Source organism: Phoenix dactylifera, chromosome 12 (genome assembly GCF_009389715.1).
Source record: "Phoenix dactylifera cultivar Barhee BC4 chromosome 12, palm_55x_up_171113_PBpolish2nd_filt_p, whole genome shotgun sequence".
Taxonomy (NCBI): domain Eukaryota; kingdom Viridiplantae; phylum Streptophyta; class Magnoliopsida; order Arecales; family Arecaceae; genus Phoenix; species Phoenix dactylifera.
The window spans coordinates 210,889-272,253 of NC_052403.1; the positions used below are offsets into that span (position 1 = coordinate 210,889).

Sequence of the window (61,365 nt, forward strand, 5' to 3'; positions counted from 1 at the left end):
GTCGTTAATATGTGGTCATAATATCAAGTAATGTATCCTAGTCTTAGTCGAAAGCATTCCATGTAGGAAGCTGCTAAGGCAAATTTTGAGCTTTTATATCCAGCGTTTGTTCTCCTACTTGTAAAGTCGTCTGAATATTTATGTGCGTAGAATTTCTTTAAGTTAACAAGGAATAAATGAAGCTAGTAGCAGTAATTATCTTCTAATTATTTGCCAATATGATAGCTTTGGATTAACGTTTTTCTGTTCCGAGAGCCGAAAGTTTTTTCGCCCATTGTAATTTTCTTATTGTTTACCAGATTGAACAGACTAGCTTCCCCAATTGGTGTGATAAATTATCCCCCAGCAGCAATCATCCTAAAGTCCAGGCCTCTAACCACAAAGCCCGCATCTCCCCTCATGCCGCTCTGCAGGACGCAACCGTCGAAGTTGTCCTTGAGCAAACTCGGAGGATGGGGGCTCTACGAGCAGAGATAGAGCCCCAGATATCCCGAGCTGTTAAAGATCTAACTCAATGGTCCACCTGAGAGACCTCCACTGCTAGCAGCCCGCCCACTCCACCACCACCCTCGGAGGGGGGCTCGTCTCCCCGAACGTCCATGCGTTCCTCGCAAGCCATATCTGACGTTACTAAAAAGCGTCGGCAAATTTTAGTGCCGGAGCAAAAATTACTAGTGCTTCTATCTAGTGTCGGCATTAACCCTTTTTGTTGTATCGGTGCCAGAATCTTGAACTAGATCGTACCAGATTTTATTTCCTCGTTTTTACTTTTTAATACTCGAGTACTCCGAGTTGATGTACCTACACACTTTGCCATCAGATTGTCAGGAAGATGAAAGGCATAACACCTTGCATGCATGCAGATAGCACGAGCACCGGATTACACAGCATAAGTTAACCCCGAAACACGACACAAGGATACCACCTAGTTTATTTTAATACAGAACTGCATTATTTCGCCCCCAGAGGAGCCTCTGCCTCACTCCTTGCTCACCATTGCGATCTTCTCCCCGCTCGGAACCGAGTCACCGGCACTCGCCGCCACTGCCACCACTGCGGACTTCTCCGCGGTCCAAATCGACGGGCCATAGACAACAAGATCAGCATCCGGGGAAAGCACAAGGACATATTCCCCATACTGGGTTCGGTTATCGCTTCTCCACAGCGTCTCTCCTCCCATGTACTTGATACTGAACTCTCCTGTGGCCCCCAGAGTCACGAAGCAATCATGCAGATGGTCGCTCGTGTTTGTGTGCCACAGAACCCTCTTGGTGCTGGTGTCGGACAGAGTCAAGTTGCAGTTGTCCTCCAAGGCCAACTTGTAGACGCTGTTCACGATGGTGGTTCCGATGGGCGCGACGTCGCCCGTCCACAGCACGGAGTCGTTCACGGCAGGCCAACCGTATCCATCGCTCCTTAGTTGAGCAGATTGGGAGGGGATGGGCCATATCGCCGGGCCGTAAACACGAAGGCCCCCATCGTATTCGAGAACGAGAACGTAGCTCCCCTGGACCGAGGTGCTGCCGCTAGTCCAAATAGGGAAGCTAACTGGAATAAATAGAGAGTAACCATGGATGATTAGCTCACCATTGGACTCCAGGGTGAGGAAGCAGTTGCTTCCCTTGCCGTAGGTGCCGCTGGCCCAGATGGGCTCGTTGCCATCGTATACCACGAGATTGCAGTCCTTCTGCATGACCAGAGAGTACTGCTTGTAGGTGAGGCTCTCGCCGGAAGGGAGTTTGCCGCCCGACTTGGAGTAGAGTACGTTGCCCTCCACGTCGGGCCGGGCAAGGAGCCCGAACATGGTGTAAAAGGTGAGCAAGGTTAGCGAGAGTTGGGTCGCCATTTTTTTTTTTTCGCTGAACAGTTGGGTCGCCATTGAATGAGGCCCCTTTGTTCTGCTTACAACTTCTCTGTATAGAGAGGCAGACTTTATATAATAGCAGAGAAATCAGAATAAAAAAGGATGCGGAATTTTTTTTTTTATTTGATGGTTCGTGAGGTAATACCACCCGGCTTTCGCTGACGATGGTAGTTTAACTCGAACGCTGTCACTGTCATCAGTCTCAATCCACGTGTTTCTCGAAAGAGTCGTAGTTCACGGGGTGAAACGGTAACCACCTAAAATTCAAATTTCTATGATCCCTTTGATTTTTGCCGTGCCCATTGGAACACGTGACCGGCCGAAATTTAAGGACGCCCGTTGACGTCGAGGCCCAGTTGCTTGCTTACCTTACCTAACACCGTGGACTGTCTGGATTCGGTACATTCAAAAAATTCTAATATTTTTTAAATTTATATCTATAACAAGGTTTGCCTAATTTCTTCTATTAGCAATTTTGCAAGTTGAACAGAAGGTGTGACTTATTTAGAACGGCAACTTAACGTTATGATAAAAAGTTAGGGATCATTTTAAAAAAAAAAATAGTTAATGCCACATTTTTCTCTCGCTGTCTCAATTTATGACCGGTGTCAACAATCTTTTTTTTAATAAAACAAAAGTATCATACGAAACGTATATGAATACAGCCAAGAAAATTAAAAAACAATACATCTCAGAGAGCACTAGGCAACTCCACCTCGTCCACCCATACATGTCCACCCGAATGGTTGGGAGCAAAGGAAGCCACCCAATCGGCAGCCCCATTGGCCTCCTAGAATACATGCTTCGCCTGAATGGCCAGCCCATCACGAACCATGGCATAGATATTTCTCAGCAGCGGATGGTAGTCGTCGACCCCCCGAAATCCGCAGAATCCACCCAATGAACGTCGCGAAGTCGCCCTCCAAAAGGACCATCCTCGTCTGCCGCACATTGCAAAGATCAGCGCACGCAGCTCTCAACTCGGCCTCGAGTATCAAGGTATCAACAACTAGCAATCCCCAGCAGCAATCACCCTAAAGTCCAGGCCTCTAACCACAAAGCCTGCATCTCCCCTCACGCCTCCCTGCAGGACGCAACCATCGAAGTTGACCTTGAGGAAACTCGAAAGGTGAGGACTCTACGAGCAAAGGTAGAGCTCCAGATATCCTGAGCTATCAAAGGTCTAACCCAATGGTCCACCTGAGAGACCTCTACTGCTAGCAGCCTCGCCCACTCCGCCACCACCCTCGGAGGGGGGCTCGTCTCTCCGAACGTCCATGCGTTCTTCGCAAGCCATATCTAGTAGGCTGTATAGGTCGCCCTGACTGCCTTCGGTCTAAACTGCGAGGCCCCCGCCAAACGTCCCAACACTTGTAAAACTGATGATGCATGACACCAGAACTCCACGGAGAACCCTGCTCGCCTCCAGATCCTCCTAGCCTGGTGACACTGAAAAATAGCTTGATCTAGCGACTCATCTGACAGACACTCAGAGCACTAGGGGTGGATACTCATACCCCACTCAAATAGTAGAAGCTTCGTCGGTAGTCGACCCTAAGCAACCTTCCAAAGGAATAAGGTCACCCTAAGGTGCAACCCAAACCGCCAGATCCTGCCACAGTCCACCGCTCGTTGCTCACCACCTTAGACGACGTCGCAGATGTCAGCCACCCTAACTGTAGATCTGCAGGATATGCTCAAACTCTGACATCCGGGCAAGGATGCTCCGAAACTGGGGTCGACTGAATCCTCTCTACAAGCAGCTCACCGAACAGCTATCCGATCTGGTGGGTATCCCACCCCCCCTCCACCGAGAAGAAGCAGGTCACACACTCGGAATCCCTCCCCAACCTCAACACTGACTAGGATCGGCAAGCGCCTCAACGGAAGCTCATTCACCCAGGCATCCTCTACCACGTCCACTCTCTGGCTATCACCTATCAGCCACCTGCATTTAGATATGACCATGGGCACATACATGCATATCTCACGCAAAATCAGTGATGCCCTCTGCCCCCCATCTGGAATCACACTACTCCCAATAGGGCCATACCGGGCGACCATCGTTAGACTCCAAAAACACTGCGGCTCTAAGATGACCCTGGCTGTATGCCAAGCAATCAGCACCTCCCTTCTAGTCAGTACAGACTGGATACCCAGTCCCCCTGCCTTAGTCGGTTGGCATACTGATTCCCAATCCACCAGGTGCACCCCACGGCTGCCGCCCTGCGTCCCTCAAATAAAACTTTGAGCAAGCCTCTTAATACTCCTCAACACCGTCTTCGGTATGATGGTATTGGACATCAAATAGACTGGCATAGAACACAGCACAGACCTGACTAGGGTCACCCTATCCATCATGAAAAGTGATGCCGTCCTCCAACCCTCCAGCCACTGCTGCACCCAGTGCACCATATCCTGACAATCCGAGACCGCAACCTCCTCCCAGTGATAGGGACTCCCAGATAACTCCACGGCCCATCCTGCTCCCTCATGCCAAGCATCCCTCTAATCTCCTATCACACCCGCAACTCAGTCTTCGGGCTAAGCACGATCACCCTTTGGCCCGATGCTGAGCAGTACTCCACCAAGACACTCCGAAGAACCACGGCATCCCTAGGCCAAGCTCTAGCCAATAAGAGGCAGTCATCCACAAAAAGAAAGGTGAGAGATCGGCTGGGCGCCGAGGGCCGGAACAAAGGCCACTAGCGCCCGCACCCTACATGCATGGATAGAACATCAGCACAAATGACAAATAAATATGGGGATAGGGAACAACTCTGGCGCAGGCCGATTGTCGATCAGAAGAATGGTGACGGCGTATCGTTGACCAAGATGGAGAAGGATGGCCCCTGCACACACCCCATGATCTAGAAAATCCAAGTCTCATGGAAGCCGAGGCTCACCAAAGCCCTCTGTAAGAAGCACCATCAGACTCTGTCATAGACTCTTTCCATATCAAGCTTTACGGCCATGTAACTCTGATGTCTCAAAACACGCTGCAAGTCCCACATCATCTCCTGGGCTATCATGACGTTGTCGGTGATACTCCGGCCACCGACAAACGCCCCTGCTCCGGACACACAAGACGAGGAAGGAGGGGCTGCATTCTGCCAACCAATATCTTTGCCACCACCTTGTACAGGGTGATGCAAAGATTGATAAATCTGTAATGGCTGGGCTCCGCTGTGTCACGCCGTTTCAGGATCAGGGTGACAAAGGTCGCCTTTCAGTCATCTGCCATAACCGCTGACTGGAAGAATAACTGAACCACCTCCACCACCACTCTCCCAACAATACCCCAGTATCTCTTGAAGAAAAAAGAGGAGAACTCATTAGGCCCTAGTGCTCTGTCCTCCCTCAAAGCCCAGACCGCCTCCCTGATCTCTGCCTCCATCACCTCCTCGATCAGGGCAACGTTCTCCGACGTCCCCACTACAGTATCCGGACGTAGGAAGACATCCCCGCCATCCGACCCCTCTTTCTCAGTCCATCTCGACCGAAAAAAGTCAACCAATACGTGCCTGATCGGGCTCTCATCCTCCACTCATGATCCTGCCCCATCCCGCATGGACCGAATCATACTCCTCTGCCTCCTAATAATGGTAGATCTATGAAAAAATCGGATATTTCTGTCCCCTTCTTACAGCCAGTGTCAAAGAAATGTTATTATTTTAGTCCAAACTCTTATCCTTTTGTCAGGTGAAGGATGGAGAAGAGGAAGCTAACGATAAAATCTAATCTAATTTACCAATTTCTTAGCTTTTTGGTTAGTCCAATTGCATTCTGTGCAGTAAAACCAATACCTAATCCGATCGGAGCTCAATATAATTTGCTCCTGGGATCCACGCTGAGCTATTGTATTCCTCGAAGCGTGCTCAAGCTGGGTCCAATGTGCAAGCCCATTATAAATCCACTCGGACAATAAAGTCTTTTGACACTTGGTTTGGGAACCAAGCCAGTCCTTTATTAAAAGCCTAGAACACCGAGTATCGAATCAACAGGCCGATTCTCTCGTCTTCACTGCTCTCTGCACATGCAAAAATATAAAAAGTACTACACTGCAACGAACTTGGAAACGTTATGAAGTGACAATACGTTTTCATTTTAAATATAGCTAATAAATATCTTGAACAATATTCATGTTTCCGACAATGACTCGGTGGACGCAAACTTTCAACAACTTGCCGGATTTATGAAACATAAACGTGCCGGCACGCATGCCTCGTACACTTCGTATCCATCCGGAAGTCACATGCAACCCGTGTGGAATCTCTAGGCGGCATGCTACAATTGCAAGGCAACATTTATATTCCTGTCACTTAAAATAAGAGCTTTGAAGCCTGTGTCCATGTCATTGATGCCCGTGGCATGTTACCATCGCAAGGCAATGTTTATGTTATCCGGCTCCATATCTTAGGGTGCGCTCTTCTACAAATATGAAACAATAGAACGTCTAGAATCGATAGAAACAAGAGATGACAACTGACAAAGAAAATTTTCAGTTTACTGATTTCAACTTTAAATTATTGAAATATACTCTTCACGAACAACCAAGCCCGTTGTTGGATTTGGAGGCTAGAAAAAGTGGGGCCGGGTTCCATTCATCCTTGGTTTTTTGGATGGGAGAGGGATTTGATCCCGCTCCCAACCAGTAGAGTACGAGAAAGGGTGGGAATTCAACCCAACCGCTCGCTCATATTTCTTTTGGGGTTGCAACCCAGTTTAGTTGAATTGAATAGCTACAAGCTTGAGTTGAACTCGATTTAAACTATTCGAGCTCAAAATTCGGCTCGATATCGATTGAAGCTTAATATTCAAGCTTTAGAAAGCAATACTTGATATCGGCTTCACTCGAATGTCAATTGTGCCATACTCAAGCTCAAGTCTAAACTCGAATTCGAGCATTAATCATAATTAAAAAAATATAATTAAAACAAAATATAATATAATATTATTAAATATATATATACTCGACTAGACTAACAAGTCTACGAGCCGAGTATTTTGCTACTCGAGCTCGATTCGAAAAATTATTCAAGCTACTCAAGCTCAAATCAGTCGAGTTGAGCCAATCTTGGACTCGATCCGAGTCCAGCTTAAAGAGCTCACAAGCCGTTCGGCTCATTTGCACCCGTATTCACTCTCACCATTTTTACCCCCTTTCCCTCATACATTTCATTTTTTTACGAACTTCCCACTCTCCTACTTACTAATTGACTTAATATTAGATCATTGAGTGTGTGATCAATTTGATTTGTATATTTTCTCTATCAATCTGACTTGAATTTATGCATGCACGTACATATGTAAGTATGCCTATATGTACATACGCATATATGTATATGTATATATGTTTCTTCCTTTCTCTTTCTATATATATATATATATATATTTGTGTGCGTACAGAGAGGCAGACTTTATTTGATAGCACAGAAATCAGAATAAAAAAGGATGCAGATTTTTGTTTTTTTATTATTTGATAGTAGGTGAAGTAATACCACCCGGCTCTTGCTGACGATAGTGGTTTAACTCGAACGCTGTCACTGTCATTAGTCTCAATCAACGTGTTTCTCGACAGGGTCTTAGTTTTTTTTTTTGCTAAAGGACAGGGTCTTAGTTCACGTGGTGAAACAGTAACCACTTAAAATTCAAATTTCTATGATCCCATTAATTTTTTCCGTGCCCATTGGAACACGTGACTGGCCGAAAATTTAAGAACGCGAGGCCCAGATGCTTACCTCACGTAGCACCGTGAACTGTCTGGATCCATTACATTAAAAAAAAATTAATATTTTTTTAATTTATATCTATAACTAGATTTGTCTAATCCCTTCTATTAGCAGTTTTGCAAGTTAAATAGAAAGCGTGACTTAATTAGAATGGCAACTTTACGTTCTGATAAAAAGTTAGGGATCATTTTGAAAAAAAAAAAGTTAATGCTACATTTCTCTCTCTTTGTCTTAATTTATGACCGGTGTGAACAGTCTTCTAGGCTATAAAATACAAAGAAATATTATTATTTGAGTACAAACTTTTATCCTTTTGTCACGTGAAGGATGGGGAAGAGGAAGCCAACAATAAAATCTAATCTAATTTACCAATTCCTTAGCATTTTAGTTAGTCCAATTGCATTCTGTGCAGGAAAACCAATATCAAATAAGATCAGAGCTCAATATTTGCTCTTGGGATCCATGCGTGAGCTATTATATTCCTGGAAACGTGCTCAAGCTGAGTCCAATGCGCACGCCCATTATAAATCCACTTGACAATAAAGTCTATGACTCTTGGTTTGGGAACCAAGCTAGTCCTTTAGTAAAAGCCTAGAACACCGAGTAACAAATCAACAGACCGATTCTCGCGTCTTCACTGCTCTCTTTAACATTTGCATGTAAAAATATAAATGTACTACACTGCAACGAACTTTGAAACGTTATGAAGTGACAGTACGCTTTCATTTTAAATATAGCTAATAAATATCTTGAGCAATATTAACGTTCCGTCTTTATTGCAATCAACCACTTGGTGGAAGCAACGTTTAACAACTTGCCGGTTTCATGAAACGTGGCCGCACGCATGCCTCGCACCAGAATCGGTTGAAGACGTAACTTTCTCCACCAAGTGCTAAAAATGATGGCATAATAATGTTTCATAAGGCTCATGGATCAGGCTTGAGCAAATGCATGGAGTCTTAATAATGTAGCCTGTCACATTAGAAGGCCAGGTGGAATCTCTAGGTGGCAAGCCATCATCGCATGGCCATGTTCATTGTCCTGACGCTTAAAATAAGAGCTTTCAAGTCTGCGTCCATGTCATTGATGCCCGCGACAAGAGGGCAGGGTCCCCCACACCGATAAGCGTGCAGCAGAGTTTAATAATTATAGCACAATTTTGTATATATCCAGCTCCATATCTGCACAACTTCCGATATGTATGTTTCCGCTAGAAATATTCAGTACACTTGATTGTCCAATATAACATGTGCCATAGATCAAGAAAACGAAAATAAAATTGAGGCCGCATTATAGAGTTGCCGAATACCGTTGTTCTTTTCTTTTTCAAGATTAGGAGGGTCTAAACATCGTTCGATTCCAGAAAATGGATTTCAAATGAAGTCAAATCCTCACCCCCTTATCCAAGTGATAAGGGTGATACCATATCAGCAAATACTTGATGACTAAATTCTGTTATCACTCATCGTAGTTAGTAGGAACCGCTACGTAATCATGTGCCTCAACAAATGAAAGCACATCAAAAACTTGGACAGTAGGAATTTCTAAACCGAAACTCTGAAGTACTATCTGAATTAATGGCTCTTCTCGTACAATCATCTTCGCTTTACTAGAATCTGTCATTCTAAATTATACACTTACTCTGTGTTTGGTTCGGGTCATGAGAGGGAGGACAGATGAAAAGAAAGAATTGCCCATCCATCTTGGGTCATGAAAGGAAGGATGGATGGAGCATATAAGAGATTCTATGTTGACAAAATTGTTCCTTTTTTTTTGAATAAAATCTCAACATTTTTTCGCTCTTTATTATCAAAAGATAGTTTAGTAAAAATATTATACAAATATCATCCAAACTCTCTTTCATTTTATTTATACAAAATAAAGGAGAGAATCATTCCCATTTGTCCTTTCATGTTCACCCAAACATACAGGAGGATAGATCAAAGATCAATCCATCCTCTCTCTGATCCATCCTTCCTCCCCTAGCCAAGAAGAAAACTACACTTTAGTCCTATTGATGCTCCCTCGATGGAAAGACATAAGAAAAGCAAAATTAATTAACTGGATGTGCATTCAGCAAATTTGCAACATAAACTGAACGGCCCAAACCTGACAAATCCCGAACTATAGTATACTTTCAACCATAAGCCGGACATGTTGGGACTTGGCAAGCAGAACGCATGCCCAAAATATTAGAAGTTCGAGATATCTGCGAGAAAAATATGGCATCGCATCTTGTCATTGGTCACTGGGAAATAATTCATGCACCATCATGAATCTCAGCAGTTCGAAATACATCATATTCCATTCACCTAAAGTATACTTCACCAGTACCAACATAGGTATAGTGGCATAACGGGTTGATTTTTTCGTTGCAGCTTCGCAGCATGTTAATCCATCATTCTCCTTGGATGAACTTAGAAGGTTGATATCCGATCTTAGCGTTTGTTTCCATATGAGATTATGAAAAACTTTCAAGAAAGAATTTTTCCATATGACCAAAAGTTGCTTGAACTTCCAAAGCTACAATGGTATGGAAGATCGCGGTAGTCCAGATGAGATAAGAGAAAATCAAAGCACAAGTTTACAACCATGCATGCCATCCTAATTAAGGTTGAAACACAACGACAAGTGCTTAGTAGTAAAAATAAAGAGCAGCTCAAAGCATAACCAAGTGCGCAGTCTGGAGCAAACTAAGCCACAGACAGTTATTCATTCTAAGATAGTCTCACAGCCCACCAGCATCTCAAAGTACAAGCCCAAACATCTACCACAATGGTTTGGTCGTCCACAGCTGAGGGCCATAGATAACAAGCTTTGCGTCGTACCGAAGCACAAGTGCGGAGAAATTCGAATTAGTTGTTTCATTGGACCTCCAGAGAATGTCCCTGCGGTTATGCTTGACGAACAACTCCCCGTTGGGGTCGAGGGTGATGAAGCAGTCGTGCAAGGGACTGTAAGTGTTGGTCTGCCATTTGATATCCTGGGTGTTGGTGTTGGTGTCGAGCAGCACCAGGTTGCAGTCATCACGCAAGACCAGCCTGTAATTCTTGTATTCAAGTATCTTTCCTATGGGCAACACGCTGTAGGAATAGAAGACGTAGTCCGTGGTGATGTTGGAAGGCTTTGGATCGCTCAGTTCTCCTTCGTTAGAGCTCGACCATATGGCCGGGCCATAGATGCCGAGTTCTCCATTCCATTGCAAGAGGAAGGCATAGCTCCCCACGACGGACGTTTTGTTGCTTCGCCACACGGGGTAGTGTATGTTGCGCTGAACGATGGCTTCGCCGTGAGAGTCTATGGTGAGGTAGCAGTTGTCACCCAGGCCGGTGGTGTTGGTGGCCCAGGTTTTGCTTCCATTGAAGTAAAGGACCAGGTTGCAGTCGGGCTTCATGACCAGCGAGGCCCGGCCATACGGGATGTCTTGGGGAGTCAAGTCATAGTGGAACATTTGGCCAGGCAGGAGAGCGGTGGGGGGATCGGAGTAGATGACGAAGTCGGTGGCCGAGCCCGGCCGACCGAGGAGGCCAAAGGTGAGCAGAAGGATGAGAAGAGGAACCGAGGTTGGAAAGGCCATTGGTGCTTGTCTCGGCGAGAGCGGGATGGGTTGGTTGGGTACTCTATATTTAAAACCTAGATAGTGAAACGTACCGGGAAAAACGAAAAGATGCTAGAGATTGAAGTAGGGGTTTGTTGGTGAACATAAGGGTAGTGCACGTTCAATACATGTGCCAAGTTCCCCATTAGGAACGCAAGTGACCTTCGCACGGGCTAAATTTCATATTATATAAGTTGGACGCTTTTGTCGAAAAACTTGGATATACTTCCGCACTGCTGGCTATCTTCACCATGATACCTAATCCCTTCAACCGGGTGGCCAGTACCTTCTTTATCGCCATCCTCACCCACCGCATCCTTAAGATCAAGTTTGGGCCTACCGTGGGCGAACGCATTTTTATGACCAATCAAGTTTAGGATGCAAAGTGTCTACTAGCAACAGACCTTATTGCATCTTATATTCTCATTTCTGAATTGATGGGGAAAGTATGAGGTACCTCGACCTCAGGCCAGACCTACCTTCTTGACCTCAGAAAAAGCCGACCTCAGACGACTCCGACCTCGTTCGAGCAGTCGATCAGCCGATGACCTACAAAGGGGCAGTTCGAGGGACCTTAGGTACGCAATAACAAGCAATATACTCATACTATGCATGAAATATTACTCATAGAGTCACTCTCTGCTAAAACCCTTCACCTTCCATTTTGTTGCCTCATTATTCTGACTTAGGCATCGGAGAGTTCCCCACAAAAAATTCTTCAGCAAGCGGACTCTTTTGCAAGCAATCTCCGGAGGAGTCCGACCCTCAAAGTGTCATCCGGCCTCCTCAGCTTACCTCCAGCCGACCTTAGAGTCGATCAAGGTGCTCTCCCACCACAGTCCGGATTCAGCGACAAAAGAATGGCGCTAAGAGGGCCTCGCAAACCGCAGCAACACCAATATCCATCAAAGGGAGAGACGATCGGCTTGAGGTCACAAGGTGCCTGTGATGTATCGCATACTTTGCAACGTCGTGCTCCAACCACCCAAGGGTCACTGTAGAGCTCGAATCCTACTCCGCTGAAACAACTTGCCACGCCTGTGGACAATGAGCAGTTCAACCTGCGCTCATCCAATTGGTGTAGGTGCTAACTGCGGCGGTCTAGAGCCTGCAACAGGTGCCGACACAACTGGAGCCAATCTAGCCGGAATTCGGTCACCCTAGACACCACTCTCAATAGATAGCACACGGCATACCATTGGTCAGCTACCATTACCGAGGCTGGGACTCGAAGCGGTCCCCCCAGAGTCGGTGCACCCAGCGGAGCAGTCCCGGTCGGGATGGAAAATAACATGCTTCAAGCCTCGATTCCAGTGAGAACTCCGCTCTAAGCCTTTCGCCTCCTCGTCGCATGGAGTCTTCATCTCGGTAGGACGCCGACCACAATTGAAGAATCAAAAAGATGGGCCAGCAGATTTCCAAGGATAGGCTCCGAAGACACAACAACCTCAACTTCGGTTTGACTTCATGATGTCCTTGGTGGAGTCGTACAATGGCACCTCAGATCTTCTGGACCACCTCGAGAGCTTTAAGGCTCTCGTGATGCTAGCCGCACGAAGTCACCAATGCCAAGCTTTGCAAGGCATTCCCAGCAACCCTTTGTAAAATGGCTCGGTTCTGGTTCTCCGGGCTTCGGCCTTATTCCATCCACTCCTTCGAGCAACTCGACAGCCTCTTCGCGACGCACTTTGTCTCTTGCTAAAGATGGCATTGCGACTCGGATTAGAAGTGCATTCCTTGGTGGCGATACAAGAGATACTAGTGACGAGACATGTAGCCAGATTTATTCTAAAGCCTGACAGTTTGTGGTGTTCCCTCCTTAGAGTCAAGTATGGTGGCGTGTCAGCGACAGAAGATGTTAAGGCACGGTGCAGGTGTTCCTTTATATGGAGGAAGATTTCTGCTCAGGCTCCGTTGATGCCTTCTGCGACCAGATGGGCCATCGGCGACAGGCAATCCACTGATGTGCTAGAGGACAAATGGGTGACCGAGTTTCCGCTCCGTCATATGCCGATGCCGGTTGAATCGGCGAGGTTGGCGGGATGCAGGGCATGTGACCTGTTTATTTCCGGAGAGGGCAACTGGAGTGAGGTGGCGGTCCGGGAGGCCTTTGGGTAGTTACTGGCTGATGGTGGTGCGACCGCCGATGGTGCTAGTAGTGGCATGGGCTTCATGATCCAGGACCAGAACTCCAGACTGGTTGCTGCTGGAGGACGGTGCATTGATCGCATGACTGCCATTGAGGTAGAGCTTCAGGCAGCTTGGGAGGGTATTACCTTCGTCAGGTATGTGCTCGATGCTAGTAGAGTGTGCCTGGAGGAGAACTTTGCCGCAATGATCGGTTGGATACGAGGAGAGGATCGACATGGGTGTGGGCAACCGTTGCTTTGTGACATTTGCGGACTGGCGAGTGATTTGGACTCCTTCCAGGCTGATCATGTGTTTCGGAAAGTGAACCGGATCACTGACTGGGTCAGCTCATTTGTTGCTCGACACTCCGGAGCGGTTCTATGGACGTGTCATGTAGTACCTCTTCTTGTTTATGCCATTTTCTTTTTTTGGACTCGATTGGCCATACTCTAACGCGAGCTGTATGAACTGTTGTTGTACCAAAAATAAATAAATTAGTAACGTACTAAACAATTATTGTAACAATGTAATATATTAAATTTTGTTCTTTAATTTCACGACGTGCATATCAGTAAATCTAGAATAAACAATAGAAGGGCTTCTTAATGTTTGGACAGCCATGCAACAATAAATACTGAGTACATAGCCCGCATGTCAAAATACAGAATAAATTTGTCGGACCTAATTGCAAGGAACTTGTTCCTAAGTCATGAAACCCAATTATAAGCTTGAGCTTTCTAAATAGATAGTAAAAGTACATGCATGTGTGTTTGTCTACACACATACATACAGGCTTGGACTGTTGCATATTTATCAGTTAAAATCAGTATTTATGTATATGCCCTCATTTTATTATATATTTAACTTATAATTTTACCCTTATAAGTTTGTCTACACACATACATGCAGGCTTGGATTGTTGACGTCTTTGTTTGAACTGAATCTAGCAAGGGGTTTGGAGAAAGACCAAGAATCTTCTGTGGTGCATGATTTGCACTATAGAGTGAGGCACAGCTGGATGGCCACCATGTCGTCCAATCATGAAAATGGAGAGCTGATAAATAGGGTGTGTATATGGCATGCGATATTCCATGTATGGCATGCAATGCCTGCCCTATTTGATAGCCATCCGTCTCTTTGATTAGATGATGTGATGGCCATCCATATTGTACTATATTCTGCGGTGCTAGTCGCACATTGCAGAGGATCCAAACTCTTTTTGAAAATCAAAGAAAATGGAACGATACACCTTTATTCCCATGTCCGTACTCTCATCCCTTTTCTCCTCGTATGCATTAAGGAGTTTCATTTGGAGTTTTCGTCCCAATAAATTTATACATTTTGATATTTGGCTAGAAAAAAGCAGAATAATAAAACTAATCTATAGTATTGTATACAAGTAGCGTTCACCATATATTCCTAGCCCCACGATTTTATTTATTTATTTATTTACTTGTTTATTTATTTGAAAAAGGTGATAGTTCACCATTAGTTCATCATATGTTTGTAATATATGTTAATGGTCATAAAATTGCAATACTCAATCAAAAAGGTAATTTCAAAAATGTTTCGCTATATATTGATGGGAATTCTTTGTGGGCCTTGTGCATACTAGATACTATTGAGATATATTGCTCTGTCGTAGTCCCACATGGAAGCGGTCCTCAATCCGATAGCTTGAGCTTTTGAGCTAGCAAATCCATGATAGGTGATATTAGAACCAAGCCTAGTGATTCACAACTCTATCAATCATCTAGGTCCTTCACTAAAAATACCAGGATCTAGTAGGGTTGAGTAGAACTTAAGTCAAGCATGGACCCCTTCTCTCCAAGGAGTAAACGGAGCCAATTTTATATTGAATGTGGGGAAGATGTAATCTTGTTCCAATTGACCTAGATAGGTGGTGCATGAGTTTAAAGCTTGGACCGCAAGTCTAAATGCAATAAAGTCTGTTTAAAATTTTTTGGCCTCCAATTTAAGGCATGATTTCCTTCGCAAATTTCTGCGCTCCCGGGTTTGGTGAACGCAGTCAAGAAGAGATTGACACGTCAGTGTTCTGCATAGGTCCCATGCCCTGATCTGTCTCTAAAGGGTACATATTGGGGTGCTGATGGGTCAGGTTGTCCCAGTTAAGTCTCTCGGATGCCATTCTTATGATGGACGATGGTGTGCTCGTCCTTTACAATCCGTGAATAAATAAATGGCTTGGTTTGCAAAATAATTCGAGAGTGCGAACCACCAACATTGCGGTCCACAGGACACTTGTAATTAGGTAAGACCCCGTCCACTAGAGACATCCCATTAGGGCCTCTACACTTTGTAGAGGACTGGGCCAGGTGGAAGTCCATCTGCCCACCCCAAACTGGGCCCGCGTTATGGTTAGGGCATCTTAGTTGAAAACTCTTTTGATCGGACCGTCCATTTTGCAATTGAACCAGATGGTTGCCCGCATGTCATGTTTCGGGAGAAGCATGATGCCAGGCTAAATCAGTCGGCCGGGAATCCGGGATCGATCATATCTAGTCACATCGAGTTCAAGTACAGCTTTCGACTCAAATGCAACATTTATTCACCTAGGTTGAGACAACATCCAGAAGTGAAGAGTTCTAACTGGATTTACGCCAGAATTTTAAACTAGATCATACCGGATTTCATTTCCTCAGTTTCTGCAAGCTTGATTTACCTGCACTTTTTTTTTTTTTTGCTGAAACGGATGTATCAAACATAGTGGATATGAATACATCTAAAGAAATCAAAGGATAGCAAGTCCCAGAATGCACCGAACAACCTTCTCTTCCCCAGCTACAGGATCTTTCAGAATGATTAGCCATATAAGATGCTACCCGATATGCTGCCCGTTGGCCTCGCAATATACATACTTAGTCTGCATAACCATCCACCTCTCACTATTGCCCAAATATCCGTAAGAAATAGGTGGTAACACCTTTGCCATACATAGCGGGTACCTACGCACTTTTGTCATCAGATTGTCAGGAAGATCAAAGGCACAACACCTTGCATGCATGCAGATAGCACAAGCACCGGATTACACAGCATAAGTTAACCTCGAAACACGACACAAGGATACCACACCTAGTTTATTTAATACAGGACTGCATTATTTCTCCCCCAGAGGAGCCTCTCCCTCACTCCTTGCTCACCATCACGATCTTCTCCCCACTCGGAACCGAGTCACCGGCAGTCGCCGCCACTGCCACCACCGCGGACTTCTCCGCGGTCCAAATCGACGGGCCATAGACGTCAAGATCAGCATCCGGTGAAAGCACAAGGACATATTCCCCATACTGTGGTTGCACACCGCTGCTCCACAGCGTCTCTCCTCCCATGTACTTGATACTGAACTCTCCGGTGGCCCCCAGAGTCACGAAGCAATCACGCAGATTGTTGCTCGTGTTTGTGTACCACAGAACCCTCTTGGTGCTGGTGTCGGACAAAGTCAAGTTGCAGTTGTCCTCCAAGGCCAACTTGTAGACGCTGTTCACGATGGTGGTTCCGATGGGCGCGACGTCGCCCGTCCACAGCACGGAGTCGTTCACGGCAGGCCAACCGTATCCATCGCTCCTCAGTTCGGCAGATTGGGAGGGGATCGACCATATCACCGGGCCATAAACACGAAGGCCCCCATCGTATTCGAGAACGAGAACGTAGCTCCCATCGACCGAGGTGCTGCCGCTAGTCCAAATAGGGGAGCTAACTGGAATAAATAGAGGGTAACCATGGATGATTAGCTCACCATTGGACTCCAGGGTGAGGAAGCAGTTGCTTCCCTTGCCGTAGGTGCCGCTGGCCCAGATGGGCTCGTTGCCATCGTAGACCACTAGATTGCAGTCCTTCTGCATGACCAGAGAGTATTGCCTGTAGGTGAGGCTCTCGCCGGAAAGGAGTTTGCCGCCCGACTCGGAGTAGAGGACGTTGCCCGCCATGCCGGGCCAGGCAAGGAGAGCGAACATGGTGTAAAAGGTGAGCAAGGTTAGCGAGAGTTGGGTCGCCATTGGATGAGGGCCCTTTGTTCTGGTTACAACTTCTGTGTATGGAGGCGGACTCTATTTGATAGCAGAGAAATCAAAATAAAAAAGGATGCGGAATTTTTTTTTTATTTGAAGGTAGGTGAGGTAATACCACCCGGCTTTTGTTGACGATGAGTAAGATGCGGAAACTAATTAATAGCCGTTCCGTGCACAGCAGCACAGCACAGGACACATTAATTTTAGTCCTTGTATAAATGCAGTTAAGTAAACTTGCGCTGCATGATAAGCACGAGTTAAACTAATTATGATTCTACCTAACTCTGATTCTTTATAAAAGCTGGGCGGCTTTTTTTAGACTCCCTTTCAATCAAAAAAAAATAAAAAATAAAACGTGTTCCTCGAAGGTCTTACTTGACATGATGAACCGGTGACCAAAAATCAGAATAAAAAAAAAGATGTGGATTTTTCTTTTTTGATGGTACGTACAACCATTCGATTTTTTTATTGGAGATAGTGAAATGCGGAAAAACTTAATTAATCTTAGTCGGTTGGATTAATTTTAGTCAGTTGGCTAGACATGTGTTGCGTGATTAGCTCAACTGGTTACTGTCATTAGTCTCATTCCACGTGATTAGATTTTGCCATGCCCTTTGGGACACGGGACTGGCCAAAAATTTATATAAGAATGCCCGTTGAGGTCGAGGCCCTGATGCTAACCATACGTAACACTGTGAATTGTCTGGATTCGTTACATTTGAAAAATTGTAATGATTTTTTAGTTTATATCTAAAACTAGGTTTGTCTAATTTCTTCTATCCGTAATTTTGCAAGTTGAATAGAAATCGTGACTTATTTAGAATGGCAACTTTCCGTTTTGATAAAAAGTTACGGATCATTTTGAAAAAAAAAAAAAGTTAATGCTACGTCTCTCTCTCCCTGTCTCAATTTATGACCGCTGTCAACAGCCTTCTACCTTCTAGACTATAAAATACAAAGAAATGTTGTTATTTGAGTCCAAACTCTTATCCTTTTGCCGTGTGAAGGATGGAGAAGAGGAAGCTAACGATAAAATGTAATCTAATTTACCAATTCCTTAGCCTTTTAGTTAGTCCAATTGCATTCTGTGCAGCAAAGCCAATATCTAATTAGATTAGAGCTCAATATTTGCTCTTGGGATCCATGCTTGAGCTATTATATTCCTTGAAACGTGCTCAAGCTGAGTCCAATGTGCACGCCCATTGTAAATCCACTTGACAATAAAGTCTATGACTCTTGGTTTGGGAACCAAGCTAGTCCTTTAGTAAAAGCCTAGAACACCGAGTAACAAATCAACAGACCGATTCTCTCGTCTTCACTGCTCGCTTTAACATTTGCATGTAAAAATATAAATGTACTACGCTGCAACGAACTTTGAAACGTTATGAAGTGACAGTACGCTTTCATTTTAAATATAGCTAATAAATATCTTGAGCAATATTAACGTTCCGTCTTTATTGCAATCAACCACTTGGTGGAAGCAACGTTTAACAACTTGCCGGTTTCATGAAACACGAACGTGCCCGCACGCATGCCTCTCACATTTTGGAGGTCACATTCAACCCATCAAATCTTACCAGAAACGTTTTGAAGACGTAACTTTCTCCACCAAGTGCTAAAAGTGATGGCATAATAATGTTTCAGAAGGCCAGATGGATCAGGCTTGAGCAAATCCATGGTGTCCTAATAATGGTAGCCTGTCACATTAGAAGGCCAGGTGCAATCTCTAGGTAGCATGTCACCATCGCAAGGCAATGTTCCTTATCCTGACGCTTAAAATAAGAGCTTTCAAATCTGCGTCCATGCCATTGATGCCCGCGCCAAGAGGGCAGGGATCACACCGACAAGAGGTGCAGCTGAGGGTAATAATTATAGCACAATTTTGTATATATCCAGCTCCACATCTGCACAAATTTGGATAAGTATGTTTCTGTCGAATAGCGCTCTTCTACAAACATGGAAACGTAGGACCACTAGAAATGAGAGATGACAAAGAAAATTTTCAGTTTACTGATTTAAATTTAAATTATTGAAATATACTATTTCCGATGAACCAAACCCGTTGTCGGATTTGAAGACTAGAAAAAGTGGGGCCGGGCTCCGTTCATCCATGTTTTTTTTTTGGATGGGAGAGGGATTTGATCTTGTTCCACCTACTCGAGTTCAAATAAAGAACAGAAAATTCAACTCAATCAGTCTCTCATATTTTTTTTTGGGGTGCAATCAAGCTTAGTTAAATCAAATAGTTAGAGACTCGAGTTTAACTCGATTCATAATATTCGAGCTTAAAACTCGACTCGAGATCGATATCTACACAACTTCCGATCTGTATGTTTCTGCTGAGTAGTGCTCTTCTACAAATATGGAAACATAGAACCACTAGAAATATTCAGTACACGCTTTTCCACTTGATTGTCCAATATAACATGTGCCATAGATCAAGAAAACCAAATTAAAGTTGAGGTCACATTATAGAGTTGCTAAATATCATTGTTCTTTTCTTTTTCAAGATTAGGAGGGTCTAAATATCATTCGATTCTAGAGAACGGATTCCAAATGAACTCAAATCCTCACCCCCTTATCCAAATGATAAGGGTGATACCATGTTAGCAAATACTTGGTGACTAAATTCTGTTATCACTCATCGTAGTTAGTAGGAACCGCTACCTAATCATGTGCCTTAACAAATGAAAGCACATCAAAAACTTGGACAGTAAGAATTTCTAAACCCAAACTCTGAAGTACCACCTGGATGACTCTTCTCATACAATCATCTTTGCTTTGCTAGAAGCTGTCATTCTAAATTACATATTTACTCTGTGTTTAGTTGGGGTCATGAGAGAGAGAACGGATGAAAAGAAAGGATTGCCCATGTATCTTGGGTCATGAGAGGAAGGATGGATGGAGCATGTAAAAGATTCTATGTTGACAAAATTGTTCCTTTTTTTCTGGATAAAATCTCAACATTTTTTCGCTCTTTATTATCAAAAGATAGTTTAGTAAAAATATTATATAAATATCATCCATCCTCTCTTTCATTTTATTTATACAAAATAAAGGACAGAAACATTCCCATCTGTCTTTTCATGTTCACCCAAACATTTGGAGGATAGATGAAAGATCAATCCATCCTCTCTCTGATCCATCCTTCCTTCCCTAGCCAAGAAGAAAACTACACTTTAGTCCTATTGATGCTCCCTCAATGGAAAAACATGAGAAAAGTACAATTCATTAACTGGATGTGCATTCAGCAAATTTACAACATAAACTGAACGGCCACAAACCTGACACATCCCGAACTCTAGTATACTCTCAACCATAAGCCGGACATGTTGGGACTTGGCAAGCAGAACGCAAGCCCAAAATATTAGAAGTTCGAGATATCTGCAAGAAAAATATGGCATCGCATCTTGTCATTGGTCACTGGGAAATAATTCATGCTCCATCATGAATCTCAGCAGTTCGAAATACATCATATTCCATTCACCTAAAGTAGACTGCGCCAGTACCAACATAGGTATAGTGGGATAACGGGTTGATTCTTTCGTTGCAGCTTGGCAGCATGTTAATCCATCATTGTCCTTGGATGAACTTAGAAGGTTGATATCTGATCTTAGCGTTTGTTTCCATATGAGATTATGAAAAACTTTCAAGAAAGAATTTTTCCATATGACCAAAAGTTGCTGGAACTTCCAAAGCTACAATGGTATGGAAGATCGCGGCCGGTAGTTGATGAAATAAGAGAAAATCAAAGCACAAGTTTACAACCATGCATGCATGCCATCCTAATTAAGGTTGAAACACAACGACCAGTACTTAGTAGTAAAAAATAAAGAGCAGCTCAAGGCATAACCCAGTGCGCAGTCTGGAGCAAACTAAGCCAGAGATAACAGTTATTCATTCTAATAAAGGTAGTCTCACAGCCCACCAGCCTCTCAAAGTAAAGCCCATACATCTACCAGAATGGCTTGGTCGTCCACAGCTGAGGGCCATAGATAACAAGCTTTGCGTCATACCGAAGCACAAGGATGTAGAGATTCGAAGTAGATGTTACATTGGACCTCCAGAGAATGTCCCTGCGGTTATGCTTGACGAACAACTCCCCGTTGGCGTCGAGGGTGGTGAAGCAGTCGTGCAAGGGACTGTAAGTGTTGGTCTGCCATTTGATCTCCTCGGTGTTGGTGTCGAGCAGCACGAGGTTGCAGTCATCACGCAAGACCAGCTTGTAATTCTTGTATTCAAGTATCTTTCCTATGGGCAACACGGTGTAGGAATAGTAGACGTAGTCCGTGGTGATGTTGGAAGGCTCTGGATCGCTCAGTTCTCCTGCGTTAGAGCTCGACCATATGGCCGGGCCATAGATGCCTAGGCCTCCATTCCATTGCAAGAGGAAGGCATAACTCCCCAGGACGGACGTTACGTTGCTTCGCCACACGGGGTAGTGTATGTTGTGCTGAAGGATGGCTTCGCCGTGAGAGTCTATGGTGAGGTAGCAGTTGTCACCCAGGCCGCTGGTGTTGGTGGCCCAGGTTTTCTCTCCATGGAAGTAGAGGACCAGGTTGCAGTCGGGCTGCATGACCAGCGAGGCCGGGCCATACGGGATTCCTTGGGGAGTCAAGTCATAGTGGAACATTTGGCCAGGCAGGAGAGCGGTGGGGGGATCGGAGTAGATGACGAAGTCGGTGGCCGAGCCCGGCCGACCGAGGAGGCCAAAGGTGAGCAGAAGGATGAGCAGAGGAACCGAGGCTGGAAAGGCCATTGGTGCTTGTCTCGGCGAGAGTGGGATGGGTTGGTTGGGTACTCTATATTTAAAACCTAGATAGCGAAACGTACCGGGAAAAAAGAAAAAAATTGTGGAGATTGGAGGGGTTTGTTGGTCAACATAAAGGTAGTGCACGTTCAACACATGTGCCAAGTTCCCCATCAGGAACGCAAGTGACCTTCGCACGGGCTAAATTTCATATTATATAAGTTGGACGCCTTTGCTGAAAACCTTGGATATACTTCCGCACTGCTGGCTATCTTCACCATACCTAATCCCGTCGCGAGGGTGGCCATACCTTCTTTATCGCCATCCTCACCCACCGCATCCTTGAGATCAAGTTTGGGCCTACCGTGGGCCAACGCATTTTTATGACCAATCAAGTTTGGGATGCAAAGTGTTGTCTGCGAGCAACAGACCTTATTGCATCTTATTTTCTCATTTCTGGCTTGATAGAAAAAAGTATTGGACATCTCGACCCCGGGCCAAACTTACCTCCTTGACCTCGGAACAAGCCGACCTAAGACGACTCCATCCTCGTCCGAGCAACTAATCAGCCGAGGAGAACAATCAGCGCCTGGCGACATATTCAGGCTCTCGGAGGACATGCTCTGAGAAAGAACAACAACCTCAACTTCTCCTTGGAGCCTCCTTCTCTAGGCGGACCATGGAGGCACATGAGAAAATCTGTAGCAACCATTTCGGGGCAGATCTCTAGCCTACAAGGTCCTACAGCAAGGATACTACTGGTCGACCATGCAAAAGGATACAACCAACCTCATCAACAAGTACGACTAATGTCAACGATACACAAGCATCCAACAATAACCAGTTATGTCGTTGATGCCGATCAGCGCCCTTTAGTCGTTTGCACAATAGGGTGTTAACATCCTCGGACCCTTTCTACTAGCTACATAACAAAGCAAGTTCCTCTTCGTAATGGTTAACTATTTTACTCTGTGGGCAGAAATCGAGCCGGTGCCCCAAATTGATAATGCAAAAGCTCGAGACTTTATCTGAAAGGCCATAATTTGCAAGTTTGAGCTCCCTCAGGCGAGACATACCTTCTTGACCTCAGAACAGGACGTCCTCAAACGACTCCGGCCCCGTCCTAGCAGCCGATCAACCGAGGAGAACAATCAGCATGTAATGACAAGGACTGACAATCACAACGACCTACAACTTTGGCAGTCCATGGTCGTGGTAACGCTATGACCTGTGCCCTACCAATGCTATACGCCTCCCACGTGGACTGGCTCTCACATCGCGGCCATACTACTGGTCGTTATATGACCATCATTGCACGCCGTGTCATATTAGGTAACGACAAAATTGGCTTCCCTATATAAAGGAGCAACGCAGAGGACCTCAGGTATGCAATCACAAGCAATATACGCATACTATGCATGAAATATTACTCACAAAGCCACCCTCTGCTGAAACCCTCTTCCTTCCCTATTGTTGTCTCATTGTTCTGACTTAGGCATCGGAGAGTCTTCCACCAAAAACTCTTCGGCAAGCAGACTCTTTTGCATGTCACCTCTAGAGGAGCCCAACACTCAACGCGTCAACCAGCATACTTAGCTCGCCTCCAACCAACCTCAAGATCAACCGAGCTACTCTCCCTTCTCGATCCGAATTCAACGACAACATTACTGAGCAGCCAAATTCTAATGGTCCTTTTTATTTAATTATTTGCGATGTTTTCTAAGATGCATGAAATCCACCTATAGTTAAAAGTTATCTCCAAAGTTTTTAGGCCCATATATACCAAATAATTAACGTGAAAGGAAAGATTGCTTATGTAATTATATTAAAATCTAATGAGTTGAGTTATTGGATCAAGCTAGGTTCCAATATATATCAAGGCCTCCTGTGATAAACTTTTCTATCATCTCCCCAACATCTGTAACCTACTTACCTGCATTTCTGGGGAGTTCGGGCATTCCTTAATTAGAGACCAAGACCAAATTATTTATCTTCTTTCACGCGTCCACATGGGAAAAAAAAAAGGGATACAATTTTCAAAACAAATTTGTCCACGCCATGCTTGGTCCCCTGGGGACATGCATGATATCCTTGTTTGCGTGCTCGAGCTTCGAGCACTTGGAGTTGAACCTGAATTGCACATGGCAGTGTAAATTAGTGAGAGAGGCCCACGGCACTACGTGAGCTTTGGGAATCTCATTCTAGCGAGCAGATTCCATTTATTGGCATTAGATTTCGTGTAATAAACAGTTCATTGCAGCAAGGCAGCAGGGTAGTGGTGTAAACATCAAGAGTGGGGCTCTTAATGTTTTTATTCACCCGATGTCAATAGGAAGCTTGATTAAATCTCGCCACAATTTATTTTCTCACATTGTTCCTACAATTTAAATTACCAAGGCACTACTCCTCGATTTTAGCACTGTTTTGAAGTTCTGCAGTGGTTCAGCCTAAGGTCTTGGTTGGTGTGGAACGAAGATTTTCATGAGATTGATAATCTGAACTAAATTGTCAGAAAAAGATTGTTCTGACTAAAATTGTCAGAAAAAAATGTTCTTACATCTTCAACATACGGGATTTCTATGATCTACAGATATTATGTTTGGTTGGAAGCAATTGGACTTGGAAAGGAACACGAAAATAAGTGACTTCTATTTCCATTTTGATTCAAGAATGAAATTGGAATACTCCAACTCTTTGAAATCCGATCTCTAATTTTCTCTAGCATTTAAATATAATTCCGATTTTGGTCACAAACCAAATGCATTAAGGGACATAGCTATTCGAATTTCAGTTTCAATTCAGATTCTGATTCCGACTCCAGTATGATTGATTTATCTTGATTCCGATTCTGATTTCCTTTTTGTATATAATAATCATCAGTTTTATAATTACCATCTTCCAACCTTTTGCACGCGCTAATGTATGCTTGATAACCTAAATATAATAATAAATTAACAAAGAATTTCCAGCACACAAATCACAATAGATAAGGGGAAAAAAAGATATAATATTAATTTCTTTAAATATGCAGAAAGAGAAAGGTGAGCAGCACATAACTTATTGCTTCTGAGTAAATACTGAAGCATGGTACTTCTCAATTTATCCCAACTGAAAGAATTTCACGTATTTCATAATGTAAGTGTGAACAAGAAGAGATATAGCCCTGTTACAAGAGGAGCCTGCATTTATTTAAGCAGAAGAGATCTAATCCATGGATAAATCTAATAAGCCATCTATAGACAGGAGGGGGCAGGGGTGGGGGTAACCCGAACCTTTATCAGTATAATGGAAGCTTTGAGTATATTACTGTAAGAACCAATTATGGAACATCAAAAATTGAAATCCACAATTTGGATGGCTGATCATTGGCTTTACATCAATAGAAACTGGATTGTCGGATCCTATTTGTAATAATCTAACCACCATGCACATGTATAACACAACAGTACTGCATGATATATATTTTATGTTTCAAGAATAAAGCATCTAGTTCTATTATCTGTGCGATTAAATGCTCGCATAATTATGTAACATTCAATAACCATGTCCCAAGTAGTTGGTAACAAAGATCACTGCTTCCACTTGGTGTAGATCACTAGCAATCATCTTGTTGTTTCACTAACAGACACCACACCAACTATAGTAGGTTATTATAAAGGCATTAAACCGAGAAAACTAGGTCGAGATTTGCATTAGCTAAGGCATCCTCTGGATTCCAAATAAGCATTTCAACTCAGCACTAGATGCCCCCATTATTTACAAAAGCATCTAAGAATTTCGAAGAAACTTTTCAATCATCTCCCACCTCTTATGCCTTTTCTTCCCCAGTTAAGAAGGCTAGGAAAGGTTCTCAATTTTTTATGTACTAAGTTGTTTGGTTAATCTTTCCTAGGTGGACGCCAAGACATCATACCAGCCGATCATGACTCGACCCTCTGAGATGAGGAACCAATCGATCTTCCTTTTACAATGTTTGCGGCCACAACCAAGCAAAGCCTCATACATTACCTGCATCCGATTCAGTTCACTTCAATAAGCAGGCCTATCAGCTTTCACCCTTGTGGCACCAAGAAGCTATGAATAACCTAGGAATCAAATATACATGTGCAAACTAAGGCAATCCACCAAAATATTCATTTCTCCCCCTTGTTTAGTGTTGTGACGAAACAATGTTGGTTTGTAGCGCCTGTTTCCTTGGATGTGAGGAGACTTACATGGAAGAATCAAAGATTTAGGAGGATTTTCCTTTTCCCTCCTCAGTCCTCAGTTCAATCACATTGCCAAAAAATGGCCTTGAGTTTGAAAATATTACAAGGTCACCGGTGCCTCAAGTTATCAAAGGTAAAACAAACAACTGTGGACTATCCTAAATGTACCAAAGCAAATATCATATTCTTTGGGGATTTGAATTAAACCATTTTGTAAGTGTCCATTGGACCTTACTTATAGTGATTTACACTTTAGTTCTAGTTCAAAGTAAAAGATTTCTTGTATTATGTTCATCTATTGATTAAACTAAATTTAAAAAGCTGAACCTTTTGAAGGTGTTACTAGACTCAGGAGGAAAAGCCAAATCAGAATTCACTCGTATGACAGCTTTCTCACGCCACAATCACAGAATATGCAACCTAGGAATGATGCCTTCAATAATTCTTTTTTTTTTTTTTGAAGCATGAAAAAGATGGTTTTTGATGTTTCCTCGAAATTTCTAACTGGTGAAAGAGCATATGCCATTACTCCAACCGTTAAGCGGCACAAGATCTTACATGCCCATTAGAGACGACAGAAGGAAACCGGATGACAGGAAAATCCAAGAAAAAAGCAATCGACATCGCTATATATTCAAGATCAAACCTTTCTAAATTTCAACTAATCGTTCTTCCTGAAAACCCAAAATCACTGGTGAGTTCTCAAACAAGGAATAAATCAACTCAAGGTCTACAGATCCAATAGCAAAGTGATGTGGTTAATTTGAGAAGCAAAGAAAACTGAGAGGAGGAAAGGACGAAAGGAGGAGGAGAAGTCAAGAGATAGGGAGTTCTCGACAAAAGAGCCTTTCTTTATTGAATTCAACTGCCTATATTAATAGCCTTACATCCAACAGAAATCAAGCATGTTACAACTAATGCCAAAAGACTATAAGTTACAGCTAAAAAATAGAACTGGTGCTGAAGAATAGGAACTGCTTCTGGAACTGGAGCATGATATGGTCTTCTCCAGCATATTTGATGCAGATGATGATAGCCAAGCACCCCACGTTCCAAGTGCCAACCGAGAGTCAAAGAAAATGGAGCACGTAACACGAAGCAGGTTCAAGAAAAAGAAGGAAAAAAAAAATGGGGGAAAGCAGAGAGAGAACTGACCGCAGATCTTGACGGGAGCTTCGAGTTCCAAGAGATTGGGCTGGCTAAGGAAAATGTCCCGGGAGACCATGCAAAGCTGTCGAATCTCCGACTCCGAGAGCTGGACCTGCCGCCCGGGCCTCACCTCCACTAGCCTCTTTACGATGCCATCGAGCAACGCCGGATCCATCCTTTGCCCTTGTGAGTTCACCAATCGATCCGGATCTCGATCCACCCTGGAATAACAAGGAATCTCGAAACTACTCATTTATTGCCTCTCCGATTTCGATCGTCTTCTGCCGTCGGGTGGTGACGAGGAGAGAAGAAAAATCAGCAAGTCCTTTCATTGGGTCGCAAAAAAAAAAAAAAAAAAAAAAAACCGAAAAAAGAACTTGCGGAAACATATTATCTGAACTTATTCATCCTATATAAATATTCGAATTCTATTCAGTGGATAACTGATATGAAATTAAATATATACCCACACAAACCTTCTATACTTTTTCATTTTTTTTTATTTTGTACACGTATGGAAAATCTATCCGGTGCATATTCTTACAGATTGCATGATTGACTTCGAGATCCCTTTTTGAACTTTTAGCTGTGTAAAACTCTATCATCATGTCTATGTAGTAAAATAATAGATGGAGAGAAGGAAGAACTTATCAGTTGAGGCGTGATTTCACTGTCCTTAAGAATAGATCTCGGTGACGCGCCCGGTTAAACGTTTCCGGATCGGATTCATTTTCATAAATTAAATATATACCCACACAAACCTTCTATACTTTTTCATTTTTTTTTATTTTGTACACGTATGGAAAATCTATCCGGTGCATATTCTTACAGATTGCATGATTGACTTCGAGATCCCTTTTTGAACTTTTAGCTGTGTAAAACTCTATCATCATGTCTATGTAGTAAAATAATAGATGGAGAGAAGGAAGAACTTATCAGTTGAGGCGTGATTTCACTGTCCTTAAGAATAGATCTCGGTGACGCGCCCGGTTAAACGTTTCCGGATCGGATTCGCCAATTTTGGCTTGGACCTCCATTGGGCTCATGCGCGCGTGGGCTACTTTCTTTCTTTGCTTCACCAAGTTAAAAGGTTGAATACTATATAAAGATCTTTTGAGTTTTGTTCCTTTCCAATGTGGGACTAAAAGAAAGTACACTAGACAAAAAGACAAAAGACAAAGAAGGGCAGACTCGGAATTTTGAAATATTCCAACAGTCTATGCTGGGAACATCAAATAGGTTTTAATACCCTTCTAGTGATAAAACTACTTCAAGCATCTAGGAAATATTTTTCATAAATATTGTCCAACATCATGCACATTTTTGCTAGTTGGGATTTTGTGAGACTATTACCAAAATATGTTGCCGGCCAATTCCTTTTGGTACCTTTGCTTCCTAAAAATTTTCGTACATGCTTTGGAGATTTTCTCAGTCTTGGACCTCTTGGTTGTCCCATTGATATTTGGAAATATCTCAAGTGTCCTTGTGATATAAAGCTTTTGTTCTACCCTGTGCAGGGATTTTGGCTCGGTGAGAGTGGGCTAGGGTTTGTAGTTGTATGATTTTTAAAACCTTGATGAGAGATGAGCGCAGGAATTTGCTTTAATTTCCTTTCCAAAGCCTTTAATATTGTTATTCTCATTGCAATAGTATATTCTTCTCTCTTTTTTAATGCAATTTGGAGGTATAAGATTTGTGATCCATGGAAATTTTTAGATATTTTCTGAATTAATGAAGACATACTTCATCCTACCATTCCCTGGATGCCAGCTCCGTACATTTGAGTTGGGATGGTGACTAATGTCAAGGCTAGGTTTGTTTTATTTCCCCCCATGTTTTTTAGATTCACGATGCAGCGGGCGATTAACCTCATGGCCAGGTAATATATAAATTCTCAATTTTTTTCAATCAATAACCAAGGGAGAATAGAGGATGGTGATTTCATGCTTAGAGATGCCTCAAAAAAATAATATAGCCATATTTACTTGGAAGGACAGCTTCATATACGGATCAAGATAGCATAATTCTTTACAAAATTGAAATATTTCAAAAAAAGTACAGATTTTATATTTGTTCATCCGGCTCTCTTTTTTTTATAAAAAAAATATTGTAGGATCACATATACACATACATAAACGCCGTCCGGGGTTGCTCTCGCAAATATTTTTTAAATTCAAAATCTCTTAGTAATTGCATTGGAGATTTAGATTCGTTGAGCTTTTGTTTGATACCTTCTTGTTCACCTAAAATTTTTTCAAAAAAGTCTACTAAAAGTAGTATTCAACGCTATTGTGTTATGTTACTTAAAAATATTTTATTTTAATGAAAGTTCTCTGGATATGGTATTCATATAAAAAATACAAAGTATCTCTAAACCATTACATTATAGTAGGATTGCTAATAATAATTACTATATTTCCATCAACTATAGCACATTATTCCAAATTGCCAATAAGCCTATCGGCAAGCTCTATTCGCGGATGCACCTGCCTTGTGGACTTATATAATATTAATAATAACTGAAAAAAAACCAAGCACTAATATTGTATAATATTAATATAATATTATTATAATATAGTAATATAATATTATATACTATATTATAATAATATAATATTGATATTATATAATATAATATATCAATATGATAATATTATATTATATTATATTTATAGTATAATATAATAATAAAAATATAAAAAATTATAGTTATTAGCATAAATTAATTTTTCGTCCTTTCGATGACTTGGCAACCGAAATTATTGTTTCCTGTAATATAATATTTTATTATAAGTATTTTGATCGGAAAAAAATATAAATCAAAACAGTTTTTTTTGGTGTATGCTAAAGTATTTTTCTGAATAAGCCATATTTTAAATTTTTTTAAAAAAAATTATTTTTTTTGCAAAATTAAAATATTTTTTTAATTTTTTACCAAATATTTTTATTTTATTTAAAAATACTTTTTAAGGATCGCACTCGAAGTGGAATAATGGTACACGGACCCGGGCGGTGCGCTCCCAATCTTTCCGCGTCTTTTTTAGATCCTCTCTCTCTCGCTCCCTTCCTTTCCATCTCCGCCTCTCTTTTCGCCCTCTCGTCTTTCTTCTTCCATCCATCACACCGATGCCCCTTCTTTCTCGCAGCAGCGCCGGTCTCGGTTTCAATGACTCCGCCTCTCTCTCCCAGCCCTGCAGCCACAGCACTCGAAACCCACTCTCTGCTCCCGGTAAACTTATTTTTCTTTGTGTTCTGGGATTCTTCTTGTCTGAATCGTTTTCTTCGATTGCTTCTTGATTAGGGTTTCGAGGCCGAAGGACTAACTCGAAGATTTCCTTTCGAGATCTGTCTTCCATTGTGTTGGTTGTTCTTGTTCTCGACAAGAAATATGAGAATACAAGGCAAGATTGCTTATGGTAATACTGATGGGCTGTGTTCGCTACTGTTTCTCATGACATCGCCCAAGTTTGCACGGTGTTTCAAGTTAAGTGAGTAGTGCGGGAAGTTTTTTTTTTTTTTTTTTTTGATCGTTCATAAAAACGTTCGTAACCACAATCTTGATCGACTTCATTTTCTATTCCAATCTTCATACGTTTTCCCATAGATTTTTTCTTTTGGATTGATCATAACGACATTCATAACCCTCCCTATGTATATCTTTTTTTCCTTTTTTTGTTATGTTCTTGAATTCTCCAAAAGTTTGTGCTATTTCTTGATTACACTCTTTGATTGAAAATTTTGAGTTCTGTCTTTCATTAGCGTAATGCTGATGGGCTATGTTTTCTACTAGTTTTCATGACGTCATCGAGAAAGATTGCACGGTGTATCAAATAAAAGACTGTGTAATTGGATTATATTTCTGATTTGGACATTTCATTGGGATTTATCATAAACATGTTCATAACTACAATCTATATCGACTCCATTTTCCATTCTAATCTTTTAAAGTGTTTCACTTTTAATCTACATTACTCTTTAATAAGCCTTCCTTCCTTATTAGGGCCATCTTTGATCTTTCTAGTGAACCGATAGATCTGTGCAAGATATTATTTTTCCCTCCCATGAGATTGGCAAAAATATCCATTACCAATAAGAAACTAGGATGTAGTTCTTGTCCATAATGGCACATACTCCTCTATTGACAGTATAAACTATTCCAAACAGCTATTACAAATTGGGTCTAAGTATATGGTGCCAGGGAAATAAGGTTTAGGATTATTTATATAGCTTTAAAGCACATTCCCATTAGCATCCAATGAAGGTAAATGCCTTTAATGATTAGCCGAACAGACAGTAAATTTAGAGTAAAAGGGATTCATATGAAAAAGAGAGAAACGGAGAGTTCTGCACCGCATCATAGATGCGGTTACTTCATGACTGATTGCATACACTAGTTCTTCCCAACCAATACAACCATACAACAACACAGCCAAAGAAAATGATATGCAAGCTGTATTGTGGCTAAGATAATCTTGCTTGTCTGCATACGTTACTGCCACTGGTGATTAAATGTTTTCCTGATAGTTTGGCTTTCTAAAATTAGCTATAGCAGAGAAATTTTGAGTATTTCTTAGAGCTTTTCTATTTCACTTTTTTCTGGACTGCGATTTATTTTTACCCGGCATTCCAAATTCTAAGAATGGCAACAAACTGAGAAATTCAAAACTCCTTGTTTCTTTGTAAAGACAATGCAGTTTAAGGAGGAACTACCTGCTTTATAAGCCAAAATTTTAAGAAAAATTAAAAAATCTTAGCAGGTCCTTATGATCACACAACATTTTGCATTGTCTCCCTTCACTCTTTAATAAAATTTATGGTTTTCTCATTTACGCTACCAATCTCATTTACGCTACCAGGGCAAACTGTTCCACGTACAGAAAATCTTGCTTCATGAAGTGGCTTTGCAAGATTTTCAAGGGGGCAAGTCATGCAGCACGGAATGGATGGTGTCCACAAATTGTGAGGGAGCCAGCTAATGGATTCACATTCTTTGCCTTTACTTCGGAGTTTCTATTTAGACTGTCCCAAGGTATTCCATACCATTATATCACATGAATAAGCATTAGCTGGGTTTTGAAACCAGTAGTATATTGATTAACTAACTGCTGTGATTTAATAACATGCCAATATAGTATATGTGGTTAAACTGCATATTTCCTTTCTTTCATTTTATTGCATGAAATTGTTTTGTGTAACATATGTCAGGATGTTCAACCTAAGGCTGAGAATGAGGAATTGGATCATGCAATTGCACTTTCGTTTGCAGAGGATGCCAAGAAACGGAATGATAAGTTCTTACACACCCCCCACCCCCCCAAAAAAAATAAAGAAAAAAAAGGAATGGTAAGTTAGATTGTTTGGTATTTAAATCGTGAGCTCGCCTAACATCACTCTTCTCCTCATAAAACTATTTGTATTAATTCAGCTTTCTCTTTCGCTATCAAAGATATAACTTGCATTTCAGAATCGATATAACAAACTGTGTACAATGGAATGGGAAATAATGATGAAGAACTTGCTAGAGCCCTGCAAGAGAGTTTGAACATGTCTTCCTTCATCCGTACACCCCTATCCAGTGTTTTAACAGGATATAGGTTCTTATCTGCAGTTCGTAGTTCATGCAATATCTTGCTAAAAGGCATTCAAAGTTACACCATGGCTTCAAAACCAGCAGAGTTTGTTGAGGTTGTAACCGGGAGATAGGGTGTGGCCATTAAAACTGCAGAACCTTCTGGTACCCATAATGCTGTTACTGTCATGCTTGTGGTCAGCCTATCTGTGAAACTGAGTGATCCATTTTTTATGATTAAAGAAATTTTGTTTAATCTTTGTTTCATTTTTGAAGAAGAAAAGAAATTCTACTGGCAAAGTGCCTATCTTCGAGTATTTTAGAGTTCAGGATATTTTAAATGTAGCAATTGTTTCAGTTTTCTTTGTCATTACACAAGCCATTCTATACGGAGTTGCATCATCCAAAATTTGATGTCTGCCATAACTTTGTAAGAACCTATGCTTCTTGTATATTTGCAAATAATCATTTATTATTAGATAATTTCGTTAGTGCTAGTATCTTGTTCCCTATGCTTGAATCAACTGGGCATAATTGAAACCAAAATTTATCATTGAAGTAGTGTATCTAGCATCAATCTTGCTACTTAATAAATATTATTTTAATTATTTGTTTATCAGATTTCATTGGGATCAACTCATTGCATAAACTCATCTCATTCTGGTTGCTTTATCTTTTGAATCATGGTGCCGTGCTGCTCGGTACTAGGCGTATCGTATCATACCGGAGGAAACTGGTACGAAACTTAACTTCAAGTCGGTACAAGCTCCGTACCCCCCCATACTGAAGTGTACCACCCATATTGAGGTGTATCAAGGCGTACCAAGATGCGTGTCGGCCCGTATCGAGGCATACCGACTTATATCGAGGCGTACCGAGATAAAAATAGCCATATAGCTATTTTGGTACAGAGGTGTACCATACTGAACCGAATTGATAAGATACCGGCACGGTAGCCAGTACCGAGATTGTGGGCCTTGTTCTGAATACTTTCTACTGCTCTTCATTAGTGACTTCCATAGATAATTTTCTATCAAGCCTTTGTGCTTATCCTATTTCTTCTGATAAATTGTCATGGGCTTTTGGCTGACCATGACATTATATGATGATTGTATATTGTAATTGGAGCAGTACTTAACATTTATGTGTAGATATTAGTTGTTAATGTCTTGATGCCAGCATGTAGCACCATTATCCCTGTGGTCTCTAGATTTGTAGACTACTTACCTACATTAATTCTACTCTACAATTTTCAAAGAAAGCAAACAATTGTACTATTTCCATTCTATTTGTTTCCTTGTTTGTAATATTTAGGTTCATCTGTTAGAGGGTATGGTTGGTTAATCTAAAACCATTTCACTGGACTTGCATTGGATGGGCCTCAGCAGTAAGTAAGACCATAAAAGCTAAAATGCAAACAGCTAATATTGTTTGCGCATGGCCCTACTTTTATGATATTATGGGAGTGATCCCCCTAAAATTTGCTGGTGAAACACTGCAAGAAGACATCTAATAATTGTTGGGAAAATTGATATTTGTATGTTAATATGTGTGTGTCACTTGGAAGGTTTTATTCCGTAGCTTCCGAAACAAGTTGCACATTTTTTCCCCTTTTGATTGGTTAAGGTTGGGTTCTCCTGCTTCCAATTTAAAGATAGCCAAGAAGAAAGCTATTACAGATATCAGTAATTGAAATCGTGAGCGTGAAAAACCATTCCCCATTTATTTTTCTTTTCACAGATTCCAACAAAGAGGACTGGTTTAGTTAAGTACACAGCTGACCCATATTGGTGGAAAAACATGACAAGGCATCTTGTTGTAGTTGCAAGCAAATGGAGGTATGGCATATCATTGTTTTAGTTGAAGTATTTATTTAGCTTGTTTTCCTTGCCTATAGGGTTCTGGGTGAATTTTTTGACCTTTTGCCAATTTCCTTTTTCTTAATTTTTATCAAAGTCAAGGGTTATAAAATACATTTCTTTAGGAGATGGGCGCAGCTTATGCCTAGAATGTTTGGATTCTGCTATCATGGATACTGGTGATTGTCGATCTCTATACCATTCTATTACAAACTATTATGAAGGAAGGAATATGAAAATAGATTAACAGATTCCAATGCTTTTGGTTGAAACCAAGCACTTCATAAAGGCATGGAAAGGGAAAAGGATGTCAGTTTTACTTCTAGGTGGTTTTAGGCCATGTTTGGGAATGCTTTTGGAGGGCCAAAGCTTTCTAGAGGACGAAAAGTATTTTCAAAAGATATGATGGTGTTCGGTTAAAAAAATGATAAATGCTTTATGGTTTTCCAAAAAGTTAAAAGATGTCTATTTCGAAGAAGCTCCATTTTGGAGCTTTTCCCCAAAAGCTCTACTTGGCTGATGTTGGTAAGCTATTTCTGGTTTAATGAACATATCACATAATTACATTATAATTATTTACTAATAATAGATATATTATATTATATTATTATATTTATTGTATTATAATAATATAATAATATATTACTATATCATATCATATTATATTATTATGCTATAAAATATTATATTATATTATATTACAAAAATATATAACATTATATTACATTATGATAATATTATACTATGTCATAATATTTTAATATGCAATAGTACATTACTATATTATATCATATTATATTATATTATTACACTATATTAAATACTATATTATATCATGTTATAATAACATTACACTATGTAATAATATTTTATTATGCAATAATATATAATATTGTTTTGTATTATAATATTGTATTACATTATATTACAATAATTTATTACATTATGATAATATTATACTTTGTAATAATATTTTGATATGGAATAATACGTTGCTATATCATATCATATTATTATATTATACTATGCAATATTATATTACATTGAATTATGATAATATTGTATTATAATAATATTGTATTATATTGTAATATTATATTATAGTATAGTATATTACAATAATATATTACATTCAGGGGCGGCCCAATACATTTGGAGGCCTAAGGCGGATTCAGTGAATGAGGCCTTTTTTTATAATAATAAAATTTTTTAATAAGTATAAAATACTTAGAAAAAGATATGAAAATAGATAGCCATCAAGTACATTATTTCAACAAAAATGCATGTATGCAACAAAGACAGATAAAAAGCCTTTTCAGTTTAATATAATTTTTGAATGAAAGCACGGAAAAGTAATCATGCTTAAGGAAGGGCCCATAAAACTGATTAAATAACTGAGATAATGCTTCACAGTACTGTTTACCATGTCAAGCAAGAGCAGAGTAGGAAAAGGTTATCCCCTGGCACTTCATGGTCAAGGTAAAGGAAAAAATTTGTCCAGGAAGGAACCTCTCTATGAGAGAAAGTAGGGGCATTATGGGAAATTCACTCCATCTAATTAATAAAAGTCCCATCCCACCATCTCCCCTTCAAGTGAGTACCCAAGCAGCCACTGCAACATCACAGCACAGCAGCCATTCAAGCCCGCCTCCCTCCTTTTCTTTCTCTACCCTCGAAGAAGTCCATCTCCAATCCCCCTATCTTTCTTCCTGATGGCCCAGCTGGATCAGGAGTAATGTGAGGGAAGGAAAACCAAGACCAAAACCAAAAAAGAGAAGGGATGAAAGATAAGAGTGGCTTCAGACGTGTATCAAGCCAACCAAATCCCTCCTCTCTCTTTCTCTCCACCCAAAACAAAACTATTGTCCCCAACTTCCCAAATTGCCCCTCTGCAGGCCAGGAAACTCTCCACCTCCCTTCCATCAAGGGGGAAGACTCGTAGCAGCTCCTGTTCCCGTTTTATATGGGGCCTTTGCTTCCTTTTGGTCAGCCTCCTGGAGGCCTTCCATTGGCCCGAGGCCTTAGGCGACCGCCTTGGTCGCCTAGGGCTCAGGCCGGCCCTGATTACATTACATTATATTATAATGATATTGTACTATTTAATAATATTTTGATATGTAATAATACATTAGCATATTATATATTATTATACTATACTGTACAATATTATGTAATGTCCTTTATTGTAATTGTCATATTAAAAGCACTTTCTCAGTTTAATTACCAAACAGATGTATAAGTTCTACAACACTTTAGAAATATAGTTACGAAACAGCAGATAGTTGTTTGCTAAAAGCTCTACTAGCAAGAGCTCTGCTACGAACAACAATCCCAAACAGGCCTTTAATGCTTAATCTTTAGAATATTCTTTGAAATTGTTATGTTATTAGGGTCATCATCACATGCTTGAGACTAGGAGCTTATGTCTTTCTGAGGAGCAGACAATTAGCAATGTAAAGAATTTCTGTCTTGCCATTTTTTATCACTTCTTATTCTCAGATATTCAGAAAGCTTATTTTTCTCTTGTTATTTTCCATATGTAGATACTTAAGGCCAACAGTTGTGGAAAATCAAATTTTGAGCATGAGAACTCATCCATAGAAGTTGACTCAGATGTGAAGTTACGACAGTTCTTGTTTTATATGGTCTTTCCAGGTCAGTTTCATTTTGATGCCATGTTATACTCCAGCATTTACATTTGTAAATGCACTGGTGCAATCTAATTATATTGATGTTATGAGTGTTGTGATCTAGTTTTCCTAACATGCTAATCTTCTGGTTTCAGCAATATGCATTTTATTAGTTCTGGGCTGATTTCTAGTTGCATTTTTCTTTAACTTTTTTATATAGTATATTCTTGGTCTGGGCAAGCATGTACTTAATTGGATGTAGTGTGCTAAATATGCTTTTGTGCATGGAGGAATCTACAATTTAAGTGTCTAAAGTGCAATTTGGGAAACTTGGGTTAGATCATATAGCTTTTGTTCATTCCAACCAATTGAGATTTTTTGAAATACTTAAAGCATGTTAACTGATAAAAGTTTATATTACAACAGGTAGATATGCTCAAGTGCATATGCACACATGTATGTGTGTGAACACACACACCCCTCTGTGTTGTTGTTATTAGGAAAGTAATACTATTTTTAATGCCATGAAAGCATATTTTGACTTTTGCATTAAGTAAAATTTTTCATAAAAAAGATTTAATTGAAGGTTCTGATGTGTCCACTTCTGTTGAACTATGAAAGAAACAAAATGGTTTTATCCTGCTCCGTGCAGCCACCAACATACTCATAGACCACAGGGGCCTGTACCCATGACTTGCAATAGTCTTCTATGGTCAGTTTTACCAGTAATTAATTATCTTTTGGTACTTATTAATGTAGGCTATTAACAGGTTCTATCCTTGCTCATGAATTGATGTACAAGCGTGTATGCCTCAAAGGTATATTGTGCTGCTTTTCGGATTCTCATTAGGGTACATCTTTTGTTGTGATATTGAGAAGGCTTATTATAAATTTTCTTTGAACCATAGCGCCTCCAATTACAAAATTTTGTTGCTTGTTTTGTAAATTAAGCTTTTGAGTGCACTTGTTACTGCTGATGTAATGATGTTTACTGGAGATTGCTATGATGCAGCTAGCAGAGTCAAAAGGAGCTCTTGCCCTGACTTTGTCCCTCATCTCATTACTTGTTCATATCTTTCAAGGTTTTGTTTGGTTGCTTGTCTACTGGGCTTTCAACCTACTAGGCTCAAGTCTTTTCCATGATCTGCTAGACTTGGTTGGAAGTTGTTCACTATGGGCCCAAAGCTGGACTATTAACTTAGATGAGCCTTATGTATGTCCAACCCCAATTTAAGCCTTCTTTCAATTGAGAAGTCATTCTTTGTTCAAACCCAAAATACATGAGCTGTTATAAAATAATTGGGTGTGACTGTATGTGATCATTATTTCTTTTGATTTTGCTTACAGATACTAGAAATGGTTGCTAATTCAAGGTTCGTCAAACCGGTACTGTGAACCATACCAATTCTACTACGGTCTATGTAGGAGGAGGAGAGGGAGGGAGAGAAAGAGAAGAGAGAGACTCACCACATGAGGGCTTCGATGGGGATGATTCATGAGAGCTTCAATAGAGACACGGAGAGGAGAGGGAGGGAGGGAAGGATTATGACCCCAAGCCTAGCGGGGAGAGAGAGGGAGACTTACCGATGATGGCTGGCATCAAAGAGAGGGGAGTGAGCGGCGTCCGGTGGTGTTGGTATCATCGAAGGCAGCATCTAGGGAGCGGGCAAATGAGAGAGAGAGCCTTGAAGGCTCTCGAACCATCAAACAAGTAAGGTGGGAGGGATTTTATATATGAACCGACCCGAGTAGCTGAAACATCTTGGGACAACATCAATAGGTTCGGTACGGGCTGAACTGCACGGTTCGGGTCGATTCGGCGATCAATGGTTACTACTGAGCTTTTTTTTAATGATCAGTTGCCCTAGAAATTAATAAGTTCAATAGAATTGTGTCATAAGTAATGAATGGCATGTGACCTGGGACCAAGTGCCACCAGAAGAGGAACGTAAGAATTGAGACTGTAATAAATAATACAGCTACTAGCATAAGGTTTAAGCAAAACCCTCCTTGAAGTTTGACCGAGATCGAGAGCTCATCGGGTTGCTCCAACCCAGAAACACCTCTTCATGTAGAATACGTGGTAGGAGAACCTTTTGTTGCTGTGTCCTTCAAAAGGGCCATTATTCGATGCCTAATAAGTTGGGAAACTACTTCTCCCTTGGCCACAAAAATCTAAAATAAAAGGGCCAGATGAGCCGTGACAGGGTTTGGCCAACCTGCACTTACCTTGTCAACGACCGTGTCATATTTTGGGTCAAAGTCTACCCAGTTGGGAATGGGCTGGATTGGGTCATCTGAACTTTATGGTCTAGTTAAATTGGGCCTACATGATATCCATATATCCGCATGCTTGCATGCATGTGTGCATCTGTAGGTGTGCAAATGTGGTGTGCATACATGTGGAAGGAGATTTTGTAGGTGTGCAAATGTGGTGTGCATACATGTGGATGGAGATTTTGTTAGGTAAAATATAATTCTCACAATTTAATATCAGGAAGTGTCTCGTTATTTCCCATGATATTGGCTTTTTTAGGTGCATCAATTGCTCATTTACATTAAAGTAGTACCCTTCTTTCTTTGCAAGTGATTGAGGGAAGGGTATGTAGGTCATTTGGTGGTGTCTGTAGAATTCTCTCTTCCATCCTGCTCATATCATGATTCCTTTTGTTCATTTGAACTGAATGGTTCAGGTCTTATTGTGAGGATTGGTTTTAACTTTGTTGTGTTTGCATTGGCTTGCAGGTAAACCGATCTGGTTGTAGCCCTACCTTAGTAGTAACTATATTCAGTACCATCCCTTATCACCCAGTTATCAACTATGCCACCTCTACGATATCTTTTGCAATATTTTATCCACTGGCATTGTCTTTCATGTTTTTGGCAGTTGTAGAGATGGAATTTTTTTTTTTTTATGAAGAACTTGTAGAGATGAAGTTAGCTCATGATTTTGACAAGATCCTTATATAAATGACATATACAAACAATAAACCATGTGTGAGCTCCATGTTTTCTACTTTGGCATTAGTTCCCGTCATAGCAAAGCCTTCTAGCTTATATTTAATCAAATTTTATCCAAGCCTTAGTTGGCTCTCTCTCCATGTACTTTCTTTTTGTTTTATTATTCTCTATTTTTCTGCTTCTTCAAGTATCAATAGGATACCGTAATCTTAGCCCTGAGGTGGAGGGATGTATCTGCCAGGTGCTTTCCCATATTTAGCTTGAATCTGAGGTTATGCCAGGGTCAAGGAACATGGCATCCTTATCAATGTTTGCTTCATCTTCATCCTCTTCATTTTCATCATCCAATGAGGCAGGAAAATCTAATCATGAGAAGAATCTTGGTGAGCTTTTCATGCATCAGATTGCTCATGACACTTCATCTGCCTGTGGTGAGGGTTTCAGAGCTGCTAATGCAGATGTAAATAGGTATGGGCTTTGACAGACCCTGGATCACATTTGCTGAACAGGAAACTTTTGGATGGAAAACCATTCCTTCTGTTATAAGGAGATACATTTCTTCAAAAATATATATTATGTCTTGATGATAAAATTGGTCATGAAAGTTTGGGTAAGCTTCCTAATTTTATTTGAGGTAAAGTAAGCAGTTTTATTGGATCAACATTCAGTAAAATCATTTCTTCATATTCCAATTGTATTATTTGTGAAAACAGTAGCAAATCTGTAGGAATCATCTGAGCTATATGGTAGTTGCAAGCCTTCATGGTAAGTTGGCACCTGCAGACTAAAAATTAGTCATAGTTACATAAAAGACCAGATACTTACATGAGGTACATAAGAAAGCGTACAGCAACACTCTTATGCATCACTATGTTAAGCCAACAGGCAATATGCTGAAACACACTTCAAAGTTACAATACCAGGTCCTTCACCAGTCATCTCTTCTAGTAAACTTGAGCTTGCCACCTATAATTTCTAGGAAGGTGGTTCAGGGTGCTGCTTGTTCCATGTCTGCAGATCTATTGTATGATGGCTTTCTGTGCCAGCTCCCTGGTAACAAGGGCCAGCTGGTTGCACCATTTTGTCTTTGCTGGAGCTGCTTTCAGGAGAGTCAGCTTGTTGTGTTTGTCTCCTTACACGGGCTTTTATCAGCTTCTCTGGAGGCATCAGATTATCATGTCCTTTCAACCCATCCAACAGCAACCCATGCCGACTCCAGAATGTTGAAGGAGATATTAGTAAGGAAAGGACTGCAAACAAAAGGAATGAACTGGAGAGTTTCATCCTAAACTTTGTAATTGAGGTTGTGAGGTTTGTTGAGGGTTGTGGGAATTAACATGGTCACCAATTTATAGTTCATTTCTTGGTTGAGCTTAGCATGCAGACCAAAAAGTACACAGTGAATGAACAGGTTACAAATGGTAAAAGATTTACAAAATGCTATTTTTTTTCTGCAGCAGTGTAGTCTTTATTGCTTTTTAAGTAAACTGTGCATAAGCAACAAGGAATCTGTGTGTACTTGGTGTTAAGTAACATGCCTGCTTCTTTACTAATCTTTGGTGGCATTAATTCTTGTCAATTCACCTTTTGTTGTTGATTTTTAACAGAAGGTATTTAAATGCTTAATCTTTAAGTTATTAGGTTACTTGTTACCACATTCACTACACCATGCCGGTCAATTCTTTGTTTCAGCCACATCATTTACTGTTGCATTATGAGCGTTTTAATTGATCTTTGAATGGTTTTAACCAATAATGTCAATCATGTTGGTAATGAATGATGATAATTTATATTGTTGAAGCTATTGGCTAATTCAGTTCCTTTAATTTTCTGTTAATAATTAATAATTGTTTCCTCAGAGAAAACTTATACTGGGAGATTCTTCGTTCATGCTCTCTAATCTGTTGCCCACCTGTAATCATTCTTGGTTCGTGCTGTCTAATCTGTTGTCCACCTGCAATCAGATCTGACAGCAAGGTGGATGCTGACATTGAGGTAATCTCTCAAATTCTTTTTGATGCCTTTACCTAGCATAAAATTGTATCATAAATTTCTCTGATTGCTCATCTTTTCTTTTTTTTGTTTGGGAGGGGGGCTGTGTTTCAGTAATGTTGACCTAATTATTGTACTTTAAAAAAACTAGCTAATTAATTCTTTCTCCCTCACTTTACTGCGTTCATTAGTGATTGTTCTATTAGTAATTTACACAATATGCTTGCTTCCAACCAGGAACATCAGATCTTGCTCTTTGCTTGAATCTGCTTGATATGCATGTCCGGAGCACTTAATCATTTCATCCTTATCTATTTATCTTCTTTAATCCCAATCTGGAGTCCTGTCAAACTTGTGATTGGTTGTAAATGCAAAAGTGGATGTTGGCCATTAGCATAAAGCTGAGATTTTAATCATGGTGCCAAGGTGTGCCCCCTTTTTTTTAGATGGTTGTGCCATTAATTTTGCACCAAATCATTGGACAAAACAGGGAATCAATGGTAAAGAGCGAATATTATCAAACTACATTGACATTTTCCATTTGAATAAGCAAGTAATTCCATTAAGTTTGATAGAAATTGGTTTAAGGTTGGATCATAACCATAGGTCCATTTGGCAATAGTTTCTGATTTTAGCTAACGGTCATGGTTTCTATATGACCTTGGCCTTTATCTCTTTATTCAATATACTGGTTGTAATTATAGATTGCACTCACATCTAAGGCTGAAGCTTGTGTAGGGTTATTTTGAGTTTTAATCTTGAAACTGGCACCGTGCCAGTCATCCTTTCAAGATGCATTATTCCAGTTGGTCTGACTACTGTTGTTTTAAGTAGCGGGACAACCTAAAGTTGCTTCCACCGGTATTATCGTGACCTTGCTCCAAAACTCATTTTTGTCACAACAATGGTCAGATGTTCAGCTAGTGTCATATCTTCAGCAACTTAATTTATTTTTACCAAAAAAACTACTTGGTGATTTATAGAAAAAATACAATCAAAATAATGAAAAAAAAAGAGGTGATTTAGTGCACAAGGCTCTGACCACTTCAAGATCTAGGAGTTTTACTCCTGCATCTGAGGCTATTTTTATGTTTTGAACCTGTGGCATCTAAGTTATCATGGATCAGCATTACCTTCTGAATCAAAAAACAGTTTGCATTTTCTTCTTACTGTAGTTCCTTCGCTGACCATTACCTGATGCCCTAGTTTTATTTGAATCAGGCAAATATATGTCAACTCTAGTTATGGTAGTGGACCTCTATATGAACCACCAATCAGTCAGCCTAACGCCTGTGATGACAAATCACTACATTGTTGGTTAAGCTGATTGAAGTCTGAAATGGAACTTAATAAGCCTGCTGAAACGCAATCAGTTAGGGCCTGTTGGCCACCATTGCCAATTCTGTGTTTTTGTTTATCTATAAATTAGTGAGATCTCCATGAAGATTGATGTGGAAGACAGCATTGCAATGTTTCTTTGATTCCATAGCCCCTGAAGACATAATTGAAAACAACATAAGGGTTTCATCATAATGGTTACCTGGTCTAGTATATTTTTCTTGGATTTTATAAAGCAAAAACAAGAAACAGAAGCAAGATCAAATGGGCTGCTACATGGAAGAAAAAGTGCACGGCATTTATTAAGAACGAACCAGTGCATGGCTTTCCACGACAGATAGCAGAGATCCTAGCGCATTCTTACGCAAGCAAACTCTTTGACGGCCGAGGCTTCATACAAATTTAAACAATCTGAGCTATAGACTAGAAAAACGAGGATGCTGCTTTTACGTGCTCCAGTTCCCTAAAGATAACTTTGAGGAAATGGGGGTGCAACTAGAGGTAAAAGATAGAACTGGACACGAGAAATGTTCATCTGAGTGAATTATTATGTCTTGAAGCGCATTTGTACCAAAGCAGGCTAAACGGTAACCCGCAACGGCAAGAGATAAAATGCTAATAATATTACAAAGAATCCTCTGATTCGTAACCAGCAGAGTGTTTCCAATATATCCAAGCAGTAGCATCAGCTTCATTAGATTGTCTGAACGATTATCCCAATTGGCAATATTCAGCATATCAAAGGGGGTACCTACCTACAGTATCAAAGCTTTCCAGACATATTTTCATTTTTGACACAGGTTTCCAGCCATGATTTCAGAAAATGCTATCATCGCTCCGAACTTGTTCATAAGTCTGGCAATATGAAACATAGATTTAGCCCAAAGAATTTTCATGTTAATGCAGTTGATGGTTGCAGCAAACAATGATACTCTGGCAATGCATTTATTGCTGTTTCTAAACGGTGGCAACATTTTATAGTTAAAAAATTGAATGACGAGAAAAATTTGTCTAAACACCATGACGACTGACCATGCCTCATCTTCAATGAACTTAACTAGAAAAGGCTTAGTCTATTAGCTAAAATCATATCAGTACTTCAAAATGGAGATATTTAAATACCCAATCTCAAAGTTTGAGTGTCACTAACAACATCTTCTGGTAGCTTTTGAGGAAGTTTTCAACATAACTATGATGTCACCTGCCAATAGATAATTTATCGCTGATGTTGGAATTAATAATTTTCTGAAACTGTAAGAACTGGCATGTTGCTGCTGTTAGATGATAGCAAATTCTCCATCATAAATTTAAAAGAACAGTTTTTCTATAATTCTCAAAACTTCACATGTACTTCTTACAAGAAACTCAGCTGAATTTTCATTTCAATATCAGCAAATAACAAGTAGGCTTTAAAGAAGAGTAAAATCATTTTTCCTCCCCAGAATCAAGCAAAACTCAGAAATCCATGTTGATCTAGAAAATGCTAGCAGCAGTAAAATTGGAAAATGTATAACACTTAATGTCTTGCAGATGCAGCTGAGATATAATTTTATATCTCTACAAGGAACGAAAAGCTTTTTCATGGCACTAATTGCAAAACTTACCACCAGTTGAGACTTTACAAACTCTTCTACCTTTATCTCCAACAAGAACATAACAATGTTCATCAATAGCAGAGGCCAAAGCAGTGCTACTGAAAGATCTCAGTGCTAGTCATCAGAAAGTGCACCAGAGGGGCATGACTTCGGCATCTCATAAGTCGTGAATTTAATGCCAAATTTAGTGCTCAGGCAAGATATCTCTGTACAATTCTCGAAATCCTTCCATATGGATTAGATGCCTAAACGTTCCAAACAGGCCCGAGTTGCGAACACAAGCCTCTCCAGCTGCCCCTGGCAACTGCATTTGCCGCCTCACTAGATCTAATGGGAAATATAACTGCAAAACCATTTTAGATGAATCAAACAAAAATTATTGACCATCCTGCATGCTAGCTCGAATTATTACAGCAATTATCATTTTTTTCATTCTATAATTGACCACGCCAAAAATTATAGGCGTCATTAAAATGTCAATCCAAAAAGTTAGGTGTCTCAATATATATATATATATATATATATATATATATATATATATATATATATATATATATATATATATATATATATATATATCTATATATATATATATATATATATATCTATATATATATATATATATATATATATATATATATATATATATATATCATGCATGACTTACCAATAATCCTTGATTTAAAAAAAATAATAATTGGAGTCTTTATGTGCATGTAGAGACTATAGATTGCAAAAGTACATTAAGAAGATACTTGAACATTATTATCATATCTGCACTGCTAATTCCAGCTGAATTGGATCTATTAAATTTTCTAGAAGAATACTGAATTAAAGAAAGTGGACACTTACGGATGACATCACCATAAGTGCTCTCTTGAAAATTTGGACAAAGTTCAACCTGCTTTCATGTTGCTTTAAATAGTATCCCAGCGAGTTTGTCTCTGAAATGTCTTATTTTGGAAATAAGTACATGAACAAACTTGCACTCTAGTAGTAGTGCTTTCTGGGTATGGTGTTTATTATAGACACATTATTTCATGCATTAGACGTAGAACTTAGAGGACATAACTCTTCTATCAACCCATTCTCCATCTGCCTCCCACCATCATTCTTTCTTTCTCATTTTTTTCCTCCCTCCAATTTTCCTTCTTTAAATGCAAGAAATTTCTCCCAAAACCTATTTTTGTTCACATAAGACTTGAGTAAAAGAAATTTTGCTAAAACCAACTTGCACAAATGACCAAAAGGTCCCTTGATAATCAAGCTCATTTTGGAGCTTATATTGCAATTGGCATAATTAATAGGCCTGGGGCAGAAAGTTTCCACATAATTGCTTAAGCAAGGATTTTGGTACTTCGTCTTCATTACTGACTTCCCCAATATATCAACTTGTCTTGATACTGCACGCTCCTAATTAGTCCTTGCAGTGCTTCTCCATTTTTATCTTTCTCACTTTTATTTTTAGCTACTAATTGATCCAAAATACAAATACAATAATAGATTAAAGATTAACCCAAAATTTTATTATTTGATGGAGTGTCAACCAGAAATGACAGCTAAACTGTAAAACCAGACAATTTAGCATACAGTTGGGAAAAAGAGTCAAAACCAACCAATTTCTTCATGTCTGTTCATAATTCCTAAAAAATACTTCTGCAAATATTGTTTACACTGTAGATATTTTTACTTCTTAAAATCTATTAGTGCCATGACTCATCCTGGTATCAGTTTCCGTTCACCTACAGTTTTCTCATATAATTCTGTGTTTAAATACCCGATGCCTAGATTCCAGTTATCAAGTTGAAAATCACTTACCTGTTGACGAAGCCATGCTGAAAAGACTTCCACAAGCCCAGCTAACAAATACAGCAGAATCATGTGGCCTAACATTTAAAAATAAAAATCCACATATCAGTAGTTACCATACAATTACAAAAATTTAGTATCTCCTCAGCATATGAAACACCAAAATTATTCAGTCAAAGCACAAGGAAATCACCCTTGTAATTGCCAATGAGATCGCAAGGTTTCATAGACAGAGAGGCTGATTGCTATGCTAGGTCCAACACCCTACATTTTATCAGTGGCCAATGGAAACACAATGAAAGTTTTAAGAATCATGACCTCAATTGGAATTAACCTGAAAAGCTTACCAACAAAGTCCCTCCAAGACCTTTATACAACCCGCTGATACCCTCGTCTCTGCAGATGGCATAAAGTGCATGTGAAATGCCTCTGTAATACATAGTTTTTGTCTGCATAATTACAGATCACAAGTTAATTATATGCTGCAAATCCTGGTCTAGATAAGTTCTGCAAACGATAAACATAACATTGCAAAAACACAAACTTCAATATTTGTAAAAATATTAATGCCAACGCAATATTAATATTTGGAGAACCCTAAAATGATAAGACAAAATTATGCTTATCAGTGTTAAAGAAAGTGAAACCTAAGTTTTATGTGCCATATCAGTCATCAATGATCACAAATTCTAGAATAAATGAATAGGTTTCTCCAAGATGCTTCAGAATGGAATCTATATTCATAAAAGCACATCAACTAGTATACTGATGTTGTATCAATGCTATATGGATGGAAATGTAGGGTCAATATATAACATGCATGGCTGTTAAGCCAGATATACAGAAAAATATCTGTTTAACATTGGGAAGTCATGTAATGGGGAAATATAATTTTTAAACAATGAAACTTAACAGTTTTCTGAATACAATCTGGAACAGGGCGCATCATATTCCTCTCTTTATGCTTTAAATCAAGCCATTGCAATTCCAATCTCGATCAGTTCATGCCATAAATCCAGCTCTTTCTTCTCCTGGACCAGATTGAAGTCTCGGATCCAGAGTTGGGCAACGGGCCGTGCCGGGCCGGCCCGGCCCAGGCCCCCCGGGCCAAAACTCTAAACGGGCCGTGCCTGGCACGGCCCGTGAGGCACGGAAGGCAAGCCCGGCCCGGCCCCCGGCCCCTCTATTGGTGGGCCGGGCCGGGCACGGCACGGCACGGGCCGTGCCAGGCACGGCCCGTAACGGGCGGTAACGGGCCGTGCCAGGCACGGCCCGTAACGGGCGATAACGGGCCGTGCCAGGCACGGCCCGCAACGTCTCTAAACGGGCCGTGCCTGGCACGGCCCGTAACGGCTCCAGACGGGCCGTGCCTGGCACGGCCCGTCTGGAGAGGGGGGAAGAAAATAGCCGTTTCCAACGGCTATTTTCGGGAAAAAGACGGTTTTGCCCCTCCCAACAGTCCTATAACGGCTGAATTGAGGGATATTTTGGGAAAAAAAATTTTTTGGGCTTCTATAAATAGCCCATTCCTCCCTCATTCTCACCACACCAAACCTCTCATTCTCTCCTTCTCTACTGCTATTATTTCTCTCTTCTAAAGTGCTCTTCTAGCAATTTAATTTTTAGTTTGTTCAAGTGCTACACAAGAGGAGGTTCCTGTTGAGAAGAGAAGGTCGCTTCTGTTGAGAGCACAAGAGGAAGCTCGGAATCTCGGCGCTGCCTCTGCCCTCCGACCCTCTACTCAATTCCTCCTTGCGGTTAGTTTTTATTTTTTGAATTAATCATAGATATGTCATCTTTTGAGGAAAGTCAGTTTGGCATTCCTGTTTCTGAGGGGGAAGAAACTAATCCCCAACCCCCTGTTCCTAGTTCCTCTAGAACTGGTGAACCGAGTGAAGGTCAAACCTCTTCTCGTAAGAGGACTAGTACTGTATGGAATGAATTTGATAGAGTTATGGTTGAGGGAGTCTGGAAAGCTAAATGTAAAAAATGTGCCAAACTTTATAGTTGTAGTAGTAGTGGGGGAACAGGGCATTTAAAAAGACATCAAGAGAGTCATAGGATGCATGATTCTCATGCTCAAACTCAAAGTAGCCTTAATATACAAGGGGGATTACTTGTAGGTAATTTTGCATATAATCATGAAAATCAAAGAAAAGCACTTGTAAAATGGATAGTTAAGGATGAATTACCTTTTAGTTTATGTGAATCTTTTAATTTTGAAGAATATGTTCAATTAAACCTACAACCTGCTTACAAAAGAACTAGTAGGCGTACATTTAGAAGAGTAGCTATGACCAATTTTTTAGCAATGAAACAAAATTTAATTGAAACACTTTCTACTTTAAATGTAAAAATTTCATTAACTTCTGATATTTGGTCAGCATCTGTAGGTAGTAATTCTTTTATTGCCATTACTGCTCATTATATTGATAATGATTGGCAATTAAATAAACGTATTCTTGCTTTTCGTGCTTTTGATTTTCCACATTCTGGGCAACAAATTTCAAATATAATTTATCAAACTGCATGTTCATATAATATTAATGATAAAATTATGTCTATTACTTTTGATAATGCATCTAATAATAATTCTGCTGTTGTATTATTAAGAGACTCATTGCATCCCATATTAGATGGAAATTTACTGCATATTAGATGTGCATGTCATATCTTAAATCTTTCTGTTCAAGCTGGCATGGGCATGATTCAAGATGTGATTTCAAAAATTAGAAATGCAGTTTCTTTTATTCATGCTTCTAGATCAAGACTTCAAGAATTTAAGGAATTATGCATAAATCATGGTAAACGTTTTAAAAAATTTAAACTTGATGTAATTACTCGTTGGAACTCCACATATAGCATGATACATGATGCATACCCATATAAAAATTTATTAAGTGCATATATTAATGATCGTGGATTAGGATTTACATTGACTGAAACTGATTGGAATAAAGGAAAAATTTTGGAAGATTTTTTGCTTAGTTTTTATAATGCTACCAATGTTCTTTCTGGTATTTATTACCCTACTTCATGTTCATTTTTACAACAAGCATATATAATTAGTCAAAAATTTGCAGAACATAGATATGATGATGTTTTAATGCCTATTATTCATCTAATGGAATCTAAATGGAATGAGTATTGGGACAGGATATGTCCTATGCATAACTTAGCTGCTGTATTTGATCCTAGAGTTAAATTAAATGGCGTGCTAATTTTACTTGATGCATACGCTGAAAATATGAATCAAGATGCTGAATCTGCTAAAGATGAGGTAAGACAACTTCTTTATGATATTTATGCTATATATGATGAAAAAATTCGTGGATCTAGAACACAAATACAAACCTCTATTCCTCCTTCTAGTAGTTCTCGTTCGTCATCTATTTTTTCATTCATTGCACAGAGAAGACACACACATGCTTCAAGTTCCTCTTCATCTTCTTCATCTTTAAGTAGTGAACTAGAATTTTATTTACGAAATGATCTTCAATCTGCATATGATGAAAATCAAATAGAGAATCTAGATGTATTATCTTGGTGGAAGAGTGTTAGAAATCAATATCCTGTTATGTCTGCAATTGCACGCGATATTTTAGCTGTGCCGATGTCCACGGTAGCATCGGAATCCGCTTTTAGTGCAGGTCGGCGTGTTCTTGACGAAAAGAGAAGTAGGATGACGGGCGAAACGGTGGAGATGCTTCTCTGCTTCAAGGATTGGCTGGATGCTGAGGCAAGACTTCAAGATAAAGGTGGACATAATACAACATCCTCTGATGATGATGATACAAACACTACTGAAGACTGAAGACTGAAGACTGAAGACTGAAGAGTGAATACTGATTCACTGAATCACTGATGATTAGTAAGATTTCTTAATTTTTTATAATTGTACATTTTTATTGTATTCTGGAGGTCAGACCAAGGTCCAAACCTCGGCCCTTTCTTAGTTTCTTATTGTATTCTAGAATCTAGAGGTCAGACCAAGGTCCAAACCTCCCTTCATGTACCATTTTGATTGAAATTAATAAACTGGTAGGGGTCTATGCCAAACCCCCCACCATTAAGGTGGCTTTATATTCATAAATCAAGATTTCTTAGTGTTCATAATTTATTAATGTATTAAAAAAATTTTATCGGGCCGAGCCGGGCCCAGGCCCGGACCGTGCCAGGCCCGCGTGCCAGCCCGGCCCAGGCCCTTATGGGCCGTGCCGTGCTGGCACGCGGGCCGTGCCGTGCTTGGCCCGCGTGCCTAGACCGGGCCGTGCCGGCCCAGGCCCGAAGCGGGCCGTGCCTGGCACGGCCCGCTGGCCAGGATTCGCTAGCCCAGCACGGCCCTATCAAAGGGGCCGTGCCAGGCACGGCCCGTCACTGTAGCTGGCGGGCCGTGCCAGGCACGGCCCGCGTCGTGCCGTGCCGTGCCGGGCCGCCCAGTGCCCATCTCTACTCGGATCCACTAATACGAGCAGCGCGAGCAGTGGTGCAACGAATAGTAGTTGGAAGCAGGCAGCTCAATAAGCGAATCTGTCCCGGATTCAATAAGTGCATCGCTTGATGAAAGTCGGATGAAACAAGAGAGTGAGGTCCTTGACGGAAATTAGAAGGTTGTATAAATGAATGACAGAGTCCTCACAATTAGAACTAAGGAAAAAGAGAGCTAGTAAAGAGCTCCGTAATAGGAAAAAGGAAGAACTTTTTTTTTTTTTCCAATCCTGCCTTGGTCTCTAGTTTGCTATAACAGATAAATAGGCTCTGGCAATTGAAATACGTAGTCAACGTAAGATGATGCAAAATATAAGATACAAAATTTTCTGTTTTTCTCCAAAAAAAATCATGAGTTCATGTACATTTATATGGCAATTTTACATATCACAAAATGTCAATGATCCATGGGTTATCTCAGCCAAGGGATAAGGAACTGACAAGAAAGTTGGAGTCAAGTAGTCATGCTAGAATCTTTTCTAACCTACATTATGCCCTTACACGATCTATAGATCCATGGTTTTCATCTAGGCTAAGATCTTGGTTTGTCCCAGTAATGGTACCTCCTCTTCCCCGTTATAATATATAGGAAATCTCAGCATCTAATATCTCAGCCAATATCAACCACTAAACCCTGAAATATAAGCCAACATACATGGCCAACATTCTCTCAACGATATTTTTACTTCCTTAAAATAGATTTTTAGATGAACAAATTGCAAAAACCAGTGCCTAAGATAGTTGCTGATCTTGGACATATCATGTCAATTTTTGATATCTTGGTGCTAAAATATCAGCCAAGATTTCATAATATCTCAGTTTTTTTTTTTGTTCAAATTTTCCCACCTTTCATATTCAGCTGCGATAAACCGAGACCTCCATTCAATCTCGGTCATTCACCAAAATAACCAATATCGCAGTTTTAAAAACCTTGTCTAGATCTGAGATGAACTTAAATAGATTGTGTCTAATCTAGCAGATGTCATGTCATAAGGGATGTGTTTTTTTGCTAAAGCACTTCAAAACATTTCACTAATCTCTCAATCAAAAAGCAATAAATAATGTAGAAACTCTCTTGATCCCAACCCCCCTTTTTTTGTCGAGCGACTAATTCTTTCAAGCGTAGATATAAGCACGTATAACAAGCCAGACAATGATTAGATTAAGCAGAATAACAAGCAATAATCTTCAACCATAAAGACAACATGAGTACTAAAGGTTATCATCAAAGTGATAGGAATGGTGAGGTAGAAGTGCACTAACACTTAAAAATTACCATGACAGCGTAGATATAAGCATGTATAACAAGCCAGACAATGATTATATTAAGCAGAGTAACAAGTCACAGTTTTCAACCATAAAGACAACATGAGTACTAAAGGTTATCATCAAAGTGAAAAGAATGGTGAGGTAGAAGTGCACTAAAACTTAAAAATTACCATGACACAGAAAGCCAAAAAAAAAAAAACTTAAAAGCCAGTCACCTGGACTTAAGCGGCTCCTTGGTTGCACCATCTGGGACACAATTACAGCTCCTATATGAAGCTGACCACCTAGTGAGTAATCTAGAAACCTGCACATGCTTAGGCAGCGCAGGCCTAATTGGTTTGGACTACTTTTTGGTACCAGTTGAGTACAAGCAAGACAGGCTTAGGTATTAGGCACCTCATAACCCCCCATATTTATGATTTCTATTAATTTTCCATCATTTGGCAGAATGTCTTGTAATATCAACTTAAATAATTAAGCATGTACATTTAACAATTAAAGGATAAATCATATAAAATTTATCTCATCATATAACTTCCAGGGGGATATTGTGATTTTACTAGTTAATATGTCACATTGCCTAAAATAGGTCCTCAAATACAATCTGCCTGCGCATGAACCTTCTACCTAAGCACCAAGTGGTCCCTTAGCATTCACATTCCATGACCACCTCTCAAGTAACTAATGGCATCGAATACCAATAACCGAACCATTGTTATAACTATCTTTTTTCTGAGAAACTACTACTGTTATAACTAACGGCAAATCCAACTTAAAATACAGTTGGAGACATTCCTACGATGATTTGCCTTTTTTTAACAAATTCACATTATTTCAGACCACAGCACTGAAATCTTATTCACAACATTAATAGTGGCATACCATCTAGTGACAGTTTCATGTATTATACCAGCCATGGCTGACATATAACTCAATTACTACATGCCGCACAACAGCAAAATCTTCAGCATATGGAAATATCAAAAGTCAAAAAAAGGAAATGTAAAAAGTTAACTATGGACAACTCGAACATATGTGAAGAGATAAAGGAAGAAAATCATCATATGCACTTCCTACTGCTGCCTGGCGTGGTTCGTTATTTAATAGCTAGTGTTAATACAATATACAACAACTTGAATTCTTAACTTATAGGTTCTTGCCTAGTTCACTTGTGCTTACATTTGAGAATATCCATTGTTGTGACTTTACAAGCATTGAAATGCCACCTCAAAGCCTTAAACAGTGACAAAGTTGAATCACATCCTTGATAAGTGACTTCCGGATGCATTAGAGTGATATTAATGACCCTAATTATATTAATAACCATTTCTACTTATCTATATATCATTTTCTTCAAAGGGGCCAACTTAGCTAAAGCTTATTCAGATTTTAATCCCCAGTCTTCAGCTAACAAAGGGGTAGAAACTGGAACTTACTACTAATTGGGACAGCATGTGCAGGAATGACCAAAAGAAAGCCCAAATCATAGGAGTTCAAGTCTTCATCAAGGGAAGACCTAAGGAAACCAGAGTAAAGATATAACAGAGGATTTTATGCAATTTATAATGAATAAAAATGTTACAACAAAACAAATGAATGGCAAAGAATGATCCATCACAATTACCCACAATCAATGGGAATGAATTACCAAAGATATTGCACATGCAAGTTTGCAGCCAAAAGGTTTCCACCACTTCAACTATCAGTCATGCATATAGCTGGGGGTCAAACCATCAGAATATCATATTTGTTATTACAAGAACAAAAACAAAAAATCAAAATTTTCACAGCTAGAAGAATGAATTCAAAAAGCAATAAGTCTACTGACTCTGTCTGGAATTAGATTGAATAGAATAGGCTGATGGGAAAGAAATTTAGAAGTTGTGGAAAGGACTGAAGATACTTTGTATCCAGACTCACGAGAGGCTTTGAGTACTCAAACATTCAATCAACATGGTTGGGCGGCTCTTATTTATAGAGTCAAAAGAAAAGTGGAAAAAAAAAATGTCAAAAGAGCCGACTCAAAAATAACACAAACATGTTGAAATGCATCAAATTATTGTAACCTAGACAAAGTAATGATTTTTAAACTATCAATTGAACTTAGTTCCAACATGATCAACAAAAAGAGAGAAAAGATGAGGCTGAAATTGGCATCATTTTCACTTTTTTTTTCTTAAAAAAAATGGAAACAAGAAATCCATTTCCATTTTTTTCATATTTCTGAAAATACATATTATGGTTGGCATCACTATTTTTTTAACACTAGTTGCCCCCATCTTCTCCTCCTTCTCTGCCCCCCACCTCCTCCTCCTCCGCCACCCTCTGCTGCCTCCCCCTCCTCTGCCCCCGACCTCGATCATAATAGAGGAAAGTAGAGAGAGGGGGAGGGGGGGGAGAGAGAGGTAAAAGAGAGGACTTACCATAGGCTGGATTTGCGTGGAGGGTCGAGGCGGAGGTGGGGTCGGGATGAGTTTAGGGTGGAAAGGAGACGAAGAGGGGAGTTCGGAGGCATTAACATACTTCAAAAAAAAATGGAAGTGAAAATTTCTCACTTCCAGTTTTTTCAAAAAAATGAAAGTTCTTAAAAAAATAGAAAGATGGTTGCCAAACATGTTTCCTGCATCAATTTCCATGATCCTTTTCTTTTAAAAAAAGGGAAAAATCATACCAAACAGGGCCTAAGCACGTAAAGCAATTGTGACAATTTATAGAATATACAGTGTAGCTTATTAAACAAATGGAAAACTCGATGTACGAGGCATTTCCATCATTCAAACAAATACACATTTCTGTAAGCCTATCTGCAGAACAAATAGTCAAAAATGTCAATATGAATGTAACTGCTCCATGAAGGTAACAAAGGAAAACTAACAACTATAGTAAAACTGCAGCTCTCAGAATAGTTTGTCCATATGGCGGCTACTTCAATGGTTGGACAATTATTATCAGGGCCAAGTAATATCTACACTACAAATTCTTATGGAAAAGAGCATAAGCACATTAGCAAACAGACTGCTTCAAAATGAAATAATCTTTAAGATTTTGCAAAGACAGATACTAGGAATGGTTAACTAAAAAGGTCTTGAATTTGAAGCCTCGGAGAGAGGCCATCATGCAAATCTTCTCTCTTAAATACAACTTAGACAGGAAAAATTAAGAATTCAAAATTTCAAATACAACAGCTGAAGTTGAGGTTAATAGACAGGCATTCTACTACATGAATCATGATGTGGCATAATAATGGTCCAATCACCAGAGCTGCAAGATGCATCCTCACGAGGTCCAATTGTTATGTGATAGATGCAGCTGTTGTACCTGCCAAACCATCACCTAACAGTTAAGCACATACATCTGCACTCATATAATCTCTATGCCTATCAAGCCAGGAAATAAATTGTGGTAACTGCGAAACAGAAAAAATGATATAGACATATCATTTAGAAATATAAAACCCAAGTGGCTGACTGGCCAGAACATATTCTCCAACAAATATCCATGCTTACATGTTTGTAGCATTCATAAGCATAGAAGCTTATCAAGGAATATGGTAGCTGATGAGCAATAGTGACCAAATTTCCTTTCCAAAATGCTCTAAACCCTTCTTTGTAAACAATGTGTGAAGCCTCCTTACATATGCCAGCCTTGCTTAGAGCTGTGACATCGGAATGCATGCCTTGCACCTAAAGAAATATGATACCATCAAACTAGTTGATGAATTAAGAGAAGACGTGTATAATGGAAGCCAGAAAGACGGATCCTCTCCGTGACACCAACCATATGGACAAATAATGGTAGAAGAATGGACAGAAAAGTGAAGAAATAAGGAAGAAACAGTAGGAAAGTGAAGAAAATAAGGAAGAAAAAGTGGCCTGACCACCTCAGAGAATAGAATGTTCCCAGTTTAGCAGCAACTGAAAAGCCTTAAACCAAGACTCCTGTGGGGAAAAAAATCATCACATGAGGTACTTATGATCAATTTCACTATTACATAGATTCTAACATTCAAATCCTTTCAATATCTAAGAATTTTATATTACAAGTCCTTGTCCCAGTATCATGCCAATGTCAATGTCTAAGTTTCACATACTATAGGCTACACTAAAGAATCTGGCTAGCATAGACAAACAGTCAACTTACAGTTAAGTCTTAGCCACCACCATAATAAGTCTTACACTAAAAAGAACACTACATTGGTACAATACGATATATACTCACGGAATCCTAATGGGGATAGGTGACGTACATAATTATTAAATTCTTGGACTCAATTTCAATTTGATATCCACTACATGATGTCTCTGAGAAGGTAACAGACTCTGAGACCACGGAAGCTTCCTACCATCCCACCAAAATAAAGTTGTAGGACAAGAAAAAAAAATGAAAAGAGAAAGAAAGCAAGCGTTTCAAAGTTTAAAAATTGCAACCAAACACTCAGCCCAGGTCAAGTATGCTCAGAAAGGGGGAAAAAAGAAACTCATAGTTTAGCAAAATGCATTATTGACCTTGTTAAGGATTACGTCTCACATGATCTAGACACAGAGAGAGCTGTGTGCCTAAACATGCAGATGCTCTTCGACATTTTATTTCAGAGAAAAACATAATGTCTTTTCTTGAAAAGATTAGCCCTAAACCCTCTAAATACTAACTCAAAGGAGCCTAAACCATGTTCCTTGATATTTATCATACGGGAAACTTAGGAACTAGCATCACTCTCAATTAGTGAGTGACACAACATCCATCTATAAATATACTTTCACTTTGCTGACTACTCACGACATTTTGGATGAAGAAGCTACAATAGGTGGTCAAAGCTGCATAATAAAAATTCTGGCCCATACTCAGAGAAGTGCTTGCCAATATCTTCTCAAATTTGATTAATATGAAAGTAATGAACATCAACAGAATATTAATATATATCTAATAAATGAACAACAAGGTAGAAGTAAACCTGGCATGAATAGCTACCCACTGATCCGAGATATGAATATTTTTTTCTTCTTATAAAGTGATCACCTAGGAGCCTCTACATACGAGTCAGGGTTTTGAATGGTTTTCCATACACCGTCTACCTCGCTGTAATTTTATTGCACAGAATCCAAAACCCTTTCATCTTCCTTATTCGCTGATAGCCACCAATCGGTTTCCTTAAATTAAGAAGCACAGTTACTCTTGGATCCAATTAATTATGCACCTTCAAGTCTCAGACTCCCGCCTGATTGCCACTTTAGGTTGCTGGGATTTACAATTAGACAGTGATCCTGTATAACAGGGTGAAGAGGAGCAATATTATAACTCGACATTTGGGGATTTTTTTAAACAGAAGAATGATTGGGGATCCTGTTTCAAATAAAATAAAAGAAAGGAAAAGAAGGGAACTCCAATGTCATACCCCCCCCCCCCCCCCCAACCACACAAACACACACACACACAAACACCAAAAAAAAAAACAGAAAGCCACACGTTACAAATTAGCAAGAATCTATATATCCTGAAGCCTGCAAAGAAAAGGAAGATGATCCTGTAAATCCAAAACAATCAATTTAAAAAGAAAGTAAGAAACTAACATATAAGAAGAAAGAAAGGAAAAGGCAAAGAGTAGTCGAATCCAACGTTTGAAAAGGAAAGAGGAAAGATTATGGGAAATCCTCTTTCCTTCAAATTTGTGCACTTTCGAACATGCCAGGTACCACACGAACAATAAAATCGAAGGAAAATAAACATCAAATTGAGCCGTCTTCAAGAATTTGTGAGAATTCAAATTCCACCCAAAAGAAGAGAAGTTTCACACGGTTTATTTATCAAACAAGAAAATGCCGAAGGATTGCTCCTCTCTACCAGTGGAAGAGAGAGGGAATGCGAGGGACCGACCTGAAATAGAATCGTAAGGCAAGCTAGTGGGGCCGTGCAGGTCTTGCTGACCGTTCCGGCAACGCGTCCAGCCAGAAGGTGCGCCACCGTCCCGATCTGCGGCTGGTGCTGTAGCCCCCTGCTGGCGTTTCTGCTGGTCGGGGTGCGCGGACGAGCACCGCAGGATCCGGCCCTCGACGACGGCACAGTGGCCGGTTGCGAGGGCCCCTCTGTCCCCCGCCCTTATCCACGCCTTCTTCTGCATCTCCGATCTCCTCCTCGTCGTCCTCCTCCCGCCGCGCCCTCGGAAGCCCTAGAAACGAGGCGGGGAGGCTCAAGAATCCATTGGGCTGGGCTCCCCGCTGGAATCGCCCAAGTCGAAGGGGAAACCCTAGAAAAACCCTAGAAAGGCGTCCGTGTCGTCGGCGTCGTCGCTGTCGTCGCTGTCTTTCTTTGCTTTATATCTTTGGGGGTTTGGTGGAAGAGAAGACGGGCGCAGCATAGATTTTTCGATGTCGCCGTGCCGGCTCAGGAGAATTCAGAAGGTAGAGAACAGATACCCGGTATGGAGTGGGATCCATTCTTTTCTCTCTCTTTTCCTAATTTTTTCCCTCTTTTAGCACTTCTTTTCCCTTTCCCGGCCACGTTGCGATGCTTCTCGGGGCCAAGATGGCCGCATTCAAATTCTTGGATGCATGCTCCAAGGCGGGAACCAATAGAACCATGGTTCCGTGCCGAACGAAAATATGATATGAGTTGGTACACAGTGGACGTGCAGAGAATGGCCTTATTCTTGATATTTTTTAAGGGCTATGCTAATTGCTAAGAATTTGTTTTGTTCCTCAGAAAAAATTTTCTCACTTTTTTGAAAAGCTGATACTTTGTTGTATGACGCCCGGTATCATGAAAAAATGATACCTTTTAAAATATTTGGTGATAAACATCTACTTTTTAAAAAAAAATTATGTAAAATATATGTTATATCTGTAATAAAGATATATGAATTGCTCTTAAAAATTTTAATAATTGAGCATCAGATGCACAAACTAAAGATCATATCTGGCTGCATCATCTCCATGGGAGCAACCACAATATACCAGTAAAGCTACATATTTTCTTTTCTCTTGTAATAGTTTTTAAATGAGATGTCCCATGTAACATATTCTAGGGCACTAGAGCACTGTGCCAGATGACCAGGAGATAAAAATGAAAAATTTACCCTCTTTTTTTTTTTGCTGGAAAAAAAGAGGAAGGGGGGAGGAAGGGACAAGCCCACCCCCCTGTAGCAGCCCCGACCACTGACCCTGTGTAACACACACACACACACACACACACACACATATATATATATATATGTATATATATGTATGTATATATACGTGTATATATATGTATGTATATATACGTATATATATGTATGTATATATACGTATATATATATATGTATGTATATATACGTATATATATGTATGTATATATATATATATATATGTGTGTGTGTGTGTGTACGTACGTGTATATATACTTTTTGTTTAGCTGTTCTATGCATGGTTGAAAAAAATTTAAGGGTGAACCTAAACTTGTCTTAGTGATATATATATATATAACGCACACACATATGTATTCATACTTATAAATGCATAGGCCATAAAACGGTCAACCTACCAATCTCCCAAACTCTACATCGTATTAACAGTAACAGGCTAGCAGCAACTTTTTGTAAATACCCTCGTCAGCGGACTCGTTATAACGGTCATTACATTCTTTGACACCAAAACTACTACAAGGACTTAACAACAATGCCCGATAATTTGGGACCTCGATGGCTCCACCGCACAGCCTAAAACTGTTAGAAGACTAGAAAGTGCCCAATAAATTTGGGCTCGGCGACATGAATGCCAGCGACGACCACAAAAGGCCACGAATACAATGAGAAAGGGTTAGACACCGTAGACTAATATCCGTGACTCCCATTCCTTGGTTACATCACTAACAGTGCATGCCGTTTCTAACAAAGGCACTTTGTTTTCACACGGTACACGTCATTTACGAGATGGAGATACGTTGGCCACCACAATAGCATCCAAAATATTTGCTCTTGGCGCAACATACAGGCCAGGATCTTTGCATCAAACTTATCCCACACAAGATTACCACATTAAAGAACAGAGATATGGTTCCATAGGAGAGGTTGCTAACATTAACGTGCATGGAGCACTGCAACAGATTAATCATGTCAAACAAAGCTTAACAAAGGTCGTAGGTGTGCACCCCAACAAGTTGTTGAATTTCGACTACCCAAAAGAACTTAAAAAAGGTAAGCCAATATCAGCAATCAACACATTTAACATGGGAGTAAGTGAAAACTATAAATTAACTCCTATAATCCATCCGAGTTGGACCTGGCAGGATTAAAAAAGCACGCAACTCCAGCTCAAAGACTAGCCTGCCTCCCTTCGACAGGACAAATGGGCTCCAATATACTCCGACCATATATCCGGCAAGCTAAGCTAACATCAACCCAAACGTTTTTTTTTTTTTTAATATCA

The 61,365-nt window shown here is 40.1% G+C and overlaps 6 protein-coding genes and 1 pseudogene across 51 annotated transcripts; 2 read left to right on the forward strand and 5 right to left on the reverse strand.

Moving 5' to 3' along the window:
- LOC103713143 overlaps window positions 1-206 on the forward strand; it is a 2,709-nt pseudogene extending 2,503 nt beyond the window's left edge.
- Window positions 207-979: 773 nt separating this feature from the next.
- Window positions 980-1,804, reverse strand: LOC103713142 (mannose-specific lectin 3-like). The gene has a single exon (XM_008799965.1). It carries the CDS (start codon window positions 1,802-1,804, stop codon window positions 980-982), a length of 825 nt encoding a protein of 274 aa, XP_008798187.1.
- An 8,559-nt stretch (window positions 1,805-10,363) lies between these two features.
- On the reverse strand, window positions 10,364-11,173 carry LOC103713141 (mannose-specific lectin 1-like). Its single transcript, XM_008799964.1, has one exon. The coding sequence runs from the start codon at window positions 11,171-11,173 to the stop codon at window positions 10,364-10,366; it is 810 nt and encodes a 269-aa protein (XP_008798186.1).
- A 5,297-nt stretch (window positions 11,174-16,470) lies between these two features.
- LOC103713140 (mannose-specific lectin 1-like) lies at window positions 16,471-17,268 on the reverse strand. The gene has a single exon (XM_008799963.1). It carries the CDS (start codon window positions 17,266-17,268, stop codon window positions 16,471-16,473), a length of 798 nt encoding a protein of 265 aa, XP_008798185.1.
- Window positions 17,269-21,304: 4,036 nt separating this feature from the next.
- On the reverse strand, window positions 21,305-22,108 carry LOC103713139 (mannose-specific lectin 2-like). The gene has a single exon (XM_008799961.1). The coding sequence runs from the start codon at window positions 22,106-22,108 to the stop codon at window positions 21,305-21,307; it is 804 nt and encodes a 267-aa protein (XP_008798183.1).
- An 8,358-nt stretch (window positions 22,109-30,466) lies between these two features.
- Window positions 30,467-43,995, forward strand: LOC103713090 (protein DA1-like). 31 transcript variants are annotated; one of them, XR_005514283.1, is made up of 8 exons: window positions 30,468-30,939; window positions 32,313-32,485; window positions 32,662-34,863; window positions 37,275-37,337; window positions 37,428-37,539; window positions 38,274-38,332; window positions 42,335-42,470; window positions 42,705-42,992. XR_005514283.1 is itself a non-coding variant. In XM_039132206.1 (7 exons), exons 3-7 carry the CDS (start codon window positions 34,858-34,860, stop codon window positions 42,373-42,375), a joined length of 270 nt encoding a protein of 89 aa, XP_038988134.1. In that variant the 5' UTR covers window positions 30,468-30,939; window positions 32,313-32,485; window positions 32,662-34,857; the 3' UTR covers window positions 42,376-42,654. The 31 variants fall into 31 exon arrangements, 14 of the variants coding, with proteins under 14 accessions (XP_038988126.1, XP_038988127.1, XP_038988134.1 ...); XR_005514279.1 differs by lacking the exon at window positions 42,705-42,992 and adding an exon at window positions 40,717-40,943 and having other exon boundaries at window positions 30,467-30,939; window positions 37,275-37,539; window positions 41,493-42,654; XR_005514280.1 differs by lacking the exon at window positions 42,705-42,992 and adding an exon at window positions 40,717-40,943 and having other exon boundaries at window positions 30,467-30,939; window positions 37,275-37,539; window positions 42,335-42,654.
- Window positions 43,996-44,013: 18 nt separating this feature from the next.
- LOC113463270 (calcium-binding mitochondrial carrier protein SCaMC-2-A-like) lies at window positions 44,014-59,679 on the reverse strand. Of its 16 annotated transcripts, XR_005514287.1 has the most exons (8): window positions 58,838-59,674; window positions 57,918-58,227; window positions 56,847-56,904; window positions 56,473-56,649; window positions 54,403-56,284; window positions 47,403-47,658; window positions 47,219-47,286; window positions 45,108-45,743 (listed from the first exon to the last, which is right to left on the reverse strand). XR_005514287.1 is itself a non-coding variant. In XM_039132209.1 (7 exons), the coding sequence occupies exons 3-7, from the start codon at window positions 56,238-56,240 to the stop codon at window positions 45,585-45,587; spliced, it is 399 nt and encodes a 132-aa protein (XP_038988137.1). In that variant the 5' UTR covers window positions 56,241-56,284; window positions 57,918-58,227; window positions 58,838-59,637; the 3' UTR covers window positions 45,108-45,584. The 16 variants fall into 16 exon arrangements, 5 of the variants coding, with proteins under 5 accessions (XP_038988137.1, XP_038988135.1, XP_038988136.1 ...); XR_005514293.1 differs by adding an exon at window positions 44,014-44,660 and having other exon boundaries at window positions 45,410-45,743; window positions 56,473-58,227; window positions 58,838-59,670; XR_005514294.1 differs by having other exon boundaries at window positions 47,403-47,454; window positions 47,557-47,658; window positions 56,473-58,227; window positions 58,838-59,679.
- Window positions 59,680-61,365: the final 1,686 nt, after the last annotated feature.

What these genes read in the sequence shown, in the direction of transcription:
- LOC103713142 (XM_008799965.1), bottom strand. Translation starts at nt 1,804, where the DNA reads ATGTTCGGGCTCCTTGCCCGGCCCGACGTGGAGGGCAACGTACTCTAC.
- LOC103713141 (XM_008799964.1), bottom strand. Translation starts at nt 11,173, where the DNA reads ATGGCCTTTCCAACCTCGGTTCCTCTTCTCATCCTTCTGCTCACCTTT.
- LOC103713140 (XM_008799963.1), bottom strand. Translation starts at nt 17,268, where the DNA reads ATGGCGGGCAACGTCCTCTACTCCGAGTCGGGCGGCAAACTCCTTTCC.
- LOC103713139 (XM_008799961.1), bottom strand. Translation starts at nt 22,108, where the DNA reads ATGGCCTTTCCAGCCTCGGTTCCTCTGCTCATCCTTCTGCTCACCTTT.
- LOC103713090 (XM_039132196.1), top strand. Translation starts at nt 32,432, where the DNA reads ATGGATTCACATTCTTTGCCTTTACTTCGGAGTTTCTATTTAGACTGT. An exon ending in ATAAAGAAAAAAAAGGAATG is followed by an intron (nt 32,800 to 37,427) that starts GTAAGTTAGATT and finishes TTCCATATGTAG; the next exon opens with ATACTTAAGGCCAACAGTTG. An exon ending in GTTTTATATGGTCTTTCCAG is followed by an intron (nt 37,540 to 41,492) that starts GTCAGTTTCATT and finishes CCATGTCTGCAG; the next exon opens with ATCTATTGTATGATGGCTTT.
- LOC113463270 (XM_039132208.1), bottom strand. An exon ending in TCTCATTGGCAATTACAAGG is followed by an intron (nt 47,287 to 47,402) that starts GTGATTTCCTTG and finishes TTTAAATGTTAG; the next exon opens with GCCACATGATTCTGCTGTAT. An exon ending in CAGCATGGCTTCGTCAACAG is followed by an intron (nt 45,744 to 47,218) that starts GTAAGTGATTTT and finishes ATGGTTTTGCAG; the next exon opens with TTATATTTCCCATTAGATCT.